General features: G+C 42.3%; 1 protein-coding gene across 1 annotated transcript; it reads right to left on the bottom strand.

The window, feature by feature from the left end:
• Nucleotides 1-41,671: 41,671 nt before the first annotated feature.
• LOC123996441 (basic immunoglobulin-like variable motif-containing protein) lies at nt 41,672-63,671 on the bottom strand (the record flags this gene model as incomplete). The annotated part of the gene is made up of 9 exons (XM_046299809.1): nt 41,672-44,520; nt 45,409-45,505; nt 45,637-45,720; nt 47,633-47,765; nt 48,074-48,168; nt 48,273-48,377; nt 48,598-48,693; nt 49,851-49,977; nt 63,248-63,671. Coding segments are annotated over 9 exons (1,485 nt in total), but the record flags the coding sequence as incomplete, so codon positions are not given.
• Between the last annotated feature and the right edge of the window lie 8,418 nt (nt 63,672-72,089).

The following is a 72,089-nucleotide window of genomic DNA, read 5'->3' as shown; positions in this document are numbered from 1 at the left end:
TAGAGTGGGGTGGTGAGTTCCCCCTGTGTAGAGTGGGGTGGTGAGTTCCCCCTGTGTAGAGTGGGGTGGTGAGTTTCCCCTGTGTAGAGTGGGGTGGTGAGTTCCCCCTGTGTAGAGTGGGGTGGTGAGTTCCCCCTGTGTAGAGTGGGGTGGGGAGTTTCCCCTGTGTAGAGTGGGGTGGTGAGTTCCCCCTGTGTAGAGTGGGGTGGGGAGTTTCCCCTGTGTAGAGTGTGGTGGTGAGTTCCCCCTGTGTAGAGTGGGGTGGTGAGTTCCACCTGTGTACTGTAAAGAGCTTTGGGTGTCTAGAACAGTGCCATGTAATTCCAATCAATGATGAAACGTTTTACCATCTCTCCATAGTTTGGTGGACTTTGTTCAGAGACGGTAACTGGTACATAATACCAGAAAGGTGGACTGCAAGGCTACGCTAATTTAAATAAATAAAATGACTGTGGTAAAGTGGTGCCAAATAAAGTAACAGGTTCAAGTGTTCATCTAAAATCAAACAAAATCTGCCAATTTCAAACATTTACATTTCTGTGAAACAAACAGTGTATGTTTTACTCGTATATTTTCTTTAATAAACAATTCACATCTAAAATCAAGGTGGACCCATTTGTTTTGTCTTCATGCCATTTTAAAACCAACGCAGACTTTGGAGAAAACCTGTTGGGTTGAGACAAAGTCACTACGTTTAAAGTGCAAACATGACAACTTGCTGAGTTTGAATAAGACATCCGATTACCTAGGGTTGGATTTATTAGAGCTAATAAACAAATCATTGATGAATCATTTACTACGGTTGGATTTATTAGAGCTAATAAACAAATCATTGATGAATCATTTACTACAGTTGGTTTTACTATATCTAATACACAACTAAATCATTGATGAATCATTTACTACAGTTGGTTTTACTATATCAAATACACAACTAAATCATTGATGAACGCTAGATAAAATAAAAGGCTCTCGTCTGCCTCTGGAAGCCGGTCGGCGTACGCTAGGCTCGGGGAAATACTGTTTATATCGTATAACCGTGGTATTAAAAAATACAGACGGTATGAATTTCATACCTTATTTAAATTTGTTTTTTTTTTTTTAACGGGCGGGGGGGACTCCCACCTCGTGAGGGCCGGGGGGGGGCTCCCACCTCGTGAGGGCCGGGGGGGGGACGACGACTACGTGCTACGCCACTGCTTATATAAATTACATCTAAAGAAAAAAGTGTCTCAAATGAATGATTTCCAGATCAGGGATCCAGCTATGTGTTTGGGTTCTGCCAAATTTCTAGCCAAATGGCTGAATGTCCAGATCAAGCTTCATGGTTACAGCAGAGACATTCAATCCCCTATTGGAGCAAGATCCCTGTTGGAGCAAGATCCCTGTTGGAGCAAGATCCCTGTTGGATAAATACTGTATACACAGTTATGATAGATTTTTTTATAGCGTCCCTTGTGTGCATTTCCGGTAATACCATATACTCAGGTTTGGTACAGAAACAGTATGGACATCTGGACACCACGCTACCCAATCTCTAGCATACTGCCGAACTCGTCACACTCCCTCATCTGATTGGTCGGGTAGGCTAGGCCGTCGGACTTTGTGGATGTGGTAACTAGTGACGACCCTCCCCTCCCCACCTTCCCTAGCCCCGCCCCCTACCCCAACTGGCACTGTTGCTAGGAGATCAGGTTCTGGGAGCCTAGCAACAGACGCGTGTCTATTCCAGTCAAGACTGAGCACGAATGTAGAGTCACGACTTCCCTCCCGTTGGTTGAAGATTGTAGACGGATGAGGCGAGCCTCCTGTCAACTGGCCCTTCACACAAATCAAAGAGAGATTTCTCAGGCCTTTTAACTCATTTACAGAGTAGAGCCCTGTGTTCCATTGACTGAGCCCCTACTGGACTACTACTCTAGATGAGTCTGAAATGGCACCCTATTCCCTACATAGTGCACTACTTTTGAGCAGAGCCCTATGAAGGAATAGAGTGCCATTTGGGATACAAGCCTCTGAGTCCATAGCCTGCCATTGATCATGTGGTCTTTGTTCAAGGAGGCATTGGTGTGAGGGTAGGTTAAAGGCCCAGTCGTCAAAAAACTGGATTTTCCTATGTTTTAGATACACTGCTCAAAAAAATAAAGGGAACACTTAAACAACACAATGTAACTCCAAGTCAATCACACTTCTGTGAAATCAAACTGTCCACTTAGGAAGCAACACTGATTGACAATAAATGTCACATGCGGTTGTGGAAATGGAATAGACAACAGGTGGAAATTATGGGCAATTAGCAAGACACCCCCAATAAAGGAGTAGGATAGGTTAAGTAATCCCTCTCACCCCACCCCCCCTAAGTTTTAGATGCACTATTGTTAAGTGACTGTCCCACTGGATGTCATAAGGTGAATGCACCAATTTGTAAGTCGCTCTGGATAAGAGCGTCTGCTAAATGACTTAAATGTAAATGTAAATGTATGTAATGTAAATGAGTGGTTCTGCAGGTGGTGACCACAGACCACTTCTCAGTTCCTATGCTTCCTGGCTGATGTTTTGGTCACTTTTGAATGCTGGCAGTGCTTTCACTCTAGTGGTAGCATGAGACTGAGTCTACAACCCACACAAGTGGCTCAGGTAGTGCAGATCATCCAGGATGACACATCAATGCGAGCTGTGGCAAGAAGGTTTTCTGTGTCTGTCAGCGTAGTGTCCAGAGCATGGAGGCACTACCAGAAGACAGGCCAGTACATCAGGAGACGTGCAGGAGGCCGTAGGAGGGCAACAACCCAGCAGCAGGACCGCTACCTCCGCCTTTGTGCAAGGAGGAGCAGGAGGAGCACTGCCAGAGCCCTGCAAAATTACCTCCAGCAGGCCACAAATGTGCATGTGTCTGCTCAAACGGTCAGAAACAGACTCCATGAGGGTGGTATGAGGGCCCGACGTCCACAGGTGGGGGTTGTGCTTACAGCCCAACACTGTGCAGGACATTTGGCATTTTCCAGAGAACACCAAGATTGGCAAATTCGCCACGGGCGCCCTGTGCACTTCACAGATGAAAGCAGGTTCACACTGAGCACATATGACAGTCTGGAGACACCGTGGAGAACGTTCTGCTGCCTGCAACATCCTCCAGCATGACCGGTTTGGCGGTGGGTCAGTCATGGTGTGGGGTGGCATTTCTTTGGGGGGGCCGCACAGCCCTCCATGTGCTCGCCAGAGGTAGCCTGACTGCCATTAGGTACCGAGATGAGATCCTCAGACCCCTTGTGAGACCACATGCTGGTGCGGTTGGCCCTGGGTTCCTCCTAATGCAAGACAATGCTAGACCTCATGTGGCTGGAGTGTGTCAGCAGTTCCTGCAAGAGGAAGGCATTGATGCTATGGACTGGCCCGCCCGTTCCCCAGACCTGAATCCAATTGAGCACATCTGGGACATCATGTGACATTACATCAAAGTTGGACCAGCCTGTAGTGTGGTTTTCCACTTTAATTTTGAGTGTGACTCCAAATCCAGACCTCCATGGGTTGATAAAAAATTTCCATTGATAATTTGTGTATGATTTTGTTGTCAGCACATTCAACTATGTAAAGAAAAAAGTATTTAATAAGAATATTTCATTCATTCATTCAGATCTAGGATGTGTTATTTTAGTGTCCCCTTTGTTTTTTTGAGCAGTGTATATTTCCACATATGTTTTAGATATATTTCCACACTACGGGGTTGGAAATAATACTGGGAAATTGTGAAAATGAGGATAGGCCCTTTTAGTGTAAAGAGCTGTTTGAAAAGACTGCCTGAAAGCTCCGCCTGTTTTGGTAGGATGGAGTTTGTCTGTAAATGAGTTAATAGACCAATAAGAAAGAGAGTTCCAAACCTCTCTGCCAATAACAACTCGTTTTCAGTTTCCCCCCTCCCACTCAGACCACTCCCAGACAGTCCTAGCAAAATTCTTGCTTGAGAAATTCCTCTTTACTCAGAAGCTATTTTGGTTTATTGTTGACTCTTTCAGTAAGGTAATTAATTGTTACCTGAAAATGATTGAATACTAAAATAAAACATGTCTGCATTGGGTCTTTATAGAACAGTTGAAGCTCTGGCAGGCTGCCAAGATCTGTTATAGCTAAGGTTGAATCAAGGGTGTGAATACTTATGTGATTTAAATATTTCAGTATTTCATTTTCAATATATTTGTACAAAAAAAAGATATAAGTTTTCACTTTGTCATTATTGTCTATTGTGTGTAGATTGGGTGGGTGGGAAAAATAAACTATTTAAATCCATTTTGAATTCCGGCTGTGATACAGCAAAATGTGTAATAGGTCTAAGGGTATGAATCGTTTCTGATTGTACTGTAGCAGCTGCTACTTCAAGAAATAAACCTATAATATATAAACCTATATAATAAATAAACCTATATAATAAATAAACCTATATAATAAATAAACCTATATAATAAATAAACCTATAAACCTATATAATAAATAAACCTATATAATAAATAAACCTATATAATAAATAAACCTATATGATAAATAAACCTATATAATAAATAAACCTATATAATAAATAAACCTATATAATAAATAAACCTATATAATAAATAAACCTATATAATAAATAAACCTATATGATAAATAAACCTATAATAAATAAACCTATAAACCTATATAATAAATAAACCTATATAATAAATAACCCTATATAATAAATAACCCTATAAACCTATATAATAAATAACCCTATAAACCTATATAATAAATAAACCTATAAACCTATATAATAAATAAACCTATAAACCTATATAATAAATAAACCTATAAACCTATATAATAAATAAACCTATATAATAAATAAACCTATATAATAAATAAACCTATATAATAAATAAACCTATATATAAATAAACCTATAAAAATAAATATAATAAATAAACCTATATAATAAATAAACCTATATAATAAATAAACCTATATATAATAAATAAACCTATATAATAAATAAACCTATATAATAAATAACCCTATAAACCTATATAATAAATAAACCTATATAATAAATAAACCTATATAATAAATAACCCTATATAATAAATAAATAAACCTATAATAAATAAAATAAACCTATATAATAAATAAACCTATATAATAAATAAACCTATATAATAAATAAACCTATAAACCTATATAATAAATAAACCTATATAATAAATAAACCTATATAATAAATAAACCTATATAATAAACCTATATAATAAATAAACCTATAAACCTATATAATAAATAAACCTATAAACCTATATAATAAATAAACCTATAAACCTATATAATAAATAAACCTATATAATAAATAAACCTATATAATAAATAAATATAAACCTATATAATAAATAAACCTATATAATAAATAACCCTATATAATAAATAAACCTATATAATAAATAAACCTATATAATAAATAAACCTATAAACCTAATATAAACCTATATAATAAATAACCTATATAATAAATAAACCTATATAATAAATAAACTATAATAAATAAACCTATATAATAAATAAACCTATAATAAATAAACCTATATAATAAATAAACCTATAAACCTATATAATAAATAACCCTATATAATAAATAAACCTATATAATAAATAAACCTATATAATAAATAAACTATATAATATAATATAATAAACCTATATAATATAAACCTATATAATAAATAAACCTATATAATAAATAAACCTATATAATAAATAAACCCTATAATAATAAATAAACCTATATAATAAATAAACCTATATAATAAATAAACCTATATAACAAATAAACCTATATAACAAATAAACCTATAATATATAAACCTATAACAAATAAACCTATATAACAAATAAACCTATATAATAAATAAACCTATAATATATAAACCTATAACAAATAAACCTATTAATAAATAAACCTATAATAAATAAACCTATTAATAAATAAACCTATTAATAAATAAACCTATTAATAAATAAACCTATAACAAATAAACCTATAATATATAAACCTATAATATATAAACCTATATAACAAATAAACCTATATAACAAATAAACCTATATAACAAATAAACCTATATAATAAATAAACCTATAATATATAAACCTATATAATAAATAAACCTATATAATAAATAAACCTATATAATAAATAAACCTATATAATAAATAAACCTATATAATAAATAAACCTATATAATAAATAAACCTATATAATAAATAAACCTATATAATAAATAAACCTATATAATAAATAAACCTATATAATAAATAAACCTATATAATAAATAAACCTATAATAAATAAACCTATAAACCTATATAATAAATAAACCTATATAATAAATAACCCTATATAATAAATAACCCTATAAACCTATATAATAAATAACCTATATAATAAACCTATATAATAAATAAACCTATAAACCTATATAATAAATAAACCTATAAACCTATATAATAAATAAACCTATAAACCTATATAATAAATAAACCTATATAATAAATAAACCTATATAATAAATAACCCTATATAATAAATAAACCTATAATAAATAAACCTATAAACCTATATAATAAATAACCCTATATAATAAATAAACCTATAATAAATAAACCTATATAATAAATAAACCTATATAATAAATAAACCTATAAACCTATATAATAAATAAACCTATATAATAAATAACCCTATATAATAAATAACCCTATAAACCTATATAATAAATAAACCTATATAATAAATAAACCTATATAATAAATAACCCTATATAATAAATAACCCTATAAACCTATATAATAAATAAACCTATAAACCTATATAATAAATAAACCTATATAATAAATAAACCTATATAATAAATAAACCTATAAACCTATATAATAAATAACCTATATAATAAATAAACCTATATAATAAATAAACCTATAATAAATAAACCTATATAATAAATAAACCTATAAACCTATATAATAAATAAACCTATAAACCTATATAATAAATAAACCTATAAACCTATATAATAAATAAACCTATATAATAAATAAACCTATATAATAAATAAACCTATAAACCTATATAATAAATAACCCTATATAATAAATAAACCTATATAATAAATAAACCTATATAATAAATAAACCTATAAACCTATATAATAAATAACCCTATATAATAAATAAACCTATATAATAAATAAAACTATAATAAATAAACCTATATAATAAATAAACCTATAATAAATAAACCTATATAATAAATAAACCTATAAACCTATATAATAAATAACCCTATATAATAAATAAACCTATATAATAAATAAACCTATAATAAATAAACCTATATAATAAATAAACCTAAATAAACCTATATAATAAATAACCCTATATAATAAATAAACCTATATAATAAATAACCCTATATAATAAATAAACCTATATAATAAATAAACCTATATAATAAATAAACCTATATAACAAATAAACCTATATAATAAATAAACCTATAATATATAAACCTATAACAAATAAACCTATATAATAAATAAACCTATATAATAAATAAACCTATAATATATAAACCTATAACAAATAAACCTATTAATAAATAAACCTATAATAAATAAACCTATTAATAAATAAACCTATTAATAAATAAACCTATTAATAAATAAACCTATAACAAATAAACCTATAATATATAAACCTATAATAAATAAACCTATAATATATAAACCTATAACAAATAAACCTATATAATAAATAAACCTATATAACAAATAAACCTATATAATAAATAAACCTATATAATAAATAAACCTATAATATATAAACCTATAACAAATAAACCTATATAACAAATAAACCTATATAATAAATAAACCTATAATATATAAACCTATAACAAATAAACCTATATAATAAATAAACCTATATAATAAATAAACCTATATAACAAATAAACCTATATAACAAATAAACCTATATAACAAATAAACCTATAATATATAAACCTATAACAAATAAACCTATATAATAAATAAACCTATATAATAAATAAACCTATAATATATAAACCTATAACAAATAAACCTATTAATAAATAAACCTATAATAAATAAACCTATTAATAAATAAACCTATTAATAAATAAACCTATTAATAAATAAACCTATAACAAATAAACCTATAATATATAAACCTATAATAAATAAACCTATAATATATAAACCTATAACAAATAAACCTATATAACAAATAAACCTATAATATATAAACCTATAACAAATAAACCTATATAACAAATAAACCTATAATATATAAACCTATAACAAATAAACCTATATAACAAATAAACCTATAACAAATAAACCTATAATATATAAACCTATAACAAATAAACCTATATAACAAATAAACCTATAATATATAAACCTATAACAAATAAACCTATATAACAAATAAACCTATAATATATAAACCTATAAATAAACCTATATAATAAATAAACCTATAATAAATAAACCTATATAATAAATAAACCTATAATAAATAAACCTATAATAAATAAACCTATATAATAAATAAACCTATATAATAAATAAACCTATATAACAAATAAACCTATATAACAAATAAACCTATATAATAAATAAACCTATATAATAAATAAACCTATAATAAATAAACCTATAATAAATAAACCTATATAATAAATAAACCTATATAATAAATAAACCTATAATAAATAAACCTAATATATAAACCTATAACAAATAAACCTATTAATAAATAAACCTATAATAAATAAACCTATATAATAAATAAACCAAATAAACCTTAATAAATAAACCTATTAATAAATAAACCTATAATAAATAAACCTATAATATATAAACCTATAATAAATAAACCTATAATATATAAACCTATAACAAATAAACCTATTAATAAATAAACCTATTAATAAATAAACCTATTAATAAATAAACCTATATAATATATAAACCTATAACAAACCTATAATAAATAAACCTATATAACAAATAAATAAACCTATAAGAAATAAACCTATAATAAATAAACCTATATAATAAATAAACCTATAAATAAACCTATAAATAAACCTATATAATAAATAAACCTATAATAAATAAACCTATATAATAAATAAACCTATATAATAAATAAACCTATAATAAATAACCCAATAATAATGCACTAACTCACAGATTTGGCACATCATTGATCACCTGCTAGGCTACACATCATGAAATATACTGAGACAAATGACAGACAGTAGCATAAAAGTAGCAAAATAGAACAATTGAAAATGAAATGTATTTGAAAATCTAATTTAAATAAAGTCCTACAGACTGGAGTATTTGTATTTTAATGCAGTAATCTCGGTTTTAAACAGAGCTTATTTGTATCAATTGTAAAGACATTGGCAACTTTGTATTTCCAACGAAGTTTCTAACGATGTTGCTTTTAGAAACGTTTTCATTCTGTTCTGCTCTGTTGTATTCAACTCTGTTACGCGCCATTCTATTCTACTCTGTTTACGTGCCATTCTATTCTACTCTGTTACGCGCCATTCTATTCTACTCTGTTACGCGCCATTCTATTCTACTCTGTTACGCGCCATTCTATTCTACTCTGTTACGCTCCATTCTATTCTACTCTGTTACGCGCCATTCTATTCTACTCTGTCACGCGCCATTCTATTCTACTCTGTTACGCTCCATTCTATTCTACTCTGTTACGCGCCATTCTATTCTACTCTGTCACGCGCCATTCTATTCTACTCTGTCACGCGCCATTCTATTCTACTCTGTTACGCTCCATTCTATTCTACTCTGTTACGCTCCATTCTATTCTACTCTGTTACGCGCCATTCTATTCTACTCTGTTACGCTCCATTCTATTCTACTCTGTTACGCTCCATTCTATTCTACTCTGTTACGCTCCATTCTATTCTACTCTGTTACGCTCCATTCTATTCTACTCTGTTACGCTCCATTCTATTCTACTCTGTTACGCGCCATTCTATTCTCCTCTGTTCTCATCCTCCTAGATCTATCCGCTGCCTTCAACAATATGAACCATCAGATCCTCCTCTCCCCCCTCTCAGGGCTGGGTGTCTCAGACTCTATCAGATCCTACTCTCCACCCTCTCAGGGCTGGGTGACTCAGGCTCCATCAGATCCTCCTCTCCCCCTCTCAGGGCTGGGAGTCTCAGACTCTATCAGATCCTCCTCTCCACCCTCTCAGGGCTGGGTGACTCAGGCTCTATCAGATCCTCCTCTCCACCCTCTCAGGGCTCGGTGTCTCAGGCTCTATCAGATCCTCCTCTCCATCCTCTCAGGGCTGGGTGTCTCAGGCTCTATCAGATCCTCCTCTCCACCCTCTCAGGGCTGGGAGTCTCAGGCTCTATCAGATCCTCCTCTCCACCCTCTCAGGGCTGGGTGTCTCAGGCTCTATCAGATCCTCCTCTCTACCCTCTCAGGGCTGGGTGTCTCAGGCTCTATCAGATCCTCCTCTCCACCCTCTCTGGCCTGGGTGTCTCAGGCTCTGCCTCCTCTCCACCCTCTCAGGGCTGGGCGTCTCAGGCTCGATCAGATCCTCCTCTCCACCCTCTCAGGGCTCGGTGTCTCAGTCTCTATCAGATCCTCCTCTCCACCCTCTCAGGGCTGGGCGTCTAAGGCTCTATCAGATCCTCCTCTCCACCCTCTCAGGGCTGGGCGTCTAAGGCTCTATCAGATCCTCCTCTCCACCCTCTCAGGGCTGGGCGTCTCAGGCTCTATCAGATCCTCCTCTCCACCCTCTCAGGGCTGGGCGTCTCAGGCTCTATCAGATCCTCCTCTCCACCCTCTCAGGGCTGGGTGTCTCAGGCTCTATCAGATCCTCCTCTCCACCCTCTCAGGGCTGGGTGTCTCAGGCTCTATCAGATCCTCCTCTCCACCCTCTCAGGGCTAGGTGTCTCAGGCTCTGGCGTCTCACAAACTTTTACAGATGCACAATCGAGAGCATCCTGTCGGGCTGTATCACCGCCTGGTACGGCAACTGCTCTGCCAACAACCGTAAGGCTCTCCAGAGGGTAGTGAGGTCTGCACAACGCATCACCGGGGGCAAACTACCTGCCCACCAAGACACCTACACCACCCGATGTCACAGGAAGGCCATAAAGATCATCAAGGACAACAACTACCCGAGCCACTGCCTGTTCACGCCGCTATCATCCAGAAGGCGAGGTCAGTACAGGTGCATCAAAGCTGGGACCGAGAGACTGAAAAACAGCTTCTATCTCAAGGCCATCAGACTGTTAAACAGCCATCACTAGCATTGAGTGGCTGCTGCCAACATACTGACTCAACTCCAGCCACTTTAATAATTAAAAATTGGATGTAATAAATGTATCACTAGTCACTTTAAACAATGCCACTTTATTTAATGTATACATACGAGATGGGTAATGTAGGGTATTTTCGTTGGGCCATCACTCATTCATATATTTTTTTGTACAATATTCTTATTCATTCCTTCACACGTGTGTCTATAAGGTAGTTGTGAAATTGTTCGGTTAGATTGCTTGTTAAATATTACTGCACGGTCAGAACCAGAAGCACAAACATTTCGCTACACTCGCATTAACATCTGCTAACCATGTGTATGTGACCAATCAAATTAGATTTGATAAGAAAAAGGGTTTTAGTGGCAGGCAAGAGTTTTACAGCAACAACCAAGTGGCTTCTCTGGATACCAGCCAGTTAAACCAAGATGAGAAATTAACTGTAAAGTTACTGTAAAGTTACTGTAAAGTTACTGTAAGCTACAAACTTTGAACCAAAACCTATTTTAGGGCTTTATCTTTTAACGGTTGTTGACAGTGAGGCGTTTTTATATCTTAGGAACTCAAAAGCACTACAGAAAATAGCCATAATATAAATATAATTTAAGGGGTATGGTATACAAGAGAACTGCACATAGAGTTGGGAAAAGCATAATAAAAAAAGTACTTCTGCAGAGTAAGGCTACGTTCCATGTGAAAGATAAGGAGGTTTTCCTTACCTTCTGATATAGCGTGATGTTTGATGACCCAACAGGCACAGTCTGTGGCCGTGTTAGCAGGACCATGGCCCGCTGTGGATGGGAAGAAAAATTCCAGTTCCTAAACAAAATAACAAAGCATTACTCATTACTGGTGTACCCCAGGGCTCGGTACTAGGCCCTCTCCTTTTCTCACTACTGGTGTACCCCAGGGCTCTGTACTAGGCCCTCTCCTTTTCTCACTACTGGTGTACCCCAGGGCTCTGTACTAGGCCCTCTCCTTTTCTCACTACTGGTGTACCCCAAGGATCCGTATTAGAGCATCTGCTGTTCGCTCTACTGCTGTCCCCAAGGGCTCGGTACTAGGCCCTCTCCTGTTCTCTCTACTAGAATGACTTACTCTTGCTGCTGAAGCCAGTGAGTCAGATCCATGTCCAGCATTTCTGGTGTCATCTGTGCCAACCTGGGCTCTGAGGCTTGGTCGGGCCTCTTTCCGTGCCACATCCCAGTCAGTGGGGCCTAGATCACCCCCCCCCCCTTAAGTTTTAGATGCACTATTGTAAAGTGACTGTTCCACTGGATGTCATGGGGTGAATGCACCAATTTGTAAGTCGCTCTGGATAAGAGCGTCTGCTAAATGACTTAAATGTAAATGTAATCGTTCTCCATACTGACACTGCCTCTTCACCCATCAGCTCCATGGCAAACCCAGGCCCAGAGGTCATAAATTGTTTCCAGGTGGCTGAAAAACCCAGCATGAAAAACCTCCAATAAACTGTCAGCTCTGGATGTAAGAGAGAATAAGAACGTTTAGCAACATAACCTTAACTGGAATCTCTACTACAGTGCAAATAAACTACTTAGGAACTATTTCTGCTCAGATGGTGAGGAATATGTCATTGAAGGTGACATTTGTAAAGGGTAAGAATACACCACAGAGATTTCGGTGACCAAGAAAATGTGGGGATTAATTTAAACTACTTATAATTCTCTTGATTTAAGAGGTCCTTTTCCCCTGTCAAGACTGTTCAAAATGTCACCACGATGTCAGCGCAATAAATGTCACAGAGAATGCTAAATGATTGTGGTGGTTACTGGTTAGATGGCCCTTGGAGCCTCCTTGAAACATGCCCCTGGCCGCTCTGCTCACACAGAGAGAAGACAGGCTTAATCATTTACACAGGAAGGACTCACTTGAAGAAAGACTTTGTCTGATGTTCAGTGTAAAAGTCTGTCGCCAGCTTCCTGTAAGGAACCCATAAACACACAGAGTTAATGAGTGATCAGATGAAGTCAGGCGTTGACTGCTGGATCATTCCCAGGACAAACCCAGGGCACGTCCCAAATAGCAGCCTATTCTCTAAATAGTGCACTACTTTTGACAAGTGCACTATCATCCCTGATCAAAGGAAGTGCACTATAAAGGGAATAGGGTGCCATTTGGGACACATTCCTAATAACACACTACAGAGGACAAAAGACGCCCGGGGATTCCACAATGCAACGACATTACTGTTTTATTCTGCACACTTCATGGAAAATACTTTGGAGAGGCATTCTGGGTAATGTGCTCGTGTTACAGGTGGCACTATCAGAGCGGGCCTCTTTTGTTGCTCTCCAGAAGCCAGCTGACCGCTACAGAAATATAAAGGTGACCTTGGTTTATTCAGCTGTCTGTCCTGTCCTCATAACAAGCTACAGCTCAGCTTCCAGGTGTGCAAATGAGGGATCCTCTTCCTTCACATTTAGAATAACACAGAAGAAGAATGAAAAGCTGGTCCGAAAAAAAACTAACTATTTGTCATTCAAATGGCCCACCCTGTAGCCTAAGCATACATCATTAAAATTAGAGCCATGAAAACAGTGAGAGTACTTTCTATATTTCAAGAAAGTTTCAGAAAGGTGACAAAAAAAGAATAAAGAACAGGGACACATCATTCTGAGATTATAATCACTCTCTAGAACCAGGAGAGGGACACATAATTCTGAGATTATAATCACTCTCTAGAACCAGGAGAGGGACACATCATTCTCAGATTATAATCACTCTCTAGAACCAGGAGAGGGACACATCATTCTCAGATTATAATCACTCTCTAGAACCAGGATAGGGACACATCATTCTGAGATTATAATCACTCTCTAGAACCAGGAGAGGGACACATCATTCTCAGATTATAATCACTCTCTAGAACCAGGATAGGGACACATCATTCTGAGATTATAATCACTCTCTAGAACCAGGAGAGGGACACATCATTCTCATATTATAATCACTCTCTAGAACCAGGAGAGGGACACATCATTCTGAGATTATAATCACTCTCTAGAACCAGGAGAGGGACACATCATTCTGAGATTATAATCACTCTCTAGAACCAGGAGAGGGACACTCATTCTAGAACCAGAACCAGGAGAGGGACACATCATTCTGAGATTATAATCACTCTCTAGAACCAGGAGAGGGACACATCATTCTGAGATTATAATCACTCTCTAGATAGAACCAGGAGAGGGACACATCATTCTGAGATTATAATCACTCTCTAGATAGAACCAGGATAGGGACACATCATTCTGAGATTATAATCACTCTCTAGAACCAGGATAGGGACACATCATTCTGAGATTATAATCACTCTCTAGATAGAACCAGGATAGGGACACATCATTCTGAGATTATAATCACTCTCTAGAACCAGGATAGGGACACATCATTCTGAGATTATAATCACTCTCTAGAACCAGGAGAAGGACACATCATTCGGATATTATAATCACTCTCTAGAACCAGGAGAGGGACACATCATTCACAGATTATAATCACTCTCTAGAACCAAGAGAGGGACACATCATTCTGATATTATAATCACTCTCTAGAACCAGGAGAGGGACACATCATTCACAGATTATAATCACTCTCTAGAACCAGGAGAGGGACACATCATTCTCAGATTATAATCACTCTCTAGAATCAGCAGAGGGACACATCATTCACAGATTATAATCACTCTCTAGAACCAGGAGAGGGACACATCATTCTGAGATTATAATCACTCTCTAGGGACATCATTCTCAGATTATAATCACTCTCTAGAACCAGGGAGAGGGACACATCATTCTCAGATTTATAATCACTCATTCTGAGAACCAGGATAGGGACACATCATTCTGAGATTATAATCACTCTCTAGAACCAGGATAGGGACACATCATTCTGAGATTATAATCACAGATTATAATCACTCTCTAGAACCAGGAGAGGGACACATCATTCTGAGATTATAATCACTCTCTAGAACCAGGATAGGGACACATCATTCTCAGATTATAAATAGAACCAGGAGAGGGACACATCATTCTGAGATTATAATCACTCTCTAGAACCAGGAGAGGGACACATCATTCTGAGATTATAATCACATCATTCTCAGATTATAATTCTAGAACCAGGAGAGGGACACATCATTCTCAGATTATAATCACTCTCACTCTTAGAACCAGATTATAATCACTCTCTAGAACCAGAGGGACACATCACAGATTATAATCACTCTCTAGATTATAATCACTCTCTAGAACCAGGAGAGGGACACATCATTCACAGATTATAATCACTCTCTAGAACCAGGAGAGGGACACATCATTCTGAGATTATAATCACTCTCTAGAACCAGGATAGGGACACATCATTCTCAGATTATAATCACTCTCTAGAACCAGGATAGGGACACATCATTCTGAGATTATAATCACTCTCTAGAACCAGGAGAGGGACACATCATTCTGAGATTATTATAGAACCAGGAGAGGCATCATTCTGAGATTATAATCACTCTCTAGAACCAGGAGAGGGACACATCATTCTGAGATTATAATCACTCATTAGAACCAGGAGAGGGACACATCATTCTCAGATTATAATCACTCTTTAGAACCAGGAGAGGGACACATCATTCTCAGATTATAATCACTCTTTAGAACCAGGAACCAGAGGGACACATCATTCTCAGATTATAATCACATCATTCTAGAACCAGGAGAGGGACACATCATTCTCAGATTATAATCACTCTCTAGAACCAGGAGAGGGACACATCATTCTCAGATTATAATCACTCTCTAGAACCAGGAGAAGGACACATCATTAGAACCAGGAGAGGGACACATCATTCTCAGATTATAATCACTCTTTAGAACCAGGAGAGGGACACATCATTCTCAGATTATAATCACTCTCTAGAACCAGGAGAGGGACACATCATTCTCAGATTATAATCATTCTAGACACATCATTATAATCACTCTCTAGAACCAGGAGAGGGACACATCATTCTGAGATTATAATCACTCTCTAGAACCAGGACACATCATTCTGAGATTATAATCACTCTCTAGAACCAGGATAGGGACACATTCTGAGATTATAATCACTCTCTAGAACCAGGAGGGACACATCATTCTGAGATTATAATCACTCTCTAGAACCAGGAGAGGGACACATCATTCTGAGATTATAATCACTCTCTAGAACCAGGAGAGGGACACATCATTCTGAGATTATAATCACTCTCTAGAACCAGGAGAGGGACACATCATTCTGAGATTATAATCACTCTCTAGAACCAGGAGAGGGACACATCATTCTGAGATTATAATCACTCTCTAGAACCAGGAGAGGGACACATCATTCTGAGATTATAATCACTCTTTAGAACCAGGAGAGGGACACATCATTCTGAGATTATTATAATCATTCTGAGATTATAATCACTCTTTAGAACCAGGAGAGGGACACATCATTCTCAGATTATAATCACTCTTTAGAACCAGGAGAGGGACACATCATTCTCAGATTATAATCACTCTTTAGAACCAGGAGAGGGACACATCATTCTCAGATTATAATCACTCTTTAGAACCAGGAGAGGGACACATCATTCTCAGATTATAATCACTCTCTAGAACCAGGAGAGGGACACATCATTCTCAGATTATAATCACTCTCTAGAACCAGGAGAGGGACACATCATTCTGAGATTATAATCACTCTCTAGAACCAGAAGAGGGACACATCATTCGGATATTATAATCACTCTCTAGAACCAGAGAGGGACACACACAGATTATAATCATTCTAGAACCAGGAGAGGGACACATCATTCTCAGATTATAATCACTCTCTAGAACCAGGAGAGGGACAATCATTCTCAGATTATAATCACTCTCTAGAACCAGGAGAAGGACACATCATTCGGATATTATAATCACTCTCTAGAACCAGGAGAGGGACACATCATTCTCATATTATAATCACTCTCTAGAACCAGGAGAGGGACACATCATTCTCAGATTATAATCACTCTAGAATCAGCAAAGGGACACATCATTCTCAGATTATAATCACTCTCTAGAACCAGGAGAGGGACACACATTCACAGATTATAATCAAACTCTAGAACCAGGACAATAGCAGGTGGGCAACATATGAAATACATCTGTAAACCTGTTAGTCAAAATGAGAGGAAAGGTAAACAATCAGAATGTATTTGATTTGTTTGCATGAGTGGGTTGATGCCTATCATCACACCAAATCAGATTAGTCTCATAGCCTAATCCTCTCAGGCATTGAAGAGACCCAAAGAATTTGAGGAATCCTCTTTACTCTCGTCCTGTAATACAAATAGGAGGCCCACTGTGGGCAGGTTGTGAAGTATTACTGATTAAACAGTTCCATAAATATGGATATACCCCACTGTTTTCAAATCATAGAGGGTTTGGACACACCTGGACACATCGTCCCAAGTCAAAGGTTTGGACACACCTACTCATTCAAGGGGTTTATCTTTATTTTTTACTATTTACTACATTGTAGAATAATAGTGAAGACATCAAAACTATGAAATAACACATATGGAATCATGTAGTAACCACAAAAAGTGGTAAACAAATCAGAATAAATTAAACATTTTAGATTCTTCAAAGTAGCCACCCTTTGCCTTGATGACAGCTTTGTACCCTCTTAGCATTCTCTCAACCAGCTTCACCTGGAATGCTTTTCCAACAGTATTGAAGGAGTTTCCACATATGCTGAACACTTGTTGGCTGCTTTTCCTTCACTCTGTGGTCCAACTCATCACAAACCATCTCAATTGGGTTGAGGTCGGATGATTGTGGAGGCCAGGTCATCTAATGCAGCACGCCATCATTCTCCTTCTTGGTCAAATAGGCCTTACACAGCCTGGAGGTGTTGGGTCATTGTCCTGTTGAAAAACAAATGATAGTCCCACTAAGCGCAAACCAGATGGAAAGGCTTATCACTGCAGAATGCACTATATAGATATGTATAGCGTAATTGATGTGTGTATAGATATATATAGTGTAAATGATATGGATATAGATATGTACAGTGTAAATTATGTGTATATACAGTGGCTCGCGAAAGTATTCATTTTCACACTATTTTGTTGCCTTAAAAACGGTCATTTAAAATATATTTTTGGGGGGGTTTGTATCGTTTGATTTACACAACATGCCTCCCACTTTGAAGATGCAAATTTGCATATTTTTGCATATTGATGCATATTTGCTCTTGTTAACAAACAAGAAATAAGACAAAAAAAAACGGAAAACTTGAGCGTAACTATCCCCCCCCAAAAAGTCAATAGTTTAAAGAGCCACCTTTTGCAGCAATTACAGCTGCAAGTATCTTGGGGTATGTCTCTATAAGCTTGGCACATCTAGCCACTGGGATTGTTGCCCGTTCTTCAAGGCAAAACTGCTCCAGCTCCTTCAAGTTGGATGGGTTCCTGCTGGTGTACAGTAATCTTTAAGTCATACCACAGATTCTCAATTGGATTGAAGTCTGGGTGTTGACTAGGCCATTCCAAGACATTTAAATGTTTCCCCTTAAACCACTCAAGTGTTGCTTTAGTAGTATGCTTAGGGCCATTGTCCTGCTGGAAGGTGAACCTCCGTCCCAGGCTCAAATCTCAGGACGACTGAAACAGGTTTCCCTCAAGAATTTCCCTGTTTTGAGTGCCATCCATCATTCCGTCAAATTCTGACCAGTTTCCCAGTCCCTGCTGATGAAAAACATCCCCACAGCATGATGCTGCCACCTCCATGCTTCACCGTGGGGATGTTGCTCTCGGGGTGATGAGAGATGTTGGGTTTGCGCCAGACATAGTGTTTTCCTTGATGGAGTACCTTCTTCCATATGTTTCGGGAGTCTCCCACGTGCCTTTTGGTGAACACCAGATGTGTTCGCTTATATTTTTCAACCCTCATCTGTACTTCTCCACAACTTTGTCCCTGACCCTGTTTGGAGAGGTCCTTGGTCTTCATGGTGCTGCTTGTTTAGTGGTGTTACACACTCTAGGGCCTTTCAGAACAGGTGTATATATACTGAGATCGTGTGACACTTAGATTGCACACAGTTGCGATACTTAAATAAAGTCCACCTGTGTGCAATTAACTAATTATGTGACTTCTGAAAGTAATTGGTTAGACCAGATGTTATTTAGGGGGTGAGTACATACACACCACTTTTCTGTTTTTATTTACTATAATTTTTTTAAACAAGTTATTTTTTTTCATTTCATTTCACCAATTTGGACTATTTTGTGTATGTCCATTACATGAAATCCAAATAAAAATCTATTTACATAGTTTTATCGGTACTATTTAATGAAGCTGCCTACAGGGAGGAGGTGAGGGCCCTCGGAGTGTGGTGTCAGGAAAATAACCTTACACTCAACGTCAACAAAACAAAGGAGACGATCTCCCTGTAGAGCCGTCTTAGGTGTCTCACAGTACGTCCATTACCATTTATTGCCCTGACCACATCTGCAGTCCTCATGCCTCCTTGCAGCATGCCTAAGGCATGTTCACAAAGATGCCCAGAGTCCCTGCTCATCTTTCTTTTGGTGTTTTTCAGATTCAGTTGAAAGGCCTCTTTAGTGTCCTCAGTTTTCATAACTGTGACCTTAGTTGCCTAGTGTCTTAACGACCGTTCCACAGGTGCATGTTCATCAATTGTTTATGATTCATTGAACAAGCATGGGAAACAGTGTTTAAACCCTTTACAATGAAGATCTGTGAAGTTATTATTTGAGAACTATCTTTGAAAAACAGGGTCCTGAAAAAGGGGACATTTCTTTTTTTGCTGAGTTTATAAGCAGAATTCAAATCATTCCAATGCAGGAACCCAAAAATGTTTTGCGATTTCAACTGCCCCCTTAGTCACTTTATCTTGGCGCCGATAATGTTTATACGTACAATACTTTAATGGTGCTCCATGGGATGCTCAAAGTTCCAGATATTTTTTTTATAACCCAACCCTCATCTGTACTTCTCGACAACTTTGTCCCTGACCTGTTTGGAGAGCTCCTTAGTCTTCATGGTGCCGCTTGCTTGGTGGTGTTGCAGACTCTGGGGCCTTTCAGAACAGGTGTATATATACTGAGATCATGTGACACTTAAATAAAGTCCACCTGTGTACAATCTAACTAATGATGTGACTTCTGAAGGTGATTGGTTGCACCAGATGTTATTTAGGGGCTTCATAGCAGAGGGGGTGAACATGTATACACACACCACTTTTCTGTTTTTATTTATTTGAATTTTTTTGAAACAAGTTATTTTTTTCATTTCACTTCACCACTTTAGAGCTAATATTCTATAGAAAGAGGAACACGAACACAAACAGAACATGTTGAGGTGCTGATACTAAGATCCGATGAGCTCCTGCCCAACATAAAATGGTGGTCGCAATAAATCACTAACACAGCCTTACGTATGACAATGAGAGACAGACCAGAGAGATAGAGAGCGACAGAGTGTTAGTCTAGTGGGTGAGACGAATACTGTGGGCTGAGGTGTTTGGTATTCATCACAGAGTAGAACAGAGCAGAGAAAGGCATGTGAAGCTATAGAAGCGTGAGTCATTCCAATCAGACGAGAGAGAACACCACTCTGAACACACTGTGTCGGTCTCCAAAATGACACCCTACTCCCTTTATCGTGCCCTACTTCTGAACAGGGCCCTGGTCAAAAGTAGTGCACTAGAAATGCAATAGGGTGACATTTTGGGGAACATCCTGTGACACGCAGTCCATGAATATTCAGCAGCAGGCCCTGCAGGGTTCATTAAAGGCTCATGGGACAATACAATCCGAGCAGGAACAATACAATCCGAGCAGGAAGCAGCTCTGAATGTCATAGTGAAGCAGTGTCATGATGACAGACGGCTGGCTGAAAGCAGAATGAATAGCTCTAGTCGTGAGTATTTCTGTCTCAGCAACCCTGCACAAAGCAACAGATGACCTCCGCTCATCCAAATGAACCTCTAACAGTCTAAGCTGTTGGAGGGCGGGGGGTTCTACTAAGCTAACATAGATTTTTAAGATGGTCATAACATGGATAATTTTGCTAATAAATGTAATATTTTAGGAATCAAAAATAAATATATAATAAATAATAAATATATAAAAATGTTATTTTAATATTAAATTTGTCCTTTACTACTAAATGGCAAAAAAAAAGGACAGCCAAAAAATGTATCATAAGGTTTTGAATGGTCTGTTCTATCTAGGAGAAATAAGAAAGCAACAGGAAATATTAGGGGTTTTTTGTTGGACATATTTAACCCCTTATTTTTGTTGGCACAAAAACTACCTCCAAACTTCCATTCATTAATATGGGTTTACCTACAGACATTTTAGTGAGAGTACAGATGTTCGTGATGTCTTATGGTCGGTCAAACACAGCTGTAGCTCGACCGCCTCCCACCGCAGAGGCGGAAAGCCGACATGGGCGGATGGGGTAGATTTAGATATCGCTAGCTTCAACTGACAGATTTTGATTGGGATTTTTTAAATTATGATACTTAGATTGACACACTGGTGCCTCAAAAGACATGAGGATTTAAGTTATGAGATATTCAGCATTTGAAGATGTGAGATATTCAGCATTTGAAGATGTGAGACTCAACAGGTGACTGAATACATTGACTCTGATTATACAGTACCTTCGGAAAGTATTCAGACCCCATGACTTTTCCACATTTTGTAATGTTACAACCTTATTCTAAAATGTATTAAATTGTTTTTCTCCCTCATCAATCTACACACCCCATAATGATAAAGCAAAAATGGGTTTTTAGACATTTTTGCAACTTTATAAGAACAAAATATATATATTTACATAAGTATTCAGACCCTTTACTTAGAACTTTGTTGAAGCACCTTTAACAGCGATTACAGCCTTGAGTCTTCTTGGGTGAGACGCTACAAGCTTGGCACACGTGCATTGGCTGTTTCTCCCATTCTTCTCTGCAGATCCTCTCACTCTGTCAGGTTGGATGGGGAGCGTCGCTGCACAGCTATTTTCAGGTCTCTCCAGAGTTGATCCATTGGGTTCAAGTCCGGGCTCTGGCTGGGCCACTCAAGGACATTCAGAGACTTGTCCTGAAGCCACTCCTGTGTTGTCTTGGCTGTGTGTTTAGGGTCGTTGTCCTGTTGGAAGGTGAACCGTCACCCCAGTCTGAGGTCCTGAGCGCTGTGGAGCAGGTTTTCATCAAGGATCTCTCTGTACTTTGCTGCCACCATCATGCTTCACCGTAGGGATGGTGCCAGGTTTCCTATATACGTGACGCTTGGCATTCAGGCCAAATAGTTCTATTTCATCAGACCAGAGAATCTTGTTCCTCATGGTCTGAGAGTCCTTTAATTGCCTTTTGGCAAACTCCAAGCTGGCTGTCATGTGCCTTTTTACTGAGGAGTGACTTCTATCTGGCCACTCTACCATAAAGGCCTGATTGTTGGAGTGCTGCAGAGATGGTTGTCCTTCTGGAAGGTTCTCCCATCTCCACAGAGGAACTCTGGAGCTCTGTCCGAGTGACCATCGGGTTCTTGGTCACCTCCCTGACCAAGGCCCTTCTCCCCCGGTTGCTCAGTTTGGCCCGGGCAGCCAGCTCTAGGAAGAGTCTTGGTGGTTCCAAACTTATTCCATTTAAGAATGATGGAGGCCATTGTGTTCTTGGGGACCTTCAATGCTGCAGAAATGTTTTGTTACCCTTCCCCAGATTTGTGTCTCAACACAATCCTGTCTCAGAGCCCTACAGGCAATTCCTTCAACCTCATGGCTTGGTTTTTGTTCCAACATACACTGTCAACTGTGGGACCTTTCCAAATCATGTCCAATCAATTGAATTTACCACAGGTGGACTCCAATCAAGTTGTAGAAACATCTTAACGATAGTCAATGGAAACAGGATGCACCTGAGCTTAATTTCAAGTCTAATAGCAAAGGGTCGGAATATTTATGTTAATAAGGTATCTGTTTTTTATGCATTTGCAGAAATGTCTAAACCTGTTTTCGCTTTGTCATTATGGGATATTGTGATGTCATTCTGGGGTATTGTAATGTCATTCTGGGGTATCGTGATGTCATTCTGGGGTATCGTGATGTCATTCTGGGGTATCGTGATGTCATTCTGGGGTATCATGATGTCATTCTGGGGTATCGAGATGTCATTCTGGGGTATCGTGATGTCATTCTGGGGTATCGTGATGTCATTCTGGGGTATCGTGATGTCATTATGGGGTATCGTGATGTCATAATGGGGTATCGTGATGTCATAATGGGGTATTGTGATGTCATTATGGGGTATTGTGATGTCATTATGGGGTATTGTGATGTCATTATGGGGTATTGTGATGTCATTATGGGGTATTGTGATGTCATTATGGGGTATTGTGATGTCATTATGGGGTATTGTGATGTCATTATGGGGTATTGTGTGTAGATTGATGAGGAAAATGTTTTATTTAATCCATTTTATAATAATTCTGTAAAGTAACAAAATGTAGAAAAAGTCAAGGTGTCTAAATACTTTCCCGAAAGCACTGAAATTTTAACGGATCTTTGAGACGTATAACTTGATTTAAAGACATTGAAGAAAGCATATTAATTTCTGTGTCAATCAGCACTAGAAAACATGAACCTCCGAACTGAACTGGACAGTGCATATGAATGATCCATCTGTCTCATGACAACCGCAGCCCCTGAGTGAGCAGGTTAGAGGTCAAATCAATGTGTTCTCATGGTCTGTCCCATCTATCAGAGGAGCAGAGAGAAGAACACACACAAATAGATGGAAAGTAAAACAGCATGCTATCAATGATCTTTCCCAGCCTTTTCGATGGGAACCATTGAACCACACATACCTCTCTTTCTTGCTGCCGAGCTTGTTTCCTGTATACTGGTCCCCAATCAGATTGAGTTGGCAGGAGAACACATTCACACGGTTCCCCACAAAGAGGTCCTCCTGGTGAAGGTCATGACATTTGGTCCTCCTCAACAAGGTGCGCTGGTTTTTCCACATCAAACTGGAAAGAAAAGAAAATCACATTTCTAGCGAATCCCCAAAAAGTAACACAAGGCATGAGCATTCACTGAGGAAAAATACAGACTTGTTTCATTCTTCAATTCGAGACATTATTGAGCCACAAGTTTTCTCAGAGGAATCTATCAAAATGGGGATATCTTGTAAACAACGAACATACACTTTGTATGTTACATGTTAACGCCCTGACGTTGTCCCTTCAGCATCAGTGTCGCAACATGTAAACATCAACATCAAGTTGAAGGAACAACTTCAGGGTGTTTACATGTATTTGGACGTGATACCCTGGTTGGTTCCCTGGACCCTGCTACATTGTCAAAAAAAAAAGAAGCTAATATTCACTTTTATGTATTTAAAAGGGGGGACTGAACTTCCCGATTTAGCCTCGGTTTCAATTCCCCTTATTAGGAGATGCGACAGAATGAGATTTGGGTCTTGGAGATGTGCTTTGATGTCGGTGTCTCGTGTGTGTCTGAACATGCCAAAACAGTACACATCTCACTCACCCCTCTAGATGACTTGAAACAGTGTAACCAGGTCTTGTCTGAAAGTAGCCTAGACTAGCTAGTCAACTTCTTTCACCAATTAGCTTCAGCTGGCCGGGGTGTGTGACCGTGGCACAGTTGGTTTGACCTTGGATAGCCTTGCACTGGAGCTAGTTAGGGATCGTCAATAAATTACACAATGTAAAATGTGACAATACTTTTTACGTTGCACATATTTTAGTTCTTAAATTTTTTCAATAATTGTATATTAATTGCTACTATTTATAGTTGGTTTGAAGTCATTGAAATTTGGAACTATTGACATGTAAAAAAAATATTGTCCCCCTGTACATTTTGTAATTTACTGATGGTCCCTAACTATTCCCAAAGGGATATTGAATGTCAAACCAAATTGATCATGGGCATTACGATCTGGTCGCTTGCAGCTGTGCTCAGAATTGATGATTGCTTGGGTGCTGTCAACTGTAGGCAAGACTGAAACAAACCCAAGCCAAGGAAAACTGTTAAAAAGGTACCCTTCCTGTCCTAATAATCTTGCAAATCAAAAATGTTGGATGAGACTGAAAATGATCCTATTTACAGTTTATAGTCAATTTTGACATTAGAACAAAATGTGACTAATGTCAATGTTACAGGCCGTTGTCTACTAGAGAGGTTTTCCTTCAGCTACTCTTTAAAGTAACTTCAGAGTACACTTTGCACAGTTTATAAATCCCACAGGACTGAAGCTCAGACAATAAATATTTAGAGGACAATATGTAGTCGATATTTAAAAAGGGGCAAGTAGAAAAGGCAAAAAGACACTTCTGGTGCTCACAATCTTCAAAACATCCTCTGGTATCAGTATCCTCCCCACATTCAGCCCCTGGCCTGCCTACTCCCATGGGTCATGTGATTATCTTGCCTAACGCTTACCATCTCCACAGAGACATATTTCTGGTAGAACAGCAGCTGAAAGCAGCTCAGGAGAGCAACACTTGAGTCATATCACTCTGCCAGGAAGGAAACAGAGGGATGTAAGAAAGTGATCTAACACAGGTTCAAGGATGCAGGGTACAAGGGTTTAGGGTACAGGACACTAACATAGGTAAACAGTGTACAGTACAACTGTGCAGGAGGACACTGAACTGACCTTATAGACAGGGCCTAAAACGAACACCTGTCAAATGAGGGTAGATTTTGGAATTGGTGGGTAAAGATGTCTATTTCACCAACCACGTTGTGGGTGGTCAGGGCTCCACGGTGCGAGCATTTCATTCGCATTTGTGAATAAAAATTGAAGTATGATGACATTTATAGTAAAATAAATGCTACAGTATTTCTGTTTTGTTTCATAGCTGCTAAATTAAATTGCACAAAGTCAAAGAACTACCAATCCTATAGCCTATCCTGCTTCGCACTGCAACACTGCCTGGCTGGGGGTTGTACGCACCTGAAGAGCTGAGTGAAACATTCATTTTTAGAAGTGCTATCAAATCAAATTTATTTATATAGCCCTTCGTACATCAGCTGATATCTCAAAGTGCTGTACAGAAACCCAGCCTAAAACCCCAAACAGCAAGCAATGCAGGTGTAGAAGCACGGTGGCTAGGAAAAACTCCCTAGAAAGGCCAAAACCGAGGAAGAAACCTAGAGAGGAACCAGGCTATGTGGGGTGGCCAGTCCTCTTCTGGCTGTGCCGGGTGGAGATTATAACAGAACAAGGCCAAGATGTTCAAATGTTCATAAATGACCAGCATGGTCGAATAATAATAAGACAGAACAGTACAAGCTATGTACAGGCATAAAAAAGAGTTGGTCTAATTTACTTTAAATAAAACTTTGTCCATGTGTTTCTTGGCTATTAACAAATGTTTTGTTCACAAGGTTGTTTTGAGTTTCACCTGTTAGGGAAGAAAAGACAACGCGGCTACTAGTCAGACTCGAGTCGCCTTTGGGCGATCGCCACCTACTGTGCGGATAGAAACAGGATTCCCAAAAATGGAACAAAATACCCCCCAAAAAATAACCAAGCAAAAAAAATAATGTTGAAAAAAAAATTCCCAGCGCATACTTCATCATTCGACATCTCAAAACGGGTCTCCCACATATGCATCTTTACTCAACAAACTAATCCCAACAAGTGATTCATTATCATTCATACAAGAATCCTTCCACATACAATTTCCTTTGCGTTTCAGTTTTCGATGCTACTGTTGTCCATTCAGAACATTCGTCTTCACCAACTTTACTTGACGCGTTGCTGGATTTGAACTCATCATCCACTTCCGCCATCTTTCGGGCGTATCGGTCCGAAGAGTCGCTTTACCACGGTAACCTCCCACCCTTAAAAAGGGGATGTTGAACATTTTTTTGTCTCGTCTGTGATCTTTTGGTTAAATGACTCCGCAGTGGTCGGGAGGACCAAAACGTTCATTTTAAGGCCATGCTTATAGATCATTACATCTGTTTGCCTGAAGAATTACAAATGAAGGCCTATCACGACAATGTTCAATTATTCAAGATGGTCCAATATAAAGTACGTGCTTAGACATCATTGTTAGTCTTGCTTTTGACTTGAGAGGACAAATAGAGTTGAGGAGGCTATTTTTACCCTGCCATCATCAGCATGGTGGCGACAGAGCTCAGCTGACAACTAAAAAAAATAACTCTTTACAAACACAGTCTGGAAGCCATAATCTCCATCACTATACACCAAGGTTATATCAACCCTTGCATTTGGAAAGCTGCTAAGCTATGACATTTGAAGGCTGAATAGGAAGAGCAGGTAATATCTAGTGATGGGGGAAGTTGATACAGTATATATATATATATATATTTTTTTTTTAACCTTTTTTTTAACCAGGCAAGTCCGTTAAGAACATATTCTTATTTTCAATGGCGGCCTGGGAACAGTGGGTTAACTGCCTGTTCAGGGGCAGAACGACCGGGCTCGGGGGTTTGAACTCGCAACCTTCCGGTTACTAGTCCAACGCTCTAACCACTAGGCTACCCTGCCGCCGTCATATTATTTGTGACGATATATCAATTGCTCAGAAAGTGGTCAAGTATTGATTGTCTCTCTGAGAACGTAGTTAAGATGAGCTAGTGCTGGTCGGCTCTAACTCTGCCAAAGCTCAGATTTTTCTCACTCTGCCTTTGTTCTCCATCTTGTTTTTAGCTGCTGAGATAAACAAGTTTCCATCACTTATTTCCATGACTGATCAAGCTTTGCTTTCTCATGACTCTCTTGTCCCTCTGCAGCAGACATGATGAAAAATATGTTTGGAACATCAGATCGCTTTCAAACATCAGATAGATCAAGAATCCTTCCTCGGGACTCCTGGGTAGGCGCAGCGGCCTAAGGCACTGCATCGCAGTGGTAGAGGCGTCACTACAGACCCGGGTTCGATCCCAGGCTGTATCACAACCGGCCGTGATCGGGGGTCCCATAGGGCGGCACACAGTTGGCCCAGTGTCGTCTGGGATAGGGGAGGGTTTGGGGGGGCTTTACTTGGTTCATCGCGCTCTAGCGACTCCTTGTGGTGGGCCGGGTACCTGCAGGCTGACCTCAGTCGTCAGTTGAACGGTGTTTCCTCCGACATTGGTGCGGCTGGCTTCCTGGTTAAGCGGGCTGGTGTTAAGAAGCACGGTTTCGGAGGAAACATGACTCAACCTTCACCTACCGAGACGAGACGTTGGGGAGTTGCAGCGATGAGACAAGATTTGAAATTGGGGAGAGAATTTTTTTTAAATACATTTTTCTTTAAAAATCTGTGCCTCACACAGGGGAGCATTTATCCTTGGGTTTACTATGTCAGAGTGAGACAAATTAAGATTATGGCAGAGGGAGTAAAAATAAGGCAGAAGTCACAGGACTGGATTTGATTTTAAAAAATGTCCCATTGTTGGGATCATAAATAAGAGATGCTAGTGTAGTGAATGTGATCTGCTTTATGGCCCAGAGGTTACACAGTTCAAGGCATTCCATTAAAATGTGTAATTTCATTCTGATTGGGTCGAAGTACCTGCTAACATAACACTGAAGATAGCTTTTGTGTTCAAAACAGTGAAACATCACTGACTAATCATAACTAGAGCTGTTGAATTGACAGGATCAATGACTCCCAGCAACTTTACAGAATGTATGATTTTGTAGGCCTTTGTCTCCTCTCCAAACTGAATCACTGAACTAAAACTAACAGCTGTGCTAGCCAGGCCAAGTTGTGATCGCTAGATCCATGTGGTCTCCAGCCAAGCAGAGCAGAGCAGGACCTTCATTTCAGTCAGCTCTGGGAAGAGAAAGACCATCTCAGACACCTGCTGTCTCACAGTACTATCAATGGAAACATCTGTTGCTGCCTGCACTAAACTAAAGCAGATCAATATTCCTCACATAAAGAATCGCGTACAGCTATAGGCAAGAAGAAATCGTTACACAGTCAGTAATACAAAAATGCTGCTTATACCATAACAGTGGAGCAAATAAACTTGTTTTAGAAAATTATATTGGTCTGAGGTCACAAGGCGTCTCAAAGTAGAAGTTCTGACCTAAATATGGGGTGCCTCAGTCCTATTCATTATGAACTAAAATGCAGACTTGATCGCAGCTCAGTACTCCGAGACACTGTGTGAATATGGGCCAGCTCAGTACTACTCTGAGACACTTTGTGAATATGGGCCAGCTCAGTACTCCTACTCTGAGACACTTTGTGAATATGGGCCAGCTCAGTACTCCTACACTTTGTGAATATGGGCCAGCTCAGTACTCCTACACCTTGTGAATATGGGCCAGCTCAGTACTCCTACACTTTGTGAATATGGACCAGCTCAGTACTCCTACACTTTGTGAATATGGGCCAGCTCAGTACTCCTACTCTGAGACACTTTGTGAATATGGGCCAGCTCAGTACTCCTACTCTGAGACACTTTGTGAATATGGGCCAGCTCAGTACTCTGAGACACTTTGTGAATATGGGCCAGCTCAGTACTCCTACTCTGAGACACTTTGTGAATATGGGCCAGCTCAGTACTCCTACTCTGAGACACTTTGTGAATATGGGCTACTGTGAACATATTCATTAGTGTGTCCGTGTGCTTCTGAGCTAGTCTACAATCATGCTGGCATACACCCTCTCGTACTCCCCGTTCACCCACTACTTCATGGCCACGCACGACTCCGCCTACGACTCCACCCACGACTTCGTGGCCACGCACGACTCCACCCACGACTCCGCCCACGACTCCACCCACGACTCCGCGCACGACTCCAACACCATCATCAAGTTTCCTGATCACCGACGGCGATGAGACAGCCTATAGGGAGGCAGGAGACATAGCGTGTGGTGCCAGGACAACCTCTCCCTCAACATCAGTAAGACCAAGGAGTGGACTACAGGAAACGTGGAGCGCACACCCCCATCCACATTGTCGAGTTGTAGTGGAGAGCTTCACTCTCCTTGGCGACGCTAAGGACTTAACATGGTCCACACCACCGCACAGTCGTGAAGAGAGCACAACAGTGCCTCTTCTCCCCCATTTGGCATGGGCCCTCAGATCCTCAAAAAGTTTCTACAGCTGCACCATTGAGAGAATCTTGTCTGGCTGCATCAACACCTGGTATGGCAACTGTTACCACCCTTGATCGCAAAGAGGGTGGTGCCGTGCGGAAGGCCCAATAAATCATTGGGGCCGAGCTCCCTGTCATCCATGATCTCTTTATCAGGCACAGTCCTCCACAAAGAATGTAAGAGGGGCACTGCGCCACCTTGTGGACTGGCTGCGCCACTACATAAATAAGAAAAGGGGATTTGTGTCAAGAACTGCAACGTTGCTGGGTTTCAATCTCACGTTTCCTGTGTGTATCAAAAAAATGTTCCACCACCCACAGGACATCCAGGCAGCTTGACACACCTGTGGGAAGCAGTGGAGTCAACATGGGCCACTATCCTTGTGGAACGCTTTCTACTTTTTGTTTCTACACCCACATTGTTTGGGGTTTTTAGGTTTCTGTACAGCACTTTGTGACACCAGCTGATGTCAGAAGGGCTTTATAAATACATTTTAGTTATTGATTGAACACCTTGTAGGAGTCCATCCCCTGACAAATTGAGGCTGATCTGAGGGCAACTCAATATTCTGAAGGTGCTCTTTAATGTTTTGTCCACTCACACACATCACACACAAAGCGACGCCATCACACACACGGGCGTCAGGCAGCCTAGTGGTTAGAGCGTTGGGCCAGTAACCGCAAGGTCATCAGTTTAAAAAAACAACACATATCCAATTCACACATGCATATAATACACACTGATGACGAGTCACTTTACCCTGCCTTCATGTACATATCTACCTCAAGTACCTTATAATTCACTGTATCACAATTCCTGTGGGTCAGAAGTTTACATGCACTAAGTTGATTGTGCCTTTAAACAGTTTGGAAAAATCCAGAAAATGATGCCATGGCTTTAGAAGCTTCTGATAGGCTAATTGACTTAATTTGAGTCAATTGGAGGTGTACCTGTGGATGTATTTCAAGGCCTCACCTTCAAACTCCGCCAAGAAAAAAAAATGTACACCTCCACAAGTCTAGTTCATCCTTAGGAGCAATATCCAAATGCCCGAAGGTAACACGTTCATCTGTACAAACAATAGTACGCAAGTATAAACACCATGGGACCACGCTGCCGTCATACTGCTCAGGAAGGAGACCCGTTCTGTCTCCTAGAGATGAACGTACTTTGGTGCGAAAGGTACAAATCAACAGCAAAGGACCTTGTGAAGATGCTGGAGGAAACAGGTACAAAAGGATCTATATCTACAGTAAAAACGAGTTCTATATCGACATAACCTGAAAGGCCACTCAGAAAGGAAGAAGCCACTGCTCCAAAACCTCCATAAAAAAAGCCAGACTACGGTTTGCAACTGCACATGGGGACAAAGATGGTACTTTTTGGAGAAATGTCCTCTGGTCTGATGAAACAAAAATAGAACTGTTTGGCCATAATGAACATCGTTATGTTTGGAGGAAAAAGGGGGAGGCTTGCAAGCCAAAGAACACCATCCCAACCGTGAAGCACGGGGGTGTCAGCATCATGTTGTGGGGGTGCTTTGCTGCAGGAGGGACTGGTGCACTTCACAAAATAGATGGCATCATGAGGGAGGGAAAATGATGTGGATATTTTGAAACAACAAAAGACATCAGTCAGGAAGTTAAAGCTTGGCCACAAATGGGTCTTCCAAATGGAAAATGACCCCAAGCATACTTCCAAAGTTGTGGCAAAATGGCTTAAGGACAACAAAGTCAAGGTATTGTAGTGGCCATCACAAAGCCCTGATCTCAATCCTTTTGAAAATTTGTGGGCAGAACTGAAAAAGCGTGTGGGAGCAAGAAGGCCTACAAATCTGATTCAATTACACCAGCTCTGTCAGGAGCTGAAAATACACCCAACTTATTGTGGGAAGCTTGTGGATGGCTACCCAAAACGTTTGACCCAAGTTAAACAATTTAAAGGCAACGCTCCCAAATACTAATTGTATATAAACTTCTGACCCACTGGGAATGTGATGAAAGAAATAAAAGCTTAAATAAATAATTCTCTCTACTATTATTCTGACATTTCACATTCTTAAAATAAAGTGCTGATCCTAACTGACCTAAAACAGGGCATTTTTACTTATTTTTAGGATTAAATGTCAGGAATTGTGGAAAAACTGAGTTTAAATCTATTTGGCTAAGGTGTATGTAAACTTCCAACTTATACCTCATACCTCAGCACATTGATCTGGTACTGGCACTTCCTGTATGTAACTCAATTTCTGTGTAATGTAGTAATGTCTTATTATTTGCATTGTTGGGAAGAGCTCGTTAGTAAGGATTTCATTTCATTTACATTTACATTTAAGTCATTTAGCAGACGCTCTTATCCAGAGCGACTTACAAATTGGTGCATTCACCTTATGACATCCAGTGGAACAGCCACTTTACAATAGTGCATCTAAGTCTTAAAGGGGGGTGAGAGGGATTACTTATCTTATCCTAGGTATTCCTTAAAGAGGTGGGGTTTCAGGTGTCTCCGGAAGGTGGTGATTGACTCCGCTGTCCTGGCGTCGTGAGGGAGTTTGTTCCACCACACTAAACACACCTGTTGTATTTGATACAGTCAGTGCGTTATCACAGAACATATTGGTTAACTGATTGCTTGACAGGCAAGCCTATTTTTAAAACAGTTTATCTCAAACTGTGTCATACTTACTTTACTGATCTCCTAGTTGGACATGGAAGGATGAGGCCAGCCATGGAAAATAATATGAAAGACACAATTCCATGGTAACAGAATGATGCGGAGACTCGGATGTTTCACTTTAAAATGTATGTTAAAAAGTCATCCTTGTGAAGAGAGTTGAATGGTTGATTTAACTTTGCAATCATCATTTTTTTTTTGTTTGGCGTACATTTTAAAGTGAACAATCTGTCATCTGCAACATTCTGTTAACATGGAATTGCCCTGAAACCATCCTCTCCCCACAGATGCCTTCATGGCAGTTGTAGAGGATGAATATTGTGCGACGTTTGTTAGGGGTAGACAAATCAACTTAATAAATTTCCATTTCTGACCGTCACACATCCTGGACAAAGCATTGTGGGGAAATAACGCCATCTTCCGGTAGGAGAACCAATGATATCAAGGTAGGTAGGAGAACCAATGATATCAAGGTAGGTAGGAGAACCAATGATATCAAGGTAGGTAGGAGAACCAATGATATCAAGGTAGGTAGGAGAACCAATGATATCAAGGTAGGTAGGAGAACCAATGATATCAAGGTTGGTAGAAGAACCAATGATATCAAGGTAGGTAGGAGAACCAATGATATCAAGGTAGGTAGGAGAACCAATGATATCAAGGTAGGTAGAAGAACCAATGATATCAAGGTAGGTAGAAGAACCAATGATATCAAGGTAGGTAGGAGAACCAACGATATCAAGGTAGGTAGAAGAACCAATGATATCAAGGTAGGTAGAAGAACCAATGATATCAAGGTAGGTAGGAGAACCAATGATATCAAGGTAGGTAGGAGAACCAATGATATCAAGGTAGGTAGAAGAACCAATGATATCAAGGTAGGTAGGAGAACCAACGATATCAAGGTAGGTAGGAGAACCAATGATATCAAGGTAGCAAGCAATTTAGTCTAAATGTAGCTAGACAACTATGTCAACTGACTAAACTACTTTTCTAGTTTTGTTGGATGTCACAATTAACAACCACACGAGTAAATGTCTGTCTACGTTTGCAGTTCACTGATACCCATCTAATTAGCTACCTAAATAAAAAGCTCATCGTAAAAAAAAACATTTCAAACTGTTTAAGCAAGTCATTTTGTATTACCTACATTAATAAAATAATGAAGATAAAGCACCGCTAGCGCTAGGTTATCATTATTTTAAAGAAAAGCTAACGTTAGCTAGGCACGCGTCGTTTAACAACAACCGTTATCACCATAGCAACACGAGCACGACTATTTTAAAACACGGGCAAAAGGGGACTTTATAGCTAGCAACAAATATATAAAAATGTGTATAACGTTTACGTTTAAGTTATCTAAATTAATTTCCATAGGATTAACAACTGATACATGAAAAGAAAACGCTAAAATATTTCAGATGTTGTTCCTGGGAGTACAACTATGACGACCCTGTTTGTCGACGAAGATGATGAATATACTGACAAGATTCAATTCAATTCAATTCAAGGGCTTTATTGGCATGGGAAAACATGTGTTAACATTGCCAAAGCAAGTGAGGTAGACAACAGACAAAGTGAATATATAAAGTGAAAAATTCCAGATGAAATCTCGCGTCTTGTGACGGCCGGCCGCCCAACAACCTGCCCGCTCGACCCTATCCCCTCCTCTCTTCTCCAGACCATTTCCGGAGACCTTCTCCCTTACCTCACCTCGCTCATCAACTTATCCCTGACCGCTGGCTACGTCCCTTCCGTCTTCAAGAGAGCGAGAGTTGCACCCCTTCTGAAAAAACCTACACTCGATCCCTCCGATGTCAACAACTACAGACCAGTATCCCTTCTTTCTTTTCTCTCCAAAACTCTTGAACGTGCCGTCCTTGGTCAGCTCTCCCGCTATCTCTCTCAGAATGACCTTCTTGATCCAAATCAGTCAGGTTTCAAGACTAGTCATTCAACTGAGACTGCTCTTCTCTGTATCACGGAGGCGCTCCGCACCGCTAAAGCTAACTCTCTCTCCTCTGCTCTCATCCTTCTAGACCTATCGGCTGCCTTCGATACTGTGAACCATCAGATCCTCCTCTCCACCCTCTCCGAGTTGGGCATCTCCGGCGCGGCCCACGCTTGGATTGCGTCCTACCTGACAGGTCGCTCCTACCAGGTGGCGTGGCGAGAATCTGTCTCCTCACCACGCGCTCTCACCACTGGTGTCCCCCAGGGCTCTGTTCTAGGCCCTCTCCTATTCTCGCTATACACCAAGTCACTTGGCTCTGTCATAACCTCACATGGTCTCTCCTATCATTGCTATGCAGACGACACACAATTAATCTTCTCCTTTCCCCCTTCTGATGACCAGGTGGCGAATCGCATCTCTGCATGTCTGGCAGACATATCAGTGTGGATGACGGATCACCACCTCAAGCTGAACTTCGGCAAGACGGAGCTGCTCTTCCTCCCGGGGAAGGACTGCCCGTTCCATGATCTCGCCATCACGGTTGACAACTCCATTGTGTCCTCCTCCCAGAGCGCTAAGAACCTTGGCGTGATCCTGGACAACAAACTGTCGTTCTCAACTAACATCAAGGCGGTGGCCCGTTCCTGTAGGTTCATGCTCTACAACATCCGCAGAGTACGACCCTGCCTCACACAGGAAGCGGCGCAGGTCCTAATCCAGGCACTTGTCATCTCCCGTCTGGATTACTGCAACTCGCTGTTGGCTGGGCTCCCTGCCTGTGCCATTAAACCCCTACAACTCATCCAGAACGCCGCAGCCCGTCTAGTGTTCAACCTTCCCAAGTTCTCTCACGTCACCCCGCTCCTCCGCTCTCTCCACTGGCTTCCAGTTGAAGCTCGCATCCGCTACAAGACCATGGTGCTTGCCTACGGAGCTGTGAGGGGAACGGCACCTCAGTACCTCCAGGCTCTGATCAGGCCCTACACCCAAATAAGGGCACTGCGTTCATCCACCTCTGGCCTGCTCGCCTCCCTACCACTGAGGAAGTACAGTTCCCGCTCAGCTCAGTCAAAACTGTTCGCTGCTCTGGCTCCCCAATGGTGGAACAAACTCCCTCACGACGCCAGGACAGCGGAGTCAATCACCACCTTCCGGAGACACCTGAAACCCCACCTCTTTAAGGAACACCTAGGATAGGATAAAGTAATCCTTCTCACCCCCCCCCCTTAAAATATTTAGATGCACTATTGTAAAGTGGTTGTTCCACTGGATGTCATAAGGTGAATGCACCAATTTGTAAGTCGCTCTGGATAAGAGCGTCTGCTAAATGACTTAAATGTAATGTAAATGTAAAAACAACAAAAATTAACAGTAAACATTACACATACAGAAGTTTCAAAACAGTAAAGACATTACAAATGTCATATTATATATATATATATATATACAATGTACAATGTACAAATAGTTAAAGGACACAAGATCAAATGAATAAGCATAAATATGGGTTGTATTTACAATGGTGTTTGTTCTTCACTGGTTGCCCTTCACTGTGGAATTTCACCCAAAAGATACATCTATCTCCGCACTAAACAATGGATGTCCACATAGGCAACATGGCGGGCAATCTAGTAAATGAATAGTCGATGAGGGTAATATTAAAGGGTTGCCCTTTTGTGACCCGTTGCCACGAGCAAAGGGCAACCAGTGAAGAACAAACACCATTGTAAATACAACCCATATTTATGCTTATTCATTTTATCTTGTGTCCTTTAACTATTTGTACATTGTGTGTATATATATATATATATATATATATATATATATATATATATAATATGACATTTGTAATGTTTTTACTGTTTTGAAACTTCTGTATGTGTAATGTTTACTGTTAATTTTGGTTGTTTTTCACTTTATATATTCACTTTGTCTGTTGTCTACCTCACTTGCTTTGGCAATGTTAACACATGTTTCCCATGCCAATAAAGCCCTTGAATTGAATATGCTTACTAGCCTCATGTCATGAATATGCAATGCCATCTCGAAAGAACCAATATAGTTTTTTTTTTCTTCAAATCAGTCCACTCTCGTTACAACTTAAGCAGTACGAACCTTCTATTAAATCAAATAAAGGTAGCAAATGAGCCATTAATTGTTTTGTTGTTGACCCAATTCGATACTTTCTCATTTACCTCCATACAAAAACTCCTTGCCTGGTAGGCGCAACAACGAAAACCCGCCGCCTGCTGGACGGAGACATATTTTCCCCCGAGTTGGGCCTCTCTGTCTTCCTCTTTCTCTCTAGTTGTGACTCGACGGAGTACAGATACAACCGGAAGTGGCTTTTTGTAGCTGGTTAATGCCACGTTTCAAAGAACTGGGAAAATACAAAGTCATGACGGTCGGTGATCTACAGGTCGGAGCTCAACACTTTTTCTGAAAGACGCTAACCAAATTCACATATCGATCAATGTGTTACAATTATTTTCCAAAGCGTTTGGTCTATATCTTAACATTAATAAATGTGAACTCACAGCTGTCAAAGATTGTGTGACACCTTTATATTATGGTATTCCAGTAAAATAAGAACTTACATATTTAGGCATAACCATTATCATATATCATTCATTCCCAGTCCCAACCAGGGACGGCAGGGTAGCCTAGTGGTTAGAGCGTTGGACTAGTAACCGGAAGGTTGCAAGTTCAAATCCCTGAGCTGACAAGGTACAAATCTGTCGTTCTGCCCCTGAACAGGCAGTTAATCCACTGTTCCCAGGCCGTCATTGAAAATAAGAATTTGTTCTTAACTGACTTGCATGGTTAAATAAATAAAAAATACTTGATGGACTGGAGTGTTCCCAGTCCCAACCAGAGACTTAATGGACTGGAGTGTTCCCAACCAGAGACTTAATGGACTGGAGTGTCCCAACCAGAGACTTAATGGACTGGAGTGTTCCCAGTCCCAACCAGAGACTTAATGGGCTGGAGTGTTCCCAACCAGAGACTTAATGGGCTGGAGTGTTCCCGACCAGAGACTTAATGGGCTGGAGTGTTCCCAGTCCCAACCAGAGACTTAATGGGCTGGAGTGTTCCCAGTCCCAACCAGAGACTTAATGGACTGGAGTGTTCCCAGTCCCAACCAGAGATTTAATGGGCTGGAGTGTTCCCAGTCCCAACCAGAGATTTAATGGGCTGGAGTGTTCCCAGTCCCAACCAGAGATTTAATGGGCTGGAGTGTTCCCAGTCCCAACCAGAGATTTAATGGGCTGGAGTGTTCCCAGTCCCAACCAGAGATTTGATGGGCTGGAGTGTTCCCAGTCCCAACCAGAGATTTGATGGGCTGGAGTGTTCCCAGTCCCAACCAGAGATTTAATGGGCTGGAGTGTTCCCAGTCCCAACCAGAGATTTAATGGGCTGGAGTGTTCCCAGTCCCAACCAGAGATTTAATGGGCTGGAGTGTTCCCAGTCCCAACCAGAGATTTAATGGGCTGGAGTGTTCCCAGTCCCAACCAGAGATTTAATGGGCTGGAGTGTTCCCAGTCCCAACCAGAGATTTAATGGGCTGGAGTGTTCCCAGTTCTTTCTTCCAGAAGAAGAAAGTGTTTCTTTGCTCTCATTTTTCTGTTTCAATGTAGGACACTGAAAGACAACATGTCCTTTCTCATAGCAGTAATGACAAACTGGCAGATAAGAGAAACCAATTTCATGCGGATATTTATCAAAATAATCTTCAAGGACTGCAGCTTTCTCAAAGGTGAGACCCTTGTACTCATAAATGTAGGTAGCAACCCGTTCGTGAAGGCCTTTTTTGAACTGTTCGAGAAGTATGAGTTTCTTTAAATCCTCAAGGTCCTTGACCTCTAGGCTTTTGGGCCTCCCCGAGTGGTGCAGTGGTCTAAGACGATGCAGTTGCTAGCTGTGTCACTAGAGATCCTGGTTCGAGTCCAGTCTATCTTGCAGCACTGGTCCAGCCTCTCCTCGGCTCAGCCAGGACACAGAGGAGTCCAGTCTATCTTGCAGCACTGGTCCAGCCTCTCCTCGGCTCAGCCAGGACACAGAGGAGTCCAGTCTATCTTGCAGCACTGGTCCAGCCTCTCCTCGGCTCAGCCAGGACACAGAGGAGTCCAGTCTATCTTGCAGCACTGGTCCAGCCTCTCCTCGGCTCAGCCAGGACACAGAGGAGACCAGGCCTCAGCTGGGTGGTCTAATCCATCAGTGAAGAGCAGTGGGATACACGTTCCTGGTACGACTAAATCACCTTGGATTGCATCCCAAATGGTTCCTTATACCTTACGTGGTGGTGCTACTTATATGACCAGGGCCCATACGTCTGTGGTCAAAACTAGTGCACTAATAAATAGGGAATAGGGTGCCATAGGGCTCTGGTTAAAACTAGCGCACTAAATAGGGAATAGGGTGCCATAGGGCTCTGGTTAAAACTAGCGCACTAAATAGGGAATAGGGTGCCATAGGGCTCTGGTTAAAACTAGCGCACTAAATAGGGAATAGGGTGCCATAGGGCTCTGGTTAAAACTAGCACACTAAATAGGGAATAGGGTGCCATAGGGCTCTGGTTAAAACTAGCGCACTAAAATAGGGCTCTGGTTAAAACTAGCGCACTAAATAGGGAATAGGGTGTCATAAGGCTCTGGTTAAAACTAGCGCACTAAATAGGGAATAGGGTGCCATAGGGCTCTGGTTAAAACTAGCGCACTAAATAGGGAATAGGGTGTCATAAGGCTCTGGTTAAAACTAGCGCACTAAATAGGGCTCTGGTTAAAACTAGCGCACTAAATAGGGAATAGGGTGCCATTCGGGATGAAGACCTTGGCTGGACAACACGTCTGTGACCTGACACATCCAATAATTAATGCTACACACTATATAATTAGGTTATGCACCGATGTCTGTCGTTGTATAAGAAATCCAGGTGATGTTACCTTTTCCTCAGTATCGTGGTGATTCCTCAATCGTCTCATGTTAGTACTGAGACGTACCTTTATCTTTATCTTGTATTGATTTAATCATTTCAACATTTGAAAAAAAAAGATGACAGAAAACCAGAGAATAGATTATCATCAATTGCTGAACTGAGTCTGAAGTGGATGAAACCGCTAATGGGTTAAGGGGAATCATTTGAATGTTTATTTAATCTTAATGTCGTCAGGAAAATAGTTGAGAACAGATGATGGAATGTAGCCAGTGTTCTGTCCTCTTGTGTGTATTAAATAACCAGGATGCATTGTGGTCCAACCCTGGAGGGTTATGTTGCTTCAGCCCTGCTCACATAGCATAGCTACGAAGACAGATCCATGGCAACCTGCCCGGGTCTGATGCTTCAGAGGATGTTAAAATACGGGCACGCGTCTTGTTGACTTTGAGATCTTCGGTGTGAGCTCGTATTACTCTTGTTATGTAAGCACATGTAACCTGAAGGTTGCGAGTTCAAACCCCCGAGCTGACAAGGTACAAATCTGTCGTTCTGCCCCTGAACAGGCAGTTAACCCACTGTTCCCAGGCCATCATTGAAAATAAGAATGTGTTCTTAACTGACTTGCCTGGTTAAATAAAGGTAAAATTAAAAAAAAAAATTAAACACATTAATATCATGTAATAGAGCCTCACAGTGGAGGTGTCCTAATTCCCATAAAACCTGGCGGTCAAACAGGGAAATGGTTTCGATCGTTTTAACACCATTACATTTTTCTCATGGAGAATTTCAGAAACATTTAACATTGACACGGTTATCAAAACCATCACTCCAGGGTAAGCCTACACGAAACAAAATGGCTGTTAAAATAAGGGCTGTGTTAAAATAAGGGCTGTGTTAAAATAAGGGCTGTGTTTTGTGTAGGCTTACCCTGGCGTGATAGTTTGATAAACATGTAAAAAAAAATCTCCCTTGGACAAGGTGACTCAATATCAATATATTCAGCTTTATTTACTTTCAGATTCAAAAATGGTAATTAGCATCAAAGTAGACATCATGCAAGACTACAAATCCCAGCATGCTCCTGAACGCCATCTCTACCTGACACCTTTGCTAACAGGTATTATTTATTTTAACCTTTATTTAACTAGGCAAGTCGGTTAAGAACAAATTCTTATTTACAACGACGGCCTACCCCAGACGACGCTGGGCCAATTGTGCACCGCCCTCTGGGACTCCCAATCACAGGCCAGTTGTGATACAGCCTGGGTTCGAACCAGGTACTGCAGTGATGCCTCTTGCACTGAGATGCGGTGTCTTAGACCACTGCGCCACTCGGGAGTGAGGTATCAATTCAGCCTATGTATTCACGCCAGGGTAAGCCTACACGAAACACAGCCCTTATTTTAAGTGTTTCTAAAATCCCTTATGGGAAAAATAAATGGTGGGGGAGGGGGGGGGGGCATTTCCTTGTTTGTCCTCTAGGTTTTATGGGTATTATGACTCAAACTGTGGACTCGTCATTTGTAAAATTATGACACTTTTTGATATGAATTGATATAAATGGTTATTTATTAAGAAAAAGGAGCAAATCTAAAATCACATGAATAAATAATGATACATTTTACAGTAGTGTTGGGATAAATCGAAACACAAAACCACAGATGCTTGAGCAGGAGAGTTAAGCAGGAGACTTAACTGTGGCTTTAGACACAACATGGACACAATCATGCACTCATTATCCATTGTCTCTCACGTTGGACATCAATAACAACACAAAGATAAATCTCTACATCTTGGTAGGTGATTAGCATCCGTTGACTTGATTTCTCAGGTATGTTCTTTGGGAAAAGAACATCTACACTTACCATAGTTTCACAGTACATCACGATGTCAATTGTACTGTTTGATTCACGTTTCTACAGTTACGTTTTCCTGTAGCTGGGTTTCTGAAGTATACCATATGTACATGGTTGTTTCTGTGGTTAGCTTTCCGAAGTCTACCATGTTTGTTTCTGTGGTTAGTTTTCCTGTAGCTGGGTTTCTGAAGTATACCATATGTACATGGTTGTTTCTGTGGTTAGTTTTCCTGTAGCTGGGTTTCTGAAGTCTACCATGGTTGTTTCTGTAGTTAGTTTTATTGTAGCTGGGTTTCTGAAGTATACCATGGTTGTTTCTGTAGTTAGTTTTATTGTAGCTGGGGTTCTGAAGTCTACCATGGTTGTTTCTGTAGTTAGTTTTATTGTAGCTGGGTTTCTGAAGTCTACCATGGTTGTTTCTGTAGTTAGTTTTATTGTAGCTGGGGTTCTGAAGTCTACCATGGTTGTTTCTGTAGTTAGTTTTATTGTAGCTGGGTTTCTGAAGTCTACCATGGTTGTTTCTGTAGTTAGTTTTATTGTAGCTGGGGTTCTGAACTCTACCATGGTTGTTTCTACAGTTAGTTTTCCTGTAGCTGGGTTTCTGAAGTATACCATGGTTGTTTCTGTGGTTAGTTTTATTGTAGCTGGGTTTCTGAAGTATACCATATGTACATGGTTGTTTCTGTGGTTAGTTTTCCTGTAGCTGGGTTTCTGAAGTCTACCATATGTACATGGTTGTTTCTGTGGTTAGTTTTCCTGTAGCTGGGTTTCTGAAGTCTACCATGGTTGTTTCTGTAGTTAGTTTTATTGTAGCTGGGGTTCTGAAGTCTACCATGGTTGTTTCTGTAGTTAGTTTTATTGTAGCTGGGTTTCTGAAGTATACCATGGTTGTTTCTACAGTTAGTTTTCCTGTAGCTGGGGTTCTGAAGTCTACCATGGTTGTTTCTGTAGTTAGTTTTATTGTAGCTGGGGTTCTGAACTCTACCATGGTTGTTTCTACAGTTAGTTTTCCTGTAGCTGGGTTTCTGAAGTATACCATGGTTGTTTCTGTGGTTAGTTTTATTGTAGCTGGGTTTCTGAAGTCTACCATGGTTGTTTCTGTGGTTAGTTTTATTGTAGCTGGGGTTGTGAAGTATACCATATGTACATTGTTGTTTCTGTAGTTAGTTTTATTGTAGCTGGGGTTCTGAAGTCTACCATGGTTGTTTCTGTAGTTAGTTTTATTGTAGCTGGGTTTCTCAACTCTACCATATGTACATCTCGGTGGAGTTTGTTTGCAACAACTGTGGGCGGAGTCGCTGTCAGTCGATACAAGGAAAGAGTCTGTGGTTGTATTGGATAAAGGTTTTATTAAAAAGTATGGATATCAGCAAACAAAGAAAGGCACACAGCTACAAACAGCTACAGAGGACAAACATAGGTACAAGGTAAGGAATTAAGAAACCAGTTACAGAGGACAAACATAGGTACAAGGTAAGGAAGTAAGAAAGGCAGCTACAGAGGACAAACATAGGTACAAGGTAAGGAAGTAAGAAAGGCAGCTACAGAGGACAAACATAGGTACAAGGTAAGGAAGTAAGAAAGGCAGCTACAGAGGACAAACGTAGGTACAAGGTAAGGAAGTAAGGAAACCAGCTACAGAGGACAAACATAGGTAGAAGGTAAGGAAGTAAGAAAGGCAGCTACAGAGGACAAACGTAGGGACAAGGTAAGGGTTTATCGACGGACAGCGACTCGTTGTAGTTGTCTCCGCTCAACTCCATTGATGTGATGTGCATCGTGGAGTTGAGAAAAACTTGGCTTACAGTAGTCACTGGATTTCAGTCACATTCGCAAACTAACACACTCACTTTAAAGTGTAATAGATTTGATTCTTATTATTTTATTTCTTAAATGGCTTTTAAATACAATGTTATCAGACATTCTGATTAATAGCAGCAGTCCTCTATACTTTGCTAGACGATTAAACGTAGCTTTCACACTAAAGTGTAGCAACTTGGATGTTGTACTAACTTTTCATTACAATAATCATCAATAATCAATAATCAATAATCAAGCAAAATCCTTCATGGAATCTGGATGATGCTAGACGGGGTAAAACAACACTTTCGTCTCTCTCTCTCTCTCTTTTTTTTTGGTGAAAAACTATTTTGAGAACGTTTGATATACTAACCAGTATATTTTAGCAGCACTAACTTCACAGCCGTCTCATTGAATCTCAGTCATCTGTGGTATCTTCTTCAACATCACTCTCTGGTGAGCTCCTGTGTCGGTACTCTGTGGTGTTAGACAGGTGTTTCCAAGCTACGTCCTTCTGGTTACTGGTACCTGTGCTGTTGGAGCGGCCTAGCCGGGCCAAAGCCTGGTGTTTTCCTGAGGTCTTCTCCCTGTCCTCCTGGACCTCTGCTAAGCCCCCCTGGGCCCTCTCAGACCCCTGGTGGTGGAGGTCATGCCTCAGGTTCTCCAGGTTGAGGGCCCAGGGGCCTAGCTTCTGCCAGTTGACCCTCTGGAAAGCCATGATGCAGTGAAGATTCCCTCCCACCTGCCAGGAGAGGAGAGGTTCATGTCAGAAATGCAGTACTCATACTAGAGCTCTGCTACCCGAGCCCATCGGGCCAACCTGACATTATACATTGGGTTAGGGTAGAGCCTGTTACATTTTTCATCAATAAGTACGGTACGGCAGGGCTTGGGTATCACTAGCATTGTGAAGCTGTGCCATTTGCTCGTGCTCTGCAGTACACACATATCTGACTAAGATCATAACATGGTGCCAGATGAGCTTCAACTAATTAAAAAAAAATGTTTTAACCTTTATTTAACCAGGCAAGTCAGTTAAGAACAAATCCTTATTTTCAATGACGGCCTGGGAACAGTGGGTTACCTGCCTGTTCAGGGGCAGAACGACAGATTTGTACCTTGTCAGCTCAGGGGTTTGAACTCGCAACCTTCCGGTTACTAGTCCAACGCTCTAACCACTAGGCTACCCTGCCTAGGAGATATTATTTTACAGATGATAATATTATTCCCCGAGTTTGTCTGAGAGGGATGAAAAGTAACTAACAGCTTGTCTCATGTTTCGTCACTGAGCAGAGCAGCCCGAGCGTAGCCGTTGCTATGGTCACTCACAGACTCAGAGCCACCTTGAGCAGAGTGCATGCAGAGCGAGCAGCGCGCAGGAAGCCAGTGACAGACAGAGGAGTAGCTAATGGATTTACTTACAGAGGAAGTTATTTATGATTTCTGGTTTCGGGCAGGGCCTTAAATTTGGCAAAAGCAATCAGGCCTGGGCAGGGGTCTGAATGTCGCGGGCATGGGTAGGGCTTAAAATTCATGCCAGTTCTGGGCTCTAACGCATCCTCATCCCATTGTTAGCATAACTGGTATCCTAACAACTAACATAACTATAAACTGAAACGAAAATGAAAACCTTTTTGGTTTTGCGGCACTGAATTCCCCTCTCCGTGTGACGTATATCAAGGTATTCTGGATTTTGTGTGTTCAGATCTGTGACAATATCAGCCCACCTAAAAACAACAGCAAGATACAGAAGTGAAACAGTAAATCGACTAAATACAAAATCAACTAAAGAAGACAACAACAACAAAAATACTGCATGTCATTTTTTGTAAACATTAGAAGTCAGAAAGGATCGTACTTTTTACAGTGAATAGCAGGGTGTTTCCTGCTTGGTTCACCAATCAGGATCCAGTGTTCCATTTCATTAGTTGGTAATGTACCCCTTAGAAGTAAACAAGAACAAGTTAACAAGGTACGTGGATGACAGTAGGAGGTACGTGGATGACAGTAGGAGGTACGTGGATGACAGTAGGAGGTACGTGGATGACAGTAGGAGGTACGTGGATGACAGTAGGAGGTACGTGGATGACAGTAGGAGGTGCGTGGATGACAGTAGGAGGTGCGTGGATGACAGTAGGAGGTACGTGGATGACAGTAGGAGGTACGTGGATGACAGTAGGAGGTGCGTGGATGACAGTAGGAGGTACGTGGATGACAGTAGGAGGTACGTGGATGACAGTAGGAGGTGCGTGGATGACAGTAGGAGGTGCGTGGATGACAGTAGGAGGTACGTGGATGACAGTAGGAGGTACGTGGATGACAGTAGGAGGTACGTGGATGACAGTAGGAGGTACGTGGATGACAGTAGGAGGTGCGTGGATGACAGTAGGAGGTACGTGGATGACAGTAGGAGGTACGTGGATGACAGTAGGAGGTACGTGGATGACAGTAGGAGGTGCGTGGATGACAGTAGGAGGTACGTGGATGACAGTAGGAGGTACGTGGATGACAGTAGGAGGTACGTGGATGACAGTAGGAGGTACGTGGATGACAGTAGGAGGTACGTGGATGACAGTAGGAGGTACGTGGATGACAGTAGGAGGTACGTGGATGACAGTAGGAGGTACGTGGATGACAGTAGGAGGTGCGTGGATGACAGTAGGAGGTGTGTGGATGACAGTAGGAGGTACGTGGTTGACAGTAGGAGGTACGTGGTTGACAGTAGGAGGTACGTTTATGACAGTAGGAGGTACGTGGATGACAGTAGGAGGTGCGTGGATGACAGTAGGAGGTGCGTGGATGACAGTAGGAGGTACGTGGATGACAGTAGGAGGTGCGTGGATGACAGTAGGAGGTGCGTGGATGACAGTAGGAGGTGCGTGGATGACAGTAGGAGGTACGTGGATGACAGTAGGAGGTACGTGGATGACAGTAGGAGGTGCGTGGATGACAGTAGGAGGTACGTGGTTGACAGCAGGAGGTACGTGGATGACAGTAGGAGGTACGTGGATGACAGTAGGAGGTACGTGGATGACAGTAGGAGGTACGTGGTTGACAGTAGGAGGTACGTGGTTGACAGTAGGAGGTACGTGGATGACAGTAGGAGGTGCGTGGATGACAGTAGGAGGTGCGTGTTTGACAGTAGGAGGTACGTGGATGACAGCAGAAGGTACGTGGATGACAGCAGGAGGTACGTGGTTGACAGCAGGAGGTACGTGGATGACAGCAGGAGGTACGTGGATGACAGTAGGAGGTACGTGGTTGACAGTAGGAGGTGCGTGGATGACAGTAGGAGGTGCGTGTTTGACAGTAGGAGGTACGTGGATGACAGTAGGAGGTACGTGGATGACAGCAGGAGGTACGTGGTTGACAGCAGGAGGTACGTGGATGACAGCAGGAGGTGTGTGGATGACAGTAGGAGGTGTGTGGATGACAGTAGGAGGTGCGTGGTTGACAGTAGGAGGTGCGTGGTTGACAGTAGGAGGTACGTGGATGACAGTAGGAGGTACGTGGATGACAGTAGGAGGTACGTGGATGACAGTAGGAGGTACGTGGATGACAGTAGGAGGTACGTGGATGACAGTAGGAGGTACGTGGATGACAGTAGGAGGTACGTGGATGACAGTAGGAGGTACGTGGATGACAGTAGGAGGTACGTGGATGACAGTAGGAGGTACACGGTTGACAGTAGGAGGTACACGGTTGACAGTAGGAGGTACGTGGATGACAGTAGGAGTTACGTGGTTGACAGTAAGATAAAATTATTAGTAATCGAAAATAATCAAATGTAATGAATTAGGCCTGTTGTGACCTGTTAGAAAGTAAATGCACGCAGGGATATGAGAAGAATGTACCTGTAGGCCTTGGCTGCTTTGAAAGGTGTGGCCTCGAAGCCCACAGGACAGAAGTAGTGGTTCTGACAGTGGTAAATATAGGCCATGGTTTCATCTCTTAACCCCAGGGTCAACTTCAACAACGCCCCCTCAGCTGGAACAGGGAGGACAAATACTCCATTTAAAATCAAATCAAACTGAATCATGCAGACAGTCTGAACTACTGTATGCTTTTTCATCATCTATTCAGTTTCATTGTCAAAAAACAACAACGAATTCTTTATATAACAGACAAACTGGATGACAAAGTCGAGGCCAGCCCCCCCCAAAGCCACAATTGCTGGATTGGCTGACATTTGAACACATTTTACTCTGTGTATTTCCAAAGCTGAGGCCAGCTTGTTACATCATAGCCAATTTGCTAGTAGAGAGGGTAGACGAGAGGAGAGAGGACAAACTCACCAGTCTCCCCAGCTGTCTTGTGTTTCCCGTGGGGTTTGTACAGAATATAGGAACATCCTCGGACATGGAAATTGTCATTGATTTGCCTGAACCATCTGTTCACAAAGATTTAAATATATATATATAAATATATATAATAATCTGTAGCCATAAACTGTGTGCACCTTGTTTCTAATGTCAGCATTTCTGAGTACTGTACCTCATCAGAGTAGCGTTGCCTGTAAAGGGACCAAACTTAATCTCCTCAAAAGGAGGCTGGAAGCCGAGGATCTGAAGAGCCCCCTCCTGGGAGATGGGTGGGAGACTGAAAATACACACAATAACAATCACATAGCTGTTAATCCTCTTATGTATGACACATTCAAAATGATACTACACGCTATAATTCTGATGGAAACATTTGTCTTGGTGTTTACAGATCTGTTGTATTTATAACAAGTATAAAAGATGGAGTCTGCTTCCCCCAACGAGCGGTGATCCCATTGCCACACGTACAGAGCTACAGACGACAATAAAATGCCTACCTCCCTGCTCCTAGTGTGCTGTACAGAAAGTTCCAGCAGGAAACTAATGAAGATATCCCACATGACGTCTTGTACTGGGGGCGGCTGATACAGTACCTAGAGAACGGAGAGAGGGAGGTGAGAGAGGGAGGGAGGGAGGGAGGTAAGAGAGAGAAGGAAGGAAGGGGAGAGAGAAGGAAGGAAGGAGAGAGAGAGAGAGAGAGAGAGAGAGAGAGAGAGAGAGAGAGAGAGAGAGAGAGAGAGAGAGAGAGAGAGAGAGAGAGAGAGAGAGAGAGAGAGAGAGAGAGAGAGAGAGAGAGAGAGAGAGAGAGAGAGAGAGAGAGAGAGAGAGAAAAGCATGACACTAATGAATGTCTCCTCCACTTGCAGTAATTTCTGGCTCTGTCCGAAATGGCACCACATTCCCTATATAGTGCACTAGCTTTAACCAGAGCCCTATTGGGCAGCAGTCCACTACATTCCCTATATAGTGCACTAGCTTTAACCAGAGCCCTATTGGGCAGCAGTGCACTACATAGGGTGCCATTTGCGATGCAAGCCCACTGTCATCATTGTCAGTAGTTAATACAGTATAACTAGCTCTGTGATAGGTCTATCAGCAGGTAATACAGTATAACTAGCTCTGTGATAGGTCTATCAGTAGTTAATACAGTATAACTAGCTCTGTGATAGGTCTATCAGTAGTTAATACAGTATAACTAGCTCTGTGATAGGTCTATCAGCAGGTAATACAGTATAACTAGCTCTGTGATAGGTCTATTAGTAGGTAATACAGTATAACTAGCTCTGATAGGTCTATCAGTAGGTAATACAGTATAACTAGCTCTGATAGGTCTATCAGTAGGTAATACAGTATAACTAGCTCTGATAGGTCTATCAGTAGGTAATACAGTATAACTAGCTCTGTGATAGGTCTATCAGTAGGTAATACAGTATAATGAGCTGTGTGTTACCTCAGTAATTATAGTATAATGAGCTGTGTGTTAGTTAATACAGTATAATGAGCTGTGTGTTACCTCAGTAATTATAGTATAATGAGCTGTGTGTTAGTTAATACAGTATAATGAGCTGTGTGTTAGTTAATACAGTATAATGAGCTGTGTGTTAGTTAATACAGTATAATGAGCTGTGTGTTAGTTAATACAGTATAATGAGCTGTGTGCTATATTACCATCTCCTGAGGTCCAGGACTTTAATAGTAGTTAATACAGAATAATGTGTGCAACCTCAGTAGTTACAGTATAATATATTACCATCTCCTGAGGTCCAGGACTTTCCTCTGTTTGATCTCGTCCTGCGAGGCGTAGAGAGGAAGGTCCTGCAGGTTCCTACTGCCCCCTGAAGACTTCATCTTCTTCGTACCGACTCTCTTTATGTTGCCTGAAAATAGGACACAAAGTTAAAGCAATCGCTCATACAAGACAGAAACTAAAAGTTCCCATCTCCTCTGGGTGATGGGAGGGGGGAGAGGAGATGGGAGGGGGGAGAGGAGATGGGAGGGGAGAGGAGATGGGAGGGGGAGAGGAGATGGGAGGGGGAGAGGAGATGGGAGGGGGAGAGGAGATGGGAGGGGGAGAGGAGAGGAGATGGGAGGAGGAGAGGAGATGGGAGGAGGAGAGGAGATGGGAGGGGGAGAGGAGATGGGAGGAGGAGAGGAGATGGGAGGGGGAGAGGAGATGGGAGGAGGAGAGGAGATAAGAGACTAGGTGAGAGAGGGAGACAACAGGAGGCCCTTCAATAGGAGGTCCTGATGAGCAGCCATTCTATTACGGGTCTAACTAGATTTACAACTTAAAGCAGGTTGACAGAGGCAATGCAGGTAGCCACTCTGTTGGGTGCTGGATGGCATACCAAATTACACCCTATATAGTACACTACTTTTTAACCAGGGAACATAAGGTTCAGGTCCAAAACTGTATCTGTCAAGCATTCATCAGGTCTGAATATAATCAAACGGTGTGGCGTACTAATGTTCCTAAAGTTATAAATGTTTCTGAGAACTATACGGTACCTTAATTGTTCCATTTCTTTCAACAACAAATATAATACTCAGCTGGGTAATCTTGTCACTGTGAAAAGTAATCTCTCTTGTAGTCACAGTGAAATAAACACAGTCCTCTCATTCACCCTCTCCCGACAGCACACTGATTCTTTAGGTGGTGTCTCTGCCCGTCTGTGGTGTCTCTGCCCGTCTGTGGTGTCTCTGCTCGTCTGTGGTGTCTCTGCATGTCTTACTAGCACTCTGGACAGTGGTGTCTCTGCCTGTCCTACTAGCACTCTGGACAGTGGTGTCTCTGCCTGTCCTACTAGCACTCTGGACAGTGGTGTCTCTGCCCGTCTGTGGTGTCTCTGCCCGTCTGTGGTGTCTCTGCCCGTCTGTGGTGTCTCTGTCCGTCTGTGGTGTCTCTGTCCGTCTGTGGTGTCTCTGTCCGTCTGTGGTGTCTCTGTCCGTCTGTGGTGTCTCTGTCCGTCTGTGGTGTCTCTGTCCGTCTGTGGTGTCTCTGCCCGTCTGTGGTGTCTCTGTCCGTCTGTGGTGTCTCTGCATGTCTGTGGTGTCTCTGCATGTCCTACTAGCACTCTGGACAGTGGTGTCTCTGCCTGTCCTACTAGCACTCTGGACAGTGGTGTCTCTGCCCGTCCTACTAGCACTCTGGACAGTGGTGTCTCTGCCCGTCCTACTAGCACTCTGGACAGTGGTGTCTCTGCCCGTCCTACTAGCACTCTGGACAGTGGTGTCTCTGCCCGTCCTACTAGCACTCTGGACAGTGGTGTCTCTGCCCGTCCTACTAGCACTCTGGACAGTGGTGTCTCTGCCCGTCCTACTAGCACTCTGGACAGTGGTGTCTCTGCCCGTCCTACTAGCACTCTGGACAGTGGTGTCTCTGCCCGTCCTACTAGCACTCTGGACAGTGGTGTCTCTGCCCGTCCTACTAGCACTCTGGACAGTGGTGTCTCTGCCTGTCCTACTAGCACTCTGGACAGTGGTGTCTCTGCCCGTCCTACTAGCACTCTGGACAGTGGTGTCTCTGCCCGTCCTACTAGCACTCTGGACAGTGGTGTCTCTGCCCGTCCTACTAGCACTCTGGACAGTGGTGTCTCTGCCCGTCCTACTAGCACTCTGGACAGTGGTGTCTCTGCCCGTCCTACTAGCACTCTGGACAGTGGTGTCTCTGCCCGTCCTACTAGCACTCTGGACAGTGGTGTCTCTGCCCGTCCTACTAGCACTCTGGACAGTGGTGTCTCTGCCCGTCCTACTAGCACTCTGGACAGTGGTGTCTCTGCCCGTCCTACTAGCACTCTGGACAGTGGTGTCTCTGCCCGTCCTACTAGCACTCTGGACAGTGGTGTCTCTGCCCGTCCTACTAGCACTCTGGACAGTGGTGTCTCTGCCCGTCCTACTAGCACTCTGGACAGTGGTGTCTCTGCCCGTCCTACTAGCACTCTGGACAGTGGTGTCTCTGCCCGTCCTACTAGCACTCTGGACAGTGGTGTCTCTGCCCGTCCTACTAGCACTCTGGACAGTGGTGTCTCTGCCCGTCCTACTAGCACTCTGGACAGTGGTGTCTCTGCCCGTCCTACTAGCACTCTGGACAGTGGTGTCTCTGCCCGTCCTACTAGCACTCTGGACAGTGGTGTCTCTGCCCGTCCTACTAGCACTCTGGACAGTGGTGTCTCTGCCCGTCCTACTAGCACTCTGGACAGTGGTGTCTCTGCCCGTCCTACTAGCACTCTGGACAGTGGTGTCTCTGCCCGTCCTACTAGCACTCTGGACAGTGGTGTCTCTGCCCGTCCTACTAGCACTCTGGACAGTGGTGTCTCTGCCCGTCCTACTAGCACTCTGGACAGTGGTGTCTCTGCCCGTCCTACTAGCACTCTGGACAGTGGTGTCTCTGCCCGTCCTACTAGCACTCTGGACAGTGGTGTCTCTGCCCGTCCTACTAGCACTCTGGACAGTGGTGTCTCTGCCCGTCCTACTAGCACTCTGGACAGTGGTGTCTCTGCCCGTCCTACTAGCACTCTGGACAGTGGTGTCTCTGCCCGTCCTACTAGCACTCTGGACAGTGGTGTCTCTGCCCGTCCTACTAGCACTCTGGACAGTGGTGTCTCTGCCCGTCCTACTAGCACTCTGGACAGTGGTGTCTCTGCCCGTCCTACTAGCACTCTGGACAGTGGTGTCTCTGCCCGTCCTACTAGCAGCACTCTGGACAGTGGTGTCTCTGCCCGTCCTACTAGCACTCTGGACAGTGGTGTCTCTGCCCGTCCTACTAGCACTCTGGACAGTGGTGTCTCTGCCCGTCCTACTAGCACTCTGGACAGTGGTGTCTCTGCCCGTCCTACTAGCACTCTGGACAGTGGTGTCTCTGCCCGTCCTACTAGCACTCTGGACAGTGGTGTCTCTGCCCGTCCTACTAGCACTCTGGACAGTGGGTGTCTCTGCCCGTCCTACTAGCACTCTGGACAGTGGTGTCTCTGCCCGTCCTACTAGCACTCTGGACAGTGGTGTCTCTGCCCGTCCTACTAGCACTCTGGACAGTGGTGTCTCTGCCCGTCCTACTAGCACTCTGGACAGTGGTGTCTCTGCCCTCCTCAGCACTCTGGACAGTGGTGTCTCTTCCTAAGCACTCTGGAAAGTGGTGTCTCTGCCCGTCCTACTAGCACTCTGGACAGTGGTGTTCTGGAAAGCACTCTGGACAGAACTCTGAGATAGCACTCTGGACAGTCTTCATCAACGAGGACTAGCACTCTGGACAGTGGTGTCTGCCAGTCCTACTAGCACTCTGGACAGTGGTGTCTCTCCAGCCATGAAAAGCTGCCAGACTCTGGACAGTGGTGTCTCTGCCCGTCCTACTAGCACTCTGGACAGTGGTGTCTCTGCTACTAGCACTCTGGACAGTGGTGTCCTCTAGCACCCAGTGGTGTCTCTGCCCGTCCTACTAGCACTCTGGACAGTGGTGTCTCTGCCCGTCCTACTAGCACTCTGGACAGTGGTGTCTCTGCCCGTCCTACTAGCACTCTGGACAGTGGTGCACTCTCAGTGGTCTGCCCGTCCTACTAGCACTCTGGACAGTGGTGATCTGTCCTACTAGCACTCTGGACAGTGGTGTTCTGTTGTCCTACTAGCACTCTGGACAGTGGTGTCTCTTTTCCTACTAGCACTCTGGACAGTGGTGTCTCTGCCCGTCCTACTAGCACTCTGGACAGTGGTGTCTCTGCCCGTCCTACTAGCACTCTGGAGATTAATCTATGATGTCCTACTAGCACTCTGGACAGTGGTTCTCTGAAATCAATAACTCTGGACAGTGGTGTCTCTGCCCGTCCTACTAGCACTCTGGACAGTGGTGTTCTGCCCGTCCTACTAGACACTCTGGACACTCTGCCCGTCCTACTAGCACTCTGGACAGTGGTGTCTCTGCGTCCTACTAGCACTCTGGACAGTGGTGTCTCTGCCCGTCCTACTAGCACTCTGGACAGTGGTGTCTCTGCCCGTCCTACTAGCACTCTGGACAGTGGTGTCTCTGCCTGTCCTACTAGCACTCTGGACAGTGGTGTCTCTGCCCGTCCTACTAGCACTCTGGACAGTGGTGTCTCTGCCCGTCCTACTAGCACTCTGGACAGTGGTGTCTCTGCCCGTCCTACTAGCACTCTGGACAGTGGTGTCTCTGCCCGTCCTACTAGCACTCTGGACAGTGGTGTCTCTGCCCGTCCTACTAGCACTCTGGACAGTGGTGTTGTGGTCCTTGCCACTCTGGACAGTGGTGTTCTTCCTACTGCACTCTGGACAGTGGTGTCTCTGCCATGTCCTACTAGCACTCTGGACAGTGGTGTCTCTGTGGTTCCTATGCACTCTGGACAGTGGTGTCTATGTCCTACTAGCACTCTGGACAGTGGTGTCTCTATGTCCTACTAGCACTCTGGTGGTGCCTGTCCCGTCCTACTAGCACTCTGGACAGTGGTGTCTCTGCCCGTCCTACTAGCACTCTGGACAGTGGTGTCTCTGTCCTACTAGCACTCTGGACAGTGGTGTCTCTGCCCGTCCTACTAGCACTCTGGACAGTGGTGTCTCTGCCATGTCCTACTAGCACTCTGGACAGTGGTGTTCTGGTTACTAGCACTCTGGACAGTGGTGTCTCTGCCCGTCCTACTAGCACTCTGGACAGTGGTGTCTCTGTGTTATAGCACTCTGGACAGTGGTGTTCTGGTTGTCCTACTAGCACTCTGGACAGTGGTGTTCTTTAGTGGTGTCTCTGCCCGTCCTACTAGCACTCTGGACAGTTGCAGGTTCACCTAGCACTCTGGACAGTGGTGTCTCTGCCCGTCCTACTAGCACTCTGGACAGTGGTGTTCTATAGTCCTACTAGCACTCTGGACAGTGGTGTCTCTGCCCGTCCTACTAGCACTCTGGACAGTGCTTGATAGTGTATGTGATGTCCTACTAGACTCTGGACAGTGGTGTCTCTGCCCGTCCTACTAGCACTCTGGACAGTGGTGTCTCTGCCCGTCCTACTAGCACTCTGGACAGTGGTGTCTCTGGTGTCTCTGCCCGTCCTACTAGCACTCTGGACAGTGGTGTCTCTGCCCGTCCTACTAGCACTCTGGACAGTGGTGTCTCTGGTCCTATTAATCTGGACAGTGGTGTCTCTGCCCGTCCTACTAGCACTCAGTGTCTCTGTAACTAGCACTCTGGACAGTGGTGTAATTAATCAACAGGTGAAGGATCTTTTAAACAAACAAAAATAGTTCTACAGGAGGAAAAATAGCTGTTCTGGAAAGAGCTAAGAATTGAGATAAACAATCTTCATCCAGGACTATCCTGAAGCTGTAACCAGAAGAGGAAAGAACTTATCCCAGCCATGAAAACCCACCAACAGTGGGGACATTGCTTACATCTGCTAACAGTGTTCTTTGTCCCCCTCCCTCCCAGAAGCCTGTGGGTTATTAATCAACCCCCACCACACACACACCAACTGATTGATAGACTGCTGAATAATGTTTGTTGTTGTTGTTCTTGCTTTGTTCTTTTCATATTATGTTCATCTCTGATCAGCTCCCCAGAAAGGGCTGTAAATAGCCCAGATTAATATATGATAAGAAATAAGGTTCATGAAATCAATAACTTGCTGAAAAATCAGATAACATTCATATATTAGCCATTTCTGAGACTCACTTGGATAATTCATTTGATGATTAGTTAATCAGGGATACAACATCTATAGAGACAGACCAGGAAGATTCTCACTGTAACCAGTGTCTGTAATCTGGTTCAGGTTATTAATCAACCCTCTCAACAGGAATATATTCAGACCAAAGTGAAGATCCCTGGTGTCAAGTGTTATTTAAGTGTTGTGGTTGCCATGTCAAGTGTTATTTAAGTGTTGTGGTTGCCATGTCAAGTGTTATTTAAGTGTTGTGGTTGCCATGTCAAGTGTTATTTAAGTGTTGTGGTTGCCATGTCAAGTGTTATTTAAGTGTTGTGGTTGCCATGGTGTTATTTAAGTGTTGTGGTTGCCATGTCAAAGTGTTATTTAAGTGTTGTGGTTGCCATGTCAAGTGTTATTTAAGTGTTGTGGTTGCCATGCCAAGTGTTATTTAAGTGTTGTGGTTGTTCAGTGTTATTTAAGTGTTATGGTTGCCATGTCAAGTGTTATTTAAGTGTTGTGGTTGCAGGTTCACCTGTAACCAGTGTCTGTAAGCCTATTATTTAAGGGTTTTAATCAACCAAGAGCTAACAGCCAGTATCTCGATAACGTGTGTGAAACCTTGATAGTGTGTGATGTAAGGTCTACTTTCTTAGGGACCTGAATATTGAATCAACCCACTCAACAGGAAGCTTCTCACTGTAACCAGTGTCTGTAATCTGGTTCAGGTTATTAATCAACCCACTCAACAGGAAGCTAATCACTGTAACCAGTGTCTGTAATCTGGTTCAGGTTATTAATCAACCCACTCAACAGGAAGCTTCTCACTGTAACCAGTGTCTGTAATCTGGTTCAGGTTATTAATCAACCTACCAGGGTGTTTACAAACACTACAGGAACAAGATCATCCACATGTATTGATCACATGTTTACTGATACTGTAGAACTTTTTTCTAAAGCTGTATCCGTACCCATTGGATGCAGTGATCACAATATAGTGGCTTTATACAGGAAAGAAAAACTGGGCCTAAAATAGTGTATAAGAGATTAGAGGTCGACCTCTATAAGAGATCATACAAAATATGTTGCTGTGACTCCAACATGGAGGATGTTCCAAATCTTTTGGCCCTCTACTGTTTTCTATTTTTTACCAAGGACCTTTTAAAAAAAGCCTGTGTGTCTATGTACCCGAGATGGCATAGCAGTTCAGACATCTTTTGTCCTCGTCTTGTCGAGTCCTGTATGTATGTATGTATGTATATATGTATATATATATATATATATATATATATATATATATATATATATATATATATATATATATATATATATATATAATATATTTTTTACAACATACATTTTATTTTTATTTTCCATCAACTCATCTTCAAAACACTCTCCTGCAACCCGCCTCACCAATTTATATTTATAAATAAGTATTATTTACCTCAAATCTGCAATCCTCCAAGAAGCTAGCCAGAAGCTAGCCAGAAACTCCAAGAAGCTAGCCAGAAACTCCAAGAAGCTAGCCAGAAACTAACCAGAAGCTAGCCAGAAACTCCAAGAAGCTAGCCAGAAACTAACCAGAAGAAACTAGCCAGAAACTAACCAGAAGCTAGCCAGGAGCTAGCTAGAAGCTAATCAGAAGCTAGTTCAGAAGCTAGTTAGCTTCTTTACTGGCAAATCGTTAGTATTCAGCTAACCACGGTTTGTGGTCATCAGCTATCCTTTAGCTCGAAAATCTATCGCCAGTTTTGTATGGCGCAGCGCGGCTCGGAACGGAACATACCGGACCAATTTTTCTCTCCATGTCCTTGGATTTCAACTGCTCTCTGGACATTCATTCCCGGATCTCACAGCTAGCCAGCTGCTATCCGTGTGTCTATCTGCTCTCTACCCGAAGGAGATCCGGCTGGCTCCTCCGTCGCGATGTTACCTGAACGCTCATCTGCGTGCTCTGGACACCATATGTGAACTGATTGCCCCCCATCTATCTTCAGAGCTCGTGCTGCTAGGCGACCTAAACTGGAACATGCTTAACACCCCAGCCATCCTACAATCTAAACTTGATGCCCTCAATCTCACTCAAATTATCAATGAACCTACCAGGTACCACCCCAAAGCCTTAAACACGGGCACCCTCATAGACATCATCCTAACCAACTTCCCCTCTAAATACACCTCTGCTGTTTTCAACCAAGATCTCAGTGATCACTGCCTCATTGCCTGCATCCGTAATGGGTCAGCGGTCAAACGACCTCCACTCATCACTGTAAAACACTCCCTGAAACACTTCAGCGAGCAGGCCTTTCTAATCGACCTGGCCGGTGTATCCTGGAAGGATATCGATCTCATCCCGTCAGTAGAGGATGCCTGGATATTTTTTTGAAATGCCTTCCTAACCATCTTAAATAAACATGCCCCATTCAAGAAATTTAGAACCAGGAACAGATATAGCCCTTGGTTCTCCCCAGACCTGACTGCCCTTAACCAACACAAAAACATCCTATGGCGTTCTGCATTTGCATCGAACAGCCCCCGTGATATGCAGCTGTTCAGGGAAGCTAGAAACCGTTATACACAGGCAGTTAGAAAAGCCAAGGCTAGCTTTTTCAAGCAGAAATTTGCTTCCTGCAACACTAACTCAAAAAAGTTCTGGGACACTGTAAAGTCCATGGAGAATAAGAACACCTCCTCCTAGCTGCCCACTGCACTGAAGATAGGAAACACTGTCACCACTGATAAATCCACCATAATTGAGAATTTCAATAAGCATTTTTCTACGGCTGGCCATGCTTTCCACCTGGCTACTCCTACCCCGGTCAACAGCACTGCACCCCCAACAGCAACTCACCAAAGCCTTCCCCATTTCTCCTTCTCCCAAATCCGTTCAGCTGATGTTCTGAAAGAGCTGAAAAATCTGGACCCCTACAAATCAGCCGGGCTAGACAATCTGGACCCTTTCTTTCTAAAATTATCTACCGAAATTGTTGCCACCCCTATTACTAGCCTGTTCAACCTCTCTTTCGTGTCGTCTGAGATTCCCAAAGATTGGAAAGCAGCTGCGGTCATCCCCCTCTTCAAAGGGGGGGATACTCTTGACCCAAACTGCTACAGACCTATATCTATCCTACCATGCCTTTCTAAGGTCTTCGAAAGCCAAGTCAACAAACAGATTACCGACCATTTCGGTACTCACCATACCTTCTCTGCTATGCAATCTGGTTTCAGAGCTGGTCATGGGTGCACCTCAGCCACGCTCAAGGTCCTAAACGATATCTTAACCGCCATCGATAAGAAACATTACTGTGCAGCCGTATTCATTGATCTGGCCAAGGCTTTCGACTCTGTCAACCACCACATCCTCATCGGCAGACTCGACAGCCTTGGTTTCTCAAATGATTGCCTCGCCTGGTTCACCAACTACTTCTCTGATAGAGTTCAGTGTGTCAAATCGGAGGGTCTGCTGTCCGGACCTCTGACAGGGGTGCCACAGGGTTCAATTCTTGGACCGACTCTCTTCTCTGTATACATCAATGAGGTCGCTCTTGCTGCTGGTGAGTCCCTGATCCACCTCTACACAGACGACACCATTCTGTATACTTCCGGCCCTTCTTTGGACACTGTGTTCACAACCTCCAAACGAGCTTCAATGCCATACAACTCTCCTTCCGTGGCCTCCAATTGCTCTTAAATACAAGTAAAACTAAATGCATGCTCTTCAACCGATCGCTACCTGCACCTACCCGCCTGTCCAACATCACTACTCTGGACGGCTCTGACTTAGAATACGTGGACAACTACAAATACTTAGGTGTCTGGTTAGACTGTAAACTCTCCTTCCAGACCCATATCAAACATCTCCAATCCAAAGTTAAATCTAGAATTGGCTTCCTATTTCCCAACAAAGCATCCTTCACTCATGCTGCCAAACATACCCTTGTAAAACTGACCATCCTACCAATCGACTTTGGCGATGTCATTTACAAAATAGCCTCCAATACCCTACTCAACAAATTGGATGCAGTCTATCACAGTGCAATCCGTTTTGTCACCAAAGCCCCACATACTACCCACCATTGCGACCTGTACGCTCTCGTTGGCTGGCCCTCGCTTCATACTCGTCGCCAAACCCACTGGCTCCATGTCATCTACAAGACCCTGCTAGGTAAAGTCCCCCCTTATCTCAGCTCGCTGGTCACCATAGCATCTCCCACCTGTAGCACACGCTCCAGCAGGTATATCTCTCTAGTCACCCCCAAAACCAATTCTTTCTTTGGCCGCCTCTCCTTCCAGTTCTCTGCTGCCAATGACTGGAACGAACTACAAAAATCTCTGAAACTGGAAACACTTATCTCCCTCACTAGCTTTAAGCACCAACTGTCAGAGCATCTTACAGATTACTGCACCTGTACATAGCCCACCTATAATTTAGCCCAAACAACTACCTCTTTCCCAACTGTATTTAATTTATTTATTTATTTTGCTCCTTTGCACCCCATTATTTTTATTTCTACTTTGCACATTCTTCCATTGCAAATCTACCATTCCAGTGTTTTACTTGCTATATTGTATTTACTTTGCCACCATGGCCTTTTTTGCCTTTACCTCCCTTATCTCACCTCATTTGCTCACATCGTATATAGACTTGTTTATACTGTATTATTGACTGTATGTTTGTTTTACTCCATGTGTAACTCTGTGTCGTTGTATCTGTCGAACTGCTTTGCTTTATCTTGGCCAGGTCGCAATTGTAAATGAGAACTTGTTCTCAACTTGCCTACCTGGTTAAATAAAGGTGTTCTCAACTGGCCTACCTGGTTAAATAAAGGTGTTCTCAACTAGCCTACCTGGTTAAATAAAGGTGTTCTCAACTGGCCTACCTGGTTAAATAAAGGTGTTCTCAACTGGCCTACCTGGTTAAATAAAGGTGTTCTCAACTAGCCTACCTGGTTAAATAAAGGTGTTCTCAACTAGCCTACCTGGTTAAATAAAGGTGTTCTCAACTGGCCTACCTGGTTAAATAAAGGTATTCTCAACTAGCCTACCTGGTTAAATAAAGGTGTTCTCAACTTGCCTACCTGGTTAAATAAAGGTGTTCTCAACTAGCCTACCTGGTTAAATAAAGGTATTCTCAACTAGCCTACCTGGTTAAATAAAGGTGTTCTCAACTTGCCTACCTGGTTAAATAAAGGTGTTCTCAACTAGCCTACCTGGTTAAATAAAGGTATTCTCAACTAGCCTACCTGGTTAAATAAAGGTGTTCTCAACTGGCCTACCTGGTTAAATAAAGGTGAAATAAAATGTTTTAAAAAATGTACGCTGATGATTAAACCCTGTATGCGTCAGCAACCACAGCTAGTGAAATCATTGCAACCCTAAACAAAGAGTTGCAGTCTGTTTTAGAATGGGTGGCCAATAATAAACTGGTCCTGAACATCTCTAAAACTAAGGGCATTGTATTTAGTACAAATCAATATCCAAATTCTAGACCTGAGCTGAATCTGACTATTGACCAAGTTGAGGAGGCTACAGTTTACTTGCAGTTTCCTTAGATTGTAAACTGTCGTGGTCAAAACATATAGATTCAATGGTTGTAACAATGGGGAGAGGTCTGTCTGTAATAAAGAGATGGGGAGAGGTCTGTCTGTAATAAAGAGATGGGGAGAGGTCTGTCTGTAATAAAGAGATGGGGAGAGGTCTGTCTGTAATATAGAGATGGGGAGAGGTCTGTCTGTAATAAAGAGATGGGGAGAGGTCTGTCTGTAATATAGAGATGGGGAGAGGTCTGTCTGTAATATAGAGATGGGGAGAGGTCTGTCTGTAATATAGAGATGGGGAGAGGTCTGTCTGTAATATAGAGATGGGGAGAGGTCTGTCTGTAATATAGAGATGGGGAGAGGTCTGTCTGTAATAAAGAGATGGGGAGAGGTCTGTCTGTAATAAAGAGATGGGGAGAGGTCTGTATGTAATATAGAGATGGGGAGAGGTCTGTCTGTAATAAAGAGATGGGGAGAGGTCTGTCTGTAATAAAGAGATGGGGAGAGGTCTGTCTGTAATATAGAGATGGGGAGAGGTCTGTCTGTAATATAGAGATGGGGAGAGGTCTGTCTAATAAAGAGATGGGGAGAGGTCTGTCTGTAATATAGAGATGGGGAGAGGTCTGTCTGTAATATAGAGATGGGGAGAGGTCTGTCTAATATAGAGATGGGGAGAGGTCTGTCTGTAATATAGAGATGGGGAGAGGTCTGTCTGTAATAAAGAGATGGGGAGAGGTCTGTCTGTAATAAAGAGATGGGGAGAGGTCTGTCTGTAATATAGAGATGGGGAGAGGTCTGTCTGTAATATAGAGATGGGGAGAGGTCTGTCTGTAATATAGAGATGGGGAGAGGTCTGTCTGTAATATAGAGATGGGGAGAGGTCTGTCTGTAATATAGAGATGGGGAGAGGTCTGTATGTAATATAGAGATGGGGAGAGGTCTGTCTGTAATATAGAGATGGGGAGAGGTCTGTATGTAATATAGAGATGGGGAGAGGTCTGTCTGTAATATAGAGATGGGGAGAGGTCTGTCTGTAATATAGAGATGGGGAGAGGTCTGTCTAATAAAGAGATGGGGAGAGGTCTGTCTGTAATATAGAGATGGGGAGAGGTCTGTCTGTAATATAGAGATGGGGAGAGGTCTGTCTGTAATAAAGAGATGGGGAGAGGTCTGTATGTAATATAGAGATGGGGAGAGGTCTGTCTGTAATATAGAGATGGGGAGAGGTCTGTATGTAATATAGAGATGGGGAGAGGTCTGTATGTAATATAGAGATGGGGAGAGGTCTGTCTGTAATATAGAGATGGGGAGAGGTCTGTCTGTAATATAGAGATGGGGAGAGGTCTGTCTAATAAAGAGATGGGGAGAGGTCTGTCTGTAATATAGAGATGGGGAGAGGTCTGTCTGTAATAAAGAGATGGGGAGAGGTCTGTCTGTAATATAGAGATGGTGAGTATTTTGAAAAGAATACTGAGTAAATGTTGCACAATCCAGGAGGAAAGCTCTTAAGAGACTTTACCAAAGAACACTCACAGACGTAATCACTGCCAAAGGTGTTTCTGACCAGTATTTACTCAGGGGGGGTGAAAACGTATCTCATTAATGTATATTCATGTTTTATTTTTCAGTCATCTTTAAAATAATGGTAGGATTTTACTTCTACTTTGACAGAGTATTTTGTGTAGCTCATTGACAACAAAATGACAGTTTAATCCCACTTTGTAACACAATAACATGTGAAGATATCCAAAGGGGGGGGGTGAATACTTACGATTCCCACGGTACCAACAACAGATGGTCTGAACAACAGTTACAGGCACATATTTCTTAGTAACAGATGAATCAGCATGAGAACAATACTAAGTCATTCAAAGCATATTCATGAGACTAAAAACATACTGGAAATGATGTCTCCAAAAGCAAGCAGAACCCTGTTTTATACTATATATTATTTAGGTTATTGATTTTGCTTACTTGTCCTGGGCTTTCGAGTTAGCACAGCATCAAAGTTAGTGGTATCAATCTCCCAAGCCAGGATAGGCTTGGTGTTGCTGCAGGACACCCCCTCCATGTCAAAGTCTTCATCTGAAGCCTCCTCTACACCTGCAGGCTGCCCCTGACCCTGAGACAGGTCCACAGTGTTGGACTTCACTAATGGGGTCCCGCTGCCATCCTGCTTGCTGTGGGCCACCTCTCTGGGGGTGCTGGGGAGCCGGTAGAGAGAGGCAGCCTGGTTGAGGAGGGCGTAGTCTGAGCAGACCGTGTAGAACTTCTCCCTGGAGTGAGTGACAGGGCAGGTCCACGGGAGCTGGAGCTCAGCGCTGGAGGCTCTCCGGGTCCTCAGGGAGTCCCGGGTGAGAGTGGTCAGTAGGCCGCGTTGGTCATCCTCTCTGTCAGGGGTGGGGGTCGCTGGGACAAGGGCATAGCCTGGTCGCCTGGCTCACTCCCAGATACATTAGGTCCTGAACTATCCCCACTGTTAGGCATTGAAGAGAGGACTGGGATGTTGGATGAGAGAATTGTTTAAAGTTGAAGTGGTTGGTCTGTTTAGAGGGGTGGGTTGTCATCTATGCTGCAGAAAGGGTTAAACATATATATTTATTAAAACTTCAAATTGGGTTCAAATATATCAACCAGGAATGGTGTTTTTGGGCTTATAAAAGGTAACGTGTTGAAAGGTAATTCATAGTCAGTAACTAACATAGAATTGAAGGTATCCCAAAGGCCAGCAGATGGCGATGTTGAGTAATTTAATCTTACGGTCCAGATGGAATCTATCCAGCTGGCTATGCAGCTGTCTATGCACTCGTATCCCCATGGACTGGTTTGTACATTAAACATTCTCCATTCAGGCTGTAAGGGTGTAATGTTCCTCCTGAACTCAATTGAATGGGGAGAAGGTCGGGAAAAAAACGGGTGGAATTTACATACTTTTTTATGAAACACTATTTTCCACCACCATGCTAAAGTGGCTAATGCTACTTCCTGATGTTGTGTATCGTGTTCAGCCAATCAGACCAGGGGTGGGGGAAAAACAGACTGCTGCAACCTGATTGGCTGAACGTAATATGCAACATCCAGGACTAACATTAGCTACTCTAGCATGGTGGTGGAAACTGGTGCTTCATAAAGAAAGTATGGGGTCTCCTGAGTGGCGCAGAGGTCTAAGGCACTACATGCCAGGCTGTGTCACAACCGGCCGTGGCCGGGAGTCCCATAGGGTGGTGCACAATTGGCCCAGCGTCGTCTGGGTTAGGGGAGGGTTAGACCGGGGGTTTTCCATGGCTCATCGCGCTCTAGCGATTCCTTGTAGCGGGCCGGTCGCCTGCAAGCTGACCTCAGTCGTCAGTTGAACAGTGTTTCCTCCAACACATTGGTGCGGCTGGCTTCCTGGTTAAGAAGCAGTGTGGCTTGGCGGGTGATGTTTCAGTCCTTCGCCTCTCCCAAGCCCGTTGCAGCGATGAGACAAGATCGTAACTACCAATTGGATATCACAAACGTTTTATTTTTTTATGCCTTATCACCATTAAATCTAGTTAAGGAGGAAAACTACACCCTTGCAGCCTCAATGGGAAATATTTTATGTACAACCCGGTTCAGGGATAGGTGCGTTCCCATTGAATGAATGGTCAAATGAAACGACTCAATATCGTTTCCTGCCAGCCTTTTGGCTAACTTTACGGCAAGCCCTGATATTAATTCAGCCATAACCTGATCTACAGTAGCATGAGCACTTGCTAAGGAGAATGTATTGGACATTGAGTACAAAACACACTTAGGAGTGGTGTAAATTATTATTTTTTACATTACACGGCCGTTCAATCATAAAGACAAAAATAAGAATATGTATTTTGCGCCCACTAGGCTAGACGGCCGTCACCACCTGTCATCTCAGAAGATGGCATCTGACACTCTGAAATATGCACGCAATAAACCTGTAACATTTGGTACACATACCTTGCATTGTGTCGTGGATTTTTAACTTGGTAGTTACCTAGGTAGCCACATAGTATGAATTTCTCCTGGTGGGATAAATAAGCTGTTGTATATTGACGTCCTCCTCCTTCCGCTGTACAGTAATGATGAACTAACCCATTGCGTAACTAGGGGTGCTCAACCGTCATCTTCCACAATAATTTCTCACAGACAGTTCTAAATTAACGCTTTGCTAAAAAAACAAATCAAATAAAAATGGAAGTTTAAAATGGTTCAATTTATAGGGATTTCACATTTACTGATCCTATTTCTTCATCATTTTACACACAATATTCGGCGTTCACGAAGGGTCATCAACCCCTAACCAGACATCCGGTTTTCTTTAACCAATCAGAATAAGCCTTTTGGCTATGTGGGGTGCACTTGATTTACCTCGCTGGTATGGAACGCCGTTTTACACTATTCGAAGCGTCAAATAAGGACCTGAATGTGACTATCACGCCATGTAATCATTTAACACGTTCATTCATTGTTTATGTAATTATTACACATTGATTAGACTATCACTCGTATTTCATATGTCACAACGATTCACTGATACGTGTGCTATGATGCCGGTAAAGTTGTGTTTCGCTCACCGGCTGCTGCCTCACGACCGCAGACACACTCCCCCAAGCTATGGACGGTGCTGGCTATAAATAAAATAAAAACTAGCTAGCTAATGGACACAAACAATGTTCTTCCCCCAAAAACATAGCAAAACGACATGCTCTGTTTCAGTAGCTAGCTAACTATCTATCTAGGTGTCATCATCTAAAATACCCCTTATTTATAAAACAGTTCTAATTTGATGAATGGTCACCTATGTGAAGCTAGCCACAATAAGGATGCGCCTAAATAATGGAATTTGCTGTTCGCCTTAAAAAGAAAATAGAATATAAAAATATATATATTCTATTGAACCTTCATTTAACTAGGCAATTCAGTTAAGAACAAATTATTATTTACAATGACGACCTAACCCGGACGACGCTGGACCAATTGTGCGCCCCCTTATGTCTAATTGTAAGTGTTACAAATGAATACGAAAAGTGGAATAATGGAATATATCATGCGAAACGAGGTTGGATTGTTGTTATATAAATTCAACAAAAGACAATAATTTGTTAATTTGACAAAAATCTTTTGAAATCACACTGTGGATGTATTAGACTTTAGAATAGCATACTTGTTTCACCGTACAGCCTTACCCTATGGATTGTGGATCAATGACATGGGGTATCAGTCTACCCAGGGACACCCACAGAACATTAGCGTCGAAGCTCTTATTGCAGGACTCTGAAACCACCGTGAATTGAGCCACATGTATTGTACCCGTCAACCTACTATATGTATTGAACAATATTCCAGAGAAAAAACAATACCAAGTGTATTTTCTGGAGTCTTGATAACTCTGAGGAGGACTTTCCCCACAGTCAAAGTGCCACAATAAGATCTACGACGCTAATAGTTGCGTAAAAAGTTGCGTTCTGTGGGTGTTAAGAAGCAGACTGATACACTATTTTATTGCTCCATAAATTCCAGCCCTCTAACCTTGTTAAATATTATCTAGTCTAAATATGGCGTGATTCCATCAGTTGTGTAACCTGCGTAACTTTCAACGAGGAACTTTTATTTTGAAAGAAAACGGCAAAATCCACTATTGTGGATAATCCTTATTGTGGATAGCTTCACAGCACGGTTCCGGTTCCGGTTCACGCCTCTCTAGCCAGATGAAGCTAACTGGCAGCTTATAACGTTAGCTGTGGTCAACAGGGTTAAGTAGCTGGATAGCTAATTATTTTCATGAAATGAAGTTCGATTTCAATCGGGGAACAACGCTAGCTAATACTTACTCGCATGGATTCCTAAATCATCGCTAAAAAAATATTGAAAATGACTGCAGTTTCTACTGGTCATTGCTTTCAGGCTGGTTGCATCGATGCTAGCTAGGTACCAAGCTAAAGCTAGCTAGCTACCCCCAGAGGTTGCTGATAACATCTGTAGTAAACATATTTACAAGCCGTTTTGATCCTGATCGTGCTTCTACACCTGCATTGTTTGCTGTTTGGGGTTTTAGGCTGGGTTTCTGTACAGCACTTTGAGATATCAGCTGATGTACCAAGGGCTATATAAATAAAATTGATTTGAAATTTGATTTGATCTTATTTCAAATGCTCACATAGACGTTTTCCCATTCGGTGGAACAAATCGTGCGTTATTACCAACGTGGTAAACACATTGTGGCCGGTGTGGGTGCTTGTTTGTAGAATAATTTTGTACAACTTTGACAGTGCTGGTGGCGCTTGGCTTTCACACACAACATAATTATTATTTTATGTATATATTTTTTGACAAGTGTAACGGATGTGAAACGGCTAGTTTAGTTAGCGGTGTGCGCTAAATAGCGTTTCAATAGGTTACGTCACTTGCTCTGAGACCTTGAAGTAGTGTTTCCCTTTGCTCTGCAAGGGCCGCGGCTTTTATGGAGCGATGGGTCACGATGCTTCGTGGGTGACTGTTGTTGATGTGTGCAGAGGGTCCCGGGTATGGGCGAGGGGACGGTTTAAAATTATACTGTTACACAAGCATTTGACCTAAACGGCTACCCACGTTTCTCTCTTGTTGATTAGCAATAGAACGGCTAGTTTCTTTATTTCGTTTGGTCATGACTTCACATGGACATGCCGAAATAAATGATCCAATTCTTATTCCAGTCACAGGAAAGTTCTTATATCTTGAACAAATAAAAACAGTAATAGTAATGACTGTAAACCTGTTTTTGTTCCACAATCTTTCGGGAGTTTGGTGCGGAGCTCGGTTAAAAAAAGCGTCTGTTCAAGCCGTCATCTTGACCTCAGACCACTGCTTGTAATTCTTCGTATTTTGGCGAATGTAGTGGAACTTTTGACATACTTAACTATATCCATGCTATGACCAATACGCGTACTACATACTCAATGTACGTCACTAATAGTACCGTCAGTGCGGTTAGTCTGAGTATTCAAACACAGCCGGTGTCTTGGCCAGTAAGAGCCTTTGAAGATACCAGGCTTTCGAGGCTTAGAATAATGTAAGTGAATTAGGAAAAAAACGATATCCCCACATTAAAATAGCTAACTTGTCAACGATGCCACGATGTGTGGTATATGGATACAGCCAGCACCAATTTAAGGGATGTGGGAATGAAAGCTGGTTGAGAGAATGCCAAGAGTGTACAAAGCTGTCATCAAGGCAAAGGGTGGCTACTTTGAAGAATCTCAAATATAAAATGTATTTCGATTTGTTTAACACTATTTCGGTAACTATATGATTCAATGTGTTATTTCATAGTTTTGATGTCTTCACTATTATTCTACAGTGTAGAAAATAGTAAAAATAAAGAAAAACCCTTGAATGAGTAGGTGTGTCCAAACTTTAGACTGGTACTGTAGATACAGTGGTGATTTCACAATGTAAATCATGGTGGGGTAAACACTATAACATTGACAAACGGTGCCCATAAACTGTTAGGACCTCCATAAAGTTGTCCCAATGGCAGAGTCCCAACAGCATTTCCCATCCTGTCCCCAACGTTGGCATAGCTACTCAGTGTATGAATTCTGTGGACATTAAGTTAGCATAGCTACTCAGGATATGGATTCTGCTAACATTACGTTAGTTACTCAGTGTATGGAATCTCCTAACATTACATTAGCTTCTCAGTGGGAAGAAAAAGTATGTGATCCCTTTGGAATTATCTGGATTTCTGCATAAATTGATCATAAAATTTGATCTTCATCCAAGTCACAACAATAAACAAACATAGTCTGCTTAAACTAATAACACACAAAGTATTGTATTTTTCTTTTCTGTAATGAATACATAATTTAAACATTCACAGGGTAGGTTAGGAAAAGTATGTGAACCCCTAGGCTAATGACTTCTCCAAAAGCTAATTGGAGTCAGGAGTCAGCTAACCTGGAGTCCAATCAATGAGACGAGATTGGAGATGTTGATTAGAGCTGCCTTGCCCTATTAAAAAAACACTCACAAAATGTGAGTTTGCTATTCACAAGAAGCATTGCCAGATGTGAACTATGCCTAAAAAAAAGAGATCTCAGAAGACCTAATATTAAGAATGGTTGACTTGCATAAAACTGGAAAGGGTTACAAAAGTATCTCTAAAAGCCTTGATGTTCATCCGTCCATGGTAAGACAAATTCTCTATAAATGGAGAAAGTTCAGCACTGTTGCTACTCTCCCTAGGAGTGGCCGTCCTGCAAAGATGACTGCAAGAGCACAGCGCAGAATGCTCAATGAGGTTAAGTAGAACCCTAGTGTCAGCTAAAGACTTAGAGAAATATCTGGAACATGCTAACATCTCTAAAAAAAACGTTAAAAAACAGTAAACAAGAATGGTGTTCATGGGAGTACACCACGGTAGAAGCCACTGCTGTCCCAAAAAAACATTGCTTCACATCTGAAGATTGCAGAAGAGCCCCTGGATGTTTCACAGTGCTTCTGGCAAAATATTCTGTGGACAGATGAAACTACAGTTGAGTTGTTTGGAAGGAACACACAACACTATGTGTGGAGAAAAAAAGGCACAGCACACCAACATCAAAACCTCATCCCAACTGTAAAGTATGGTGGAGGGAGCATCATGGTTTGGGGCATTTTTGTTGCCTCAGGGACAGCTTGCTATCGTCGACGAAGTTTATCAAGACATTTTGTAGGATAATATTAGGCTATCTGTCTGCCAATTGAAACTCAACAGAAGTTGGGTGATGCAACAGGACAACGATCCAAAACACAGAAGTAAATCAACAGAATGGATTCAAAAGAACAAAATACACCTTGTGGGGTGGCCCAGTCTGTCCTGACCTTCTGGAGTGGCCCAGTCTGTCCTGACCTTCTGGAGTGGCCCAGTCAGTCCTGACCTTCTGGAGTGGTCCAGTCAGTCCTGACCTTCTGGAGTGGCCCAGAAGGTCCTGACCTTCTGGAGTGGCCCAGTCAGTCCTGACCTCAATCCGATTGAGATGCTGTGGCATGACCTCAAGAGAGCAGTTCACACCAGACATCCCAAGAATATTGCTGAACTGAAACAGTTTTGTAAAGAGGAATGGTCCAAATTCCTCCTGACCGTTGTGCAGGTCTGATCCACAACTACAGAAAACGTTTGGTTGAGTTTATTGCTGCCAAAGGAGGGTCAACCAGTTATTAAATCCAAGGGTTCACATACTTTTCCCACCCTGCACTGTGAATGTTGACACGGTGTGTTCAATAAAGACATGAACATGTATAATTGTTTGTGTGTTATTAGTTTAAGCAGACTGTGTTTGTCTATTGTTGTGACCTAGAGGAAGATCAGATCAAATGTTATGACTAATTTATGCAGAAATCCAGGTATTTCCAAAGGGTTCACATACTTTTTCTTGCCACTATGTGATTTGACTCTCTCTACTCTCATACATTTTTACTCTGTTGGTGGCATCTCTACGTGTGACTCTGTTGGGGGCATCTCTCTGTGTGACTCTGTTGGGGGCATCTCGCTGTGTGACTCTGTTGGGGGCATCTCTCTGTGTGACTCTGTTGGGGGCATCTCTCTGTGTGACTCTGTTGGGGGCATCTCTCTGTGTGACTCTGTTGGGGGCATCTCTCTGTGTGACTCTGTTGGGGGCATCTCTCCGTTTGACTCTGTTGATGACATCTCTACGTTTGACTCTGTTGGGGGCATCTCTCTGTTGATGACATCTCTCCGTTTGACTCTGTTGGGGGCATCTCTCCGTTGGGGGCATCTCTCCGTTTGACTCCGTTGGTGGCATCTCTCCGTTTGACTCTGTTGGGGGCATCTCTCCGTTTGACTCCGTTGTGGGCATCTCTCTGTTGGACTCTGTTGGGGGCATCTCTCTGTTGATGACATCTCTCCGTTTGACTCTGTTGGGGGCATCTCTCCGTTGGGGGCATCTCTCCGTTTGACTCCGTTGGTGGCATCTCTCCGTTTGACTCTGTTGGTGGCATCTCTCCGTTTGACTCTGTTGGGGGCATCTCTCCGTTTGACTCCGTTGGGGGCATCTCTCTGTTGGACTCTGTTGGGGGCATCTCTCTGTTGGGGGCATCTCTCTGTTGGTGGCATCTCTCCGTTGGGGGCATCTCTCCGTTTGACTCCGTTGGGGGCATCTCTCTGTTGGTGGCATCTCTCCGTTGGGGGCATCTCTCCGTTTGACTCTGTTGGGGGCATCTCTCCGTTTGACTCCGTTGGGGGCATCTCTCCGTTTGACTCCGTTGGGGGCATCTCTCCGTTTGACTCCGTTGGGGGCATCTCTCCGTTTGACTCCGTTGGGGGCATCTCTCCGTTTGACTCTGTTGGTGGCATCAGCTCTCTCTCTCCGAAGGAGGTTCCAGACAGAGGCCCCACAGTCCCCCATGCTGCAGAACCATACGCAACAACTGCGTTTCCAGGGTGACCAGGGCCCCAGGAGACCCCAGTTAAAGCCGAACCTGACGCAGCAGGGGCCTGAGCATCCTCTCTCTAGACCCAGCCTGAACCTGACGCAGCAGGGGCCTGAGCATCCTCTCTCTAGACCCAGCCTGAACCTGACGCAGCAGGGGCCTGAGCATCCTCTCTCTAGACCCAGCCTGAACCTGACGCAGCAGGGGCCTGAGCATCCTCTCTCTAGACCCAGCCTGAACCTGACGCAGCAGGGGCCTGAGCATCCTCTCTCTAGACCCAGCCTGAACCTGACGCAGCAGGGGCCTGAGCATCCTCTCTCTAGACCCAGCCTGAACCTGACGCAGCAGGGGCCTGAGCATCCTCTCTCAGACCCAGCCTGAACCTGACGCAGCAGGAGTTTACATG

The sequence above is a fragment of the Oncorhynchus gorbuscha genome, linkage group LG15 (genome assembly GCF_021184085.1).
Source record: "Oncorhynchus gorbuscha isolate QuinsamMale2020 ecotype Even-year linkage group LG15, OgorEven_v1.0, whole genome shotgun sequence".
Classification (NCBI taxonomy): Eukaryota; Metazoa; Chordata; class Actinopteri; order Salmoniformes; family Salmonidae; genus Oncorhynchus; species Oncorhynchus gorbuscha.
This window is presented reverse-complemented; position numbering and strand designations above follow the sequence as displayed.